Source organism: Lactuca virosa, chromosome 4, assembly GCF_052849685.1.
Source record: "Lactuca virosa cultivar CGN04683 chromosome 4, Lactuca_virosa_CGN04683_v6, whole genome shotgun sequence".
NCBI classification, from domain to species: Eukaryota; Viridiplantae; Streptophyta; class Magnoliopsida; order Asterales; family Asteraceae; genus Lactuca; species Lactuca virosa.
Genome location: NC_136429.1, coordinates 340390342 through 340462430, shown reverse-complemented (window position 1 = coordinate 340462430; position 72089 = coordinate 340390342). Strand labels below are relative to the sequence as shown.

The 72089-nt window shown below is 36.7% G+C and overlaps 1 protein-coding gene across 1 annotated transcript; it reads left to right on the top strand.

Annotated features, from left to right (window-relative positions):
- The first annotated feature begins 36247 nt into the window (after nt 1–36247).
- Nucleotides 36248–37639, top strand: LOC145108595 (phytolongin Phyl1.1-like). Its single transcript, XM_079045629.1, has one exon. The coding sequence runs from the start codon at nt 36599–36601 to the stop codon at nt 37424–37426; it is 828 nt and encodes a 275-aa protein (XP_078901755.1). The 5' UTR covers nt 36248–36598; the 3' UTR covers nt 37427–37639.
- The last annotated feature ends 34450 nt before the right edge of the window (nt 37640–72089 follow it).

Here is a 72089-nt window from a genome sequence, read left to right as displayed (position 1 = left end):
GTTCTTTATATCCACGCGTAGGTGAGACTATGCTCTACAACTTTCGTTTAGACTCCGTCGGCTAATTTTGACGTTATTTTTATTATATTATTTTTAGTAGGCCGGGACAGGAAAACTCCGTTAGGATTTCACAACTCCTTCATCTGACGTCCGTTTTCGTCTGTCTTTTTACCGTTGGACTACGATCGACGAGATCTTCGATTCTTGTTTAGATCGTTTCGGCTAGAAACCACTCGATCTCATATTCGAACTTTGAGCTGCATACCGCTAATTCGAAACTTCGAAAAATCATAACTTCTTCATATGAAGTCAGATTTAGACGTTCTTTTTATGCACGCTCTCGGTTTAACATATTCTACGACTTTCGTTTAGATCTCTAAGGCCAAATATCGCTCTATCATAAATTCACTATTTACGTCGCGCTGTGTCGTGTCGGTTCTGTCGCGAAACTTCGACAGGTCATAACTTCTTCGTTATAACTCAGATTTCGACATTCTTTATATATTCGGAATCCTTGTCATGACTACTACAACTTCGTTAAGATTAATCCTTCTAAATAATCTTCCATCAGAAAGTCATTTTCGACGCTTATCGTCTCTAAATTGACTAGTCCGGATCTGCGGACATTACAATTATCTCCCCCTTAGGATGATTACATCCCGGAATCATCAACGAAATAGGACTTGTATAATGATTCCATACGTTATCTCTTCATCCTAGGTAATAACCATAACTTCTATGTTTCCTCGAAAGAGTATCTAACTCTTGGACTTCTCGATAGCAGGTAGTGCTCAATCTTGCATTTGCTCTTCGTACTATGTAGGACTTTCAGTTGTAACCTTCGAGTTACAAAATAAATTCTTATTGAGGACTCCTTCTTCTTCTTAGGATAAGTACTTTCCTTTATTTTATGTAACAGACCGATGGGTCATGTTCTAACGACCTCTCATCGTATGAAGCAACGTTTAGACTCAAGTCTCTTAGAGTCAAATTCCAGAATGGAATATACATTCCCTCATATTCTAATGTGATATAATCATATTTTAGCATGTAGCATCTCTAGCTACAAACTTCTTTATCAACGAGCGCGATGTTATCGGTCGCATTGATTTCAATCTTCTGACCTCAGTCAGATGCTACATCGAACTTGGTTCTCCGAACCACGTAACAAACTCATCGTAGTCGGACTCAATTTGATATGACCATTAGGGTCGGAATAACAACCATCTTACTAGTCATTACCGAAACAATGGTAATAACATACTTGAATAAAACGGAATCAATTACTAGCTTCTTGGTAACCTTGTGACTTTCCCTGATCCAAGTGTGAGTCATGTGCTTCCGGTAGTATAGGCCTCTACTACCATTCACACCTACTCATACTCGTCCCAAGTATTGTCTCGCAGTTAAACCAAGTCACCATACAACAACAAAAATCACACAATTATCCAACACATCGGATATTAACACCATAGATATCACATAGACATCCAAACCATAAATATCACATAGATATCAAAACCAGGGTTTATATTATATCTTGAAACGATTATACAAAGGTTCAAGTTCACCCTACACTATGCCGCTAATAGGCTACACTTCCAGATACTAACCATATCTTAGTACGAAGTTTTCATCCTTGATTTCTCGTATTGACATCTGCTTTGTCAAGGATCATGTGGAATGCCTTTGGCTTTGCTGGTTCTTTCTTCTTTGGGCAATTGATCGAGATATGCCCTTTTTCGTTACACTCATAACACACTTTCTTACTAGATGCACACTCATTGGCGTAGTGCCCAGACTTTCCACACTTGAAACATGTGACCTCCTCGCCACATCTTCCCAAATGTTTCTTCTTGCACTTATCACACCATCTTGCTTCATCTCTTCCTCCTTCGAACTTTTTCAAACCAGACTTTGAGAATTTTCTCTTCTCGTCGGATCTTGGGATCCCTCAAACTTTCGTTTCTCACCAACTTCAACCTTGTTGGCGGTTCTGCCCTTGATTATTTCTTCGACAGACTTAGCAACCCAGATGGCCGCCTCAAGGGTAGGTGTCTGGCGTATTGGCACTGTGTACTCCCATGATAGTCCCTTTGCATACCTATCTATCTTTGCCAGCTCGTCTGGGACAATGCGCAGAGCAAACTCCATCTTATCTGTGAAGGCATTGGTGTATTCATAAATGGACATGCTGTCCTTCTTTAATGTCAGGAATTGGTTCTCTAGTTCTAGCAGATCTTGGGCCGAGCAGAACTTTCGTTTGAATTGCACCAAAAATTCTGCCCAAGTCAGTTGTAGTGGCTCGTTGGGGCTTATGGTTTTCTCCAGAGTGTTCCACCAGCGAACAGCGCTGCCTCTGAACTGACGCACTGCATATGTGGTTTGTAGTTTGCCCTTGCAACCACATGTTATGAACGCCAACTCCATCTCCGATATCCAATCCATAACTCCAATTGGGTTTTCTTTTCCCGTGAAAGTTGATGACTTGCAAGTTAGAAAATCTTTGTACTTGCATCCATTTCTTTCGACCCCGTCGTCTTGGTTGTTTCTCCTAATCATTGGCAGATCAGCTTGACCAACGATCCCACTGTAGTTCCCTCCTTCCGACTGGCCTCCATTCACTTCGGGCTCTTCAACTTGTATTGAAAGGTCTTCACGATTCTGCCAAAGCAGGCGTCTAGTTTCTTCCATCTGACGATCCAACATCGTTTGAATCATCAATTGTACTCCAGCCATTGTTATCGGCTTAGGTGCTGCTACTGCAACAACTACTTGCTCAATCACATGTGGTTGATTCCTGTTTTCGTTCACGTTTCCAGCTCCACTTCTGGTTCTTGCCATTTTTGATCTATACACCGAATAATGTGAATTTAGATCCTCTTTCACGATAGACATTTAAACCATCCATATCTCTCCAAAACGTTTACATGCTAGTTCTAATACCGTAGTCATACGCTTAGAATCCTAAACACATAAGGTTTCCAGATCTGCTCGGCAACAGACCGTAGATCTGAACAAATAATATCATATATGGAAAACATATAACATTTAGCACATAAAAGCATTTTAGGCATCTTTCCTAAAATAAACTATTGCTCGTTTCAAAAATAGAACAGACACTCATCTCACAATCTTCACTTAGCATTCTAAGTTTAAGTCTAGAAATTTCCTACAAATTCCTAGTTCGTTTAAACTAATGCTCTGATACCAACTGTGACATCCCCAAATTTCACGGCCAGAAAAGACCGATTTGTTTATGCCTTGTTTTAAAATCAGAGTAATCTTTTAAAGAAAATAGTTGCGGAATTTGTTCCCAAACAAAATATGATAAAATAAGGTTTATCAAAACATTTCTCAAAGAGAATGTACTTTTCATTAAATAATGAAACCTCGGGATGTCATGTTCCGATACAGGTTTATCAAAACATTTCTTAAAGAAATGTATTTTCATTATATATCAAAACTCAGGATGTCATGTTCCGATACAGACCAAAAAGCATAAACAGTACAGTTTAACCTTACAGCAGTTATTCACAACTACTGGTCTATAATCCAAAATCTCTCGTCAAGTCAACCAACTTATACTCTTGTGCCATTACCTGTAATGCAAAGAAAACTGAGTGGGTCAGGCTTGGGAGCCTGGTGAGTATATAGGGTTTTCGACCCACAATAATATAATTATTATATTCAATCATAAATCAATCAATCAATCAATCAATCCAAATTACCCATCCCCATTATCTCCTTTATTTCTTATGGATTTACCCTAAGAATCAACTACCCTTTATTCATTTATTCCTAAGGATTGACCTAAGGAATTGACACAAGTCCACCACTGCCAAGGTCCTCAAATTACAACCGGTAAACACTTATTTCAACATACTTAACGAACACCTAGTTCTAACACTCCTAGTGAACACTTAATTCAAAACATCTGGTGAATACTTAGTTCTAAAACACTTAGTGAACACACTCAGTTCAACAACACCAAGTGAACACATCTAGTTCAAAAATACTTAATGAACACATTGTGTTCAAAAATACCAAGTGAACACATAGAGTTCAAAAATACCAAATGAACACGTTGAGTTCAAACATCAAGTGAACACATAGAGTTCAAAAATACCTAACGAACACATAGAGTTCAAAAACACCAAGTGAACACATAGAGTTCAAAAATACCTAATGAACACGTTAAGTTCAAAAACACTTATTATTTCGTCTCACATCAACTATATCATCTACCCATGTTCTACCCAACATATTTGTAGATGCAAACACATATACAGTTTAAATCTTTTAAAACCTGTATAAAACATTAATTCAACATCCATCTCAAGTAAACAAACAAAGTATAAACACATAGCATGTATTTCATAGAAAATACTTCATATCTATGTGTTAGAAGAAAGTAACTACACACTCACATGATAAGACGATGATTGGACAACACCTCGTCTCTTAAAACAATCGTTTTCGATAAAACCGGGATGTTTTCCCAAAAACCGGGCTTCACGAGGACTGAGTTTCGGCTTGAAAATATAATTTTCTCAGGAACTTCAGAGCTTCGGGACTTGCTTCCGGTGTCGGGATGATATCGTGGATTCGGGGGTATTTCTCGCAAAGTAGAAGAAAGAAAAAGGGGTGAAAGAAGTAGAAATTAGCAAAAAGATCGGCAGCCCTCGTGATCTATTTATAGGGGTTGAACCCCGATTTACGCCGGGCATACTCCGCTGTCGACATGTACGCTGGGCGTACGCCTAGTACGCTAGGCGTACTGGATGGATCAGACCGGACGAGTCACTACTTCGGATAAGCTCCGAATTTATAATTTTATTTATTTATTTTATTTATTTAAAAACTCCAGAAATTCATAACTTCTGCATACGAGCTCCATTTTTGACGTTCTTTATATCCACGCGTAGGTGAGACTATGCTCTACAACTTTCGTTTAGACTCCGTCGGCTAATTTTGACTTTATTTTTATTATATTATTTTTAGTAGGCCGGGACAGGAAAACTCCGTTAGGATTTCACAACTCCTTCATCTGACGTCCGTTTTCGTCTGTCTTTTTACCGTTGGACTACGATCGACGAGATCTTCGATTCTTGTTTAGATCGTTTCGGCTAGAAACCACTCGATCTCATATTCGAACTTTGAGCTGCATACCGCTAATTCGAAACTTCGAAAAATCATAACTTCTTCATATGAAGTCAGATTTAGACGTTCTTTTTATGCACGCTCTCGGTTTAACGTATTCTACGACTTTCGTTTAGATCTCTAAGGCCAAATATCGCTCTATCATAAATTCACTATTTACGTCGCGCTGTGTCGTGTCGGTTCTGTCGCGAAACTTCGACAGGTCATAACTTCTTCGTTATAACTCAGATTTCGACATTCTTTATATATTCGGAATCCTTGTCATGACTACTACAACTTCGTTAAGATTAATCCTTCTGAATAATCTTCCATCAGAAAGTCATTTTCGACGCTTATCGTCTCTAAATTGACTAGTCCGGATCTGCGGACATTACAATTATCTCCCCCTTAGGATGATTACATCCCGGAATCATCAACGAAATAGGACTTGTATAATGATTCCATACGTTATCTCTTCATCCTAGGTAATAACCATAACTTCTATGTTTCCTCGAAAGAGTATCTAACTCTTGGACTTCTCGATAGCAGGTAGTGCTCAATCTTGCATTTGCTCTTCGTACTATGTAGGACTTTCAGTTGTAACCTTCGAGTTACAAAATAAATTCTTATTGAGGACTCCTTCTTCTTCTTAGGATAAGTACTTTCCTTTATTTTATGTAACAGACCGATGGGTCATGTTCTAACGACCTCTCATCGTATGAAGCAACGTTTAGACTCAAGTCTCTTAGAGTCAAATTCCAGAATGGAATATACATTCCCTCATATTCTAATGTGATATAATCATATTTTAGCATGTAGCATCTCTAGCTACAAACTTCTTTATCAACGAGCGCGATGTTATCGGTCGCATTGATTTCAATCTTCTGACCTCAGTCAGATGCTACATCGAACTTGGTTCTCCGAACCACGTAACAAACTCATCGTAGTCGGACTCAATTTGATATGACCATTAGGGTCGGAATAACAACCATCTTACTAGTCATTACCGAAACAATGGTAATAACATACTTGAATAAAACGGAATCAATTACTAGCTTCTTGGTAACCTTGTGACTTTCCCTGATCCAAGTGTGAGTCATGTGCTTCCGGTAGTATAGGCCTCTACTACCATTCACACCTACTCATACTCGTCCCAAGTATTGTCTCGCAGTTAAACCAAGTCACCATACAACAACAAAAATCACACAATTATCCAACACATCGGATATTAACACCATAGATATCACATAGACATCCAAACCATAAATATCACATAGATATCAAAACCAGGGTTTATATTATATCTTGAAACGATTATACAAAGGTTCAAGTTCACCCTACACTATGCCGCTAATAGGCTACACTTCCAGATACTAACCATATCTTAGTACGAAGTTTTCATCCTTGATTTCTCGTATTGACATCTGCTTTGTCAAGGATCATGTGGAATGCCTTTGGCTTTGCTGGTTCTTTCTTCTTTGGGCAATTGATCGAGATATGCCCTTTTTCGTTACACTCATAACACACTTTCTTACTAGATGCACACTCATTGGCGTAGTGCCCAGACTTTCCACACTTGAAACATGTGACCTCCTCGCCACATCTTCCCAAATGTTTCTTCTTGCACTTATCACACCATCTTGCTTCATCTCTTCCTCCTTCGAACTTTTTCAAACCAGACTTTGAGAATTTTCTCTTCTCGTCGGATCTTGGGATCCCTCAAACTTTCGTTTCTCACCAACTTCAACCTTGTTGGCGGTTCTGCCCTTGATTATTTCTTCGACAGACTTAGCAACCCAGATGGCCGCCTCAAGGGTAGGTGTCTGGCGTATTGGCACTGTGTACTCCCATGATAGTCCCTTTGCATACCTATCTATCTTCGCCAGCTCGTCTGGGACAATGCGCAGAGCAAACTCCATCTTATCTGTGAAGGCATTGGTGTATTCATAAATGGACATGCTGTCCTTCTTTAATGTCAGGAATTGGTTCTCTAGTTCTAGCAGATCTTGGGCCGAGCAGAACTTTCGTTTGAATTGCACCAAAAATTCTGCCCAAGTCAGTTGTAGTGGCTCGTTGGGGCTTATGGTTTTCTCCAGAGTGTTCCACCAGCGAACAGCGCTGCCTCTGAACTGACGCACTGCATATGTGGTTTGTAGTTTGCCCTTGCAACCACATGTTATGAACGCCAACTCCATCTCCGATATCCAATCCATAACTCCAATTGGGTTTTCTTTTCCCGTGAAAGTTGATGACTTGCAAGTTAGAAAATCTTTGTACTTGCATCCATTTCTTTCGACCCCGTCGTCTTGGTTGTTTCTCCTAATCATTGGCAGATCAGCTTGACCAACGATCCCACTGTAGTTCCCTCCTTCCGACTGGCCTCCATTCACTTCGGGCTCTTCAACTTGTATTGAAAGGTCTTCACGATTCTGCCAAAGCAGGCGTCTAGTTTCTTCCATCTGACGATCCAACATCGTTTGAATCATCAATTGTACTCCAGCCATTGTTATCGGCTTAGGTGCTGCTACTGCAACAACTACTTGCTCAATCACATGTGGTTGATTCCTGTTTTCGTTCACGTTTCCAGCTCCACTTCTGGTTCTTGCCATTTTTGATCTATACACCGAATAATGTGAATTTAGATCCTCTTTCACGATAGACATTTAAACCATCCATATCTCTCCAAAACGTTTACATGCTAGTTCTAATACCGTAGTCATACGCTTAGAATCCTAAACACATAAGGTTTCCAGATCTGCTCGGCAACAGACCGTAGATCTGAACAAATAATATCATATATGGAAAACATATAACATTTAGCACATAAAAGCATTTTAGGCATCTTTCCTAAAATAAACTATTGCTCGTTTCAAAAATAGAACAGACACTCATCTCACAATCTTCACTTAGCATTCTAAGTTTAAGTCTAGAAATTTCCTACAAATTCCTAGTTCGTTTAAACTAATGCTCTGATACCAACTGTGACATCCCCAAATTTCACGGCCAGAAAAGACCGATTTGTTTATGCCTTGTTTTAAAATCAGAGTAATCTTTTAAAGAAAATAGTTGCGGAATTTGTTCCCAAACAAAATATGATAAAATAAGGTTTATCAAAACATTTCTCAAAGAGAATGTACTTTTCATTAAATAATGAAACCTCGGGATGTCATGTTCCGATACAGGTTTATCAAAACATTTCTTAAAGAAATGTATTTTCATTATATATCAAAACTCAGGATGTCATGTTCCGATACAGACCAAAAAGCATAAACAGTACAGTTTAACCTTACAGCAGTTATTCACAACTACTGGTCTATAATCCAAAATCTCTCGTCAAGTCAACCAACTTATACTCTTGTGCCATTACCTGTAATGCAAAGAAAACTGAGTGGGTCAGGCTTGGGAGCCTGGTGAGTATATAGGGTTTTCGACCCACAATAATATAATTATTATATTCAATCATAAATCAATCAATCAATCAATCAATCCAAATTACCCATCCCCATTATCTCCTTTATTTCTTAAGGATTTACCCTAAGAATCAACTACCCTTTATTCATTTATTCCTAAGGATTGACCTAAGGAATTGACACAAGTCCACCACTGCCAAGGTCCTCAAATTACAACCGGTAAACACTTATTTCAACATACTTAACGAACACCTAGTTCTAACACTCCTAGTGAACACTTAATTCAAAACATCTGGTGAATACTTAGTTCTAAAACACTTAGTGAACACACTCAGTTCAACAACACCAAGTGAACACATCTAGTTCAAAAATACTTAATGAACACATTGTGTTCAAAAATACCAAGTGAACACATAGAGTTCAAAAATACCAAATGAACACGTTGAGTTCAAACATCAAGTGAACACATAGAGTTCAAAAATACCTAACGAACACATAGAGTTCAAAAACACCAAGTGAACACATAGAGTTCAAAAATACCTAATGAACACGTTAAGTTCAAAAACACTTATTATTTCGTCTCACATCAACTATATCATCTACCCATGTTCTACCCAACATATTTGTAGATGCAAACACATATACAGTTTAAATCTTTTAAAACCTGTATAAAACATTAATTCAACATCCATCTCAAGTAAACAAACAAAGTATAAACACATAGCATGTATTTCATAGAAAATACTTCATATCTATGTGTTAGAAGAAAGTAACTACACACTCACATGATAAGACGATGATTGGACAACACCTCGTCTCTTAAAACAATCGTTTTCGATAAAACCGGGATGTTTTCCCAAAAACCGGGCTTCACGAGGACTGAGTTTCGGCTTGAAAATATAATTTTCTCAGGAACTTCAGAGCTTCGGGACTTGCTTCCGGTGTCGGGATGATATCGTGGATTCGGGGGTATTTCTCGCAAAGTAGAAGAAAGAAAAAGGGGTGAAAGAAGTAGAAATTAGCAAAAAGATCGGCAGCCCTCGTGATCTATTTATAGGGGTTGAACCCCGATTTACGCCGGGCATACTCCGCTGTCGACATGTACGCTGGGCGTACGCCTAGTACGCTAGGCGTACTGGATGGATCAGACCGGACGAGTCACTACTTCGGATAAGCTCCGAATTTATAATTTTATTTATTTATTTTATTTATTTAAAAACTCCAGAAATTCATAACTTCTGCATACGAGCTCCATTTTTGACGTTCTTTATATCCACGCGTAGGTGAGACTATGCTCTACAACTTTCGTTTAGACTCCGTCGGCTAATTTTGACTTTATTTTTATTATATTATTTTTAGTAGGCCGGGACAGGAAAACTCCGTTAGGATTTCACAACTCCTTCATCTGACGTCCGTTTTCGTCTGTCTTTTTACCGTTGGACTACGATCGACGAGATCTTCGATTCTTGTTTAGATCGTTTCGGCTAGAAACCACTCGATCTCATATTCGAACTTTGAGCTGCATACCGCTAATTCGAAACTTCGAAAAATCATAACTTCTTCATATGAAGTCAGATTTAGACGTTCTTTTTATGCACGCTCTCGGTTTAACGTATTCTACGACTTTCGTTTAGATCTCTAAGGCCAAATATCGCTCTATCATAAATTCACTATTTACGTCGCGCTGTGTCGTGTCGGTTCTGTCGCGAAACTTCGACAGGTCATAACTTCTTCGTTATAACTCAGATTTCGACATTCTTTATATATTCGGAATCCTTGTCATGACTACTACAACTTCGTTAAGATTAATCCTTCTGAATAATCTTCCATCAGAAAGTCATTTTCGACGCTTATCGTCTCTAAATTGACTAGTCCGGATCTGCGGACATTACAATTATCTCCCCCTTAGGATGATTACATCCCGGAATCATCAACGAAATAGGACTTGTATAATGATTCCATACGTTATCTCTTCATCCTAGGTAATAACCATAACTTCTATGTTTCCTCGAAAGAGTATCTAACTCTTGGACTTCTCGATAGCAGGTAGTGCTCAATCTTGCATTTGCTCTTCGTACTATGTAGGACTTTCAGTTGTAACCTTCGAGTTACAAAATAAATTCTTATTGAGGACTCCTTCTTCTTCTTAGGATAAGTACTTTCCTTTATTTTATGTAACAGACCGATGGGTCATGTTCTAACGACCTCTCATCGTATGAAGCAACGTTTAGACTCAAGTCTCTTAGAGTCAAATTCCAGAATGGAATATACATTCCCTCATATTCTAATGTGATATAATCATATTTTAGCATGTAGCATCTCTAGCTACAAACTTCTTTATCAACGAGCGCGATGTTATCGGTCGCATTGATTTCAATCTTCTGACCTCAGTCAGATGCTACATCGAACTTGGTTCTCCGAACCACGTAACAAACTCATCGTAGTCGGACTCAATTTGATATGACCATTAGGGTCGGAATAACAACCATCTTACTAGTCATTACCGAAACAATGGTAATAACATACTTGAATAAAACGGAATCAATTACTAGCTTCTTGGTAACCTTGTGACTTTCCCTGATCCAAGTGTGAGTCATGTGCTTCCGGTAGTATAGGCCTCTACTACCATTCACACCTACTCATACTCGTCCCAAGTATTGTCTCGCAGTTAAACCAAGTCACCATACAACAACAAAAATCACACAATTATCCAACACATCGGATATTAACACCATAGATATCACATAGACATCCAAACCATAAATATCACATAGATATCAAAACCAGGGTTTATATTATATCTTGAAACGATTATACAAAGGTTCAAGTTCACCCTACACTATGCCGCTAATAGGCTACACTTCCAGATACTAACCATATCTTAGTACGAAGTTTTCATCCTTGATTTCTCGTATTGACATCTGCTTTGTCAAGGATCATGTGGAATGCCTTTGGCTTTGCTGGTTCTTTCTTCTTTGGGCAATTGATCGAGATATGCCCTTTTTCGTTACACTCATAACACACTTTCTTACTAGATGCACACTCATTGGCGTAGTGCCCAGACTTTCCACACTTGAAACATGTGACCTCCTCGCCACATCTTCCCAAATGTTTCTTCTTGCACTTATCACACCATCTTGCTTCATCTCTTCCTCCTTCGAACTTTTTCAAACCAGACTTTGAGAATTTTCTCTTCTCGTCGGATCTTGGGATCCCTCAAACTTTCGTTTCTCACCAACTTCAACCTTGTTGGCGGTTCTGCCCTTGATTATTTCTTCGACAGACTTAGCAACCCAGATGGCCGCCTCAAGGGTAGGTGTCTGGCGTATTGGCACTGTGTACTCCCATGATAGTCCCTTTGCATACCTATCTATCTTCGCCAGCTCGTCTGGGACAATGCGCAGAGCAAACTCCATCTTATCTGTGAAGGCATTGGTGTATTCATAAATGGACATGCTGTCCTTCTTTAATGTCAGGAATTGGTTCTCTAGTTCTAGCAGATCTTGGGCCGAGCAGAACTTTCGTTTGAATTGCACCAAAAATTCTGCCCAAGTCAGTTGTAGTGGCTCGTTGGGGCTTATGGTTTTCTCCAGAGTGTTCCACCAGCGAACAGCGCTGCCTCTGAACTGACGCACTGCATATGTGGTTTGTAGTTTGCCCTTGCAACCACATGTTATGAACGCCAACTCCATCTCCGATATCCAATCCATAACTCCAATTGGGTTTTCTTTTCCCGTGAAAGTTGATGACTTGCAAGTTAGAAAATCTTTGTACTTGCATCCATTTCTTTCGACCCCGTCGTCTTGGTTGTTTCTCCTAATCATTGGCAGATCAGCTTGACCAACGATCCCACTGTAGTTCCCTCCTTCCGACTGGCCTCCATTCACTTCGGGCTCTTCAACTTGTATTGAAAGGTCTTCACGATTCTGCCAAAGCAGGCGTCTAGTTTCTTCCATCTGACGATCCAACATCGTTTGAATCATCAATTGTACTCCAGCCATTGTTATCGGCTTAGGTGCTGCTACTGCAACAACTACTTGCTCAATCACATGTGGTTGATTCCTGTTTTCGTTCACGTTTCCAGCTCCACTTCTGGTTCTTGCCATTTTTGATCTATACACCGAATAATGTGAATTTAGATCCTCTTTCACGATAGACATTTAAACCATCCATATCTCTCCAAAACGTTTACATGCTAGTTCTAATACCGTAGTCATACGCTTAGAATCCTAAACACATAAGGTTTCCAGATCTGCTCGGCAACAGACCGTAGATCTGAACAAATAATATCATATATGGAAAACATATAACATTTAGCACATAAAAGCATTTTAGGCATCTTTCCTAAAATAAACTATTGCTCGTTTCAAAAATAGAACAGACACTCATCTCACAATCTTCACTTAGCATTCTAAGTTTAAGTCTAGAAATTTCCTACAAATTCCTAGTTCGTTTAAACTAATGCTCTGATACCAACTGTGACATCCCCAAATTTCACGGCCAGAAAAGACCGATTTGTTTATGCCTTGTTTTAAAATCAGAGTAATCTTTTAAAGAAAATAGTTGCGGAATTTGTTCCCAAACAAAATATGATAAAATAAGGTTTATCAAAACATTTCTCAAAGAGAATGTACTTTTCATTAAATAATGAAACCTCGGGATGTCATGTTCCGATACAGGTTTATCAAAACATTTCTTAAAGAAATGTATTTTCATTATATATCAAAACTCAGGATGTCATGTTCCGATACAGACCAAAAAGCATAAACAGTACAGTTTAACCTTACAGCAGTTATTCACAACTACTGGTCTATAATCCAAAATCTCTCGTCAAGTCAACCAACTTATACTCTTGTGCCATTACCTGTAATGCAAAGAAAACTGAGTGGGTCAGGCTTGGGAGCCTGGTGAGTATATAGGGTTTTCGACCCACAATAATATAATTATTATATTCAATCATAAATCAATCAATCAATCAATCAATCCAAATTACCCATCCCCATTATCTCCTTTATTTCTTAAGGATTTACCCTAAGAATCAACTACCCTTTATTCATTTATTCCTAAGGATTGACCTAAGGAATTGACACAAGTCCACCACTGCCAAGGTCCTCAAATTACAACCGGTAAACACTTATTTCAACATACTTAACGAACACCTAGTTCTAACACTCCTAGTGAACACTTAATTCAAAACATCTGGTGAATACTTAGTTCTAAAACACTTAGTGAACACACTCAGTTCAACAACACCAAGTGAACACATCTAGTTCAAAAATACTTAATGAACACATTGTGTTCAAAAATACCAAGTGAACACATAGAGTTCAAAAATACCAAATGAACACGTTGAGTTCAAACATCAAGTGAACACATAGAGTTCAAAAATACCTAACGAACACATAGAGTTCAAAAACACCAAGTGAACACATAGAGTTCAAAAATACCTAATGAACACGTTAAGTTCAAAAACACTTATTATTTCGTCTCACATCAACTATATCATCTACCCATGTTCTACCCAACATATTTGTAGATGCAAACACATATACAGTTTAAATCTTTTAAAACCTGTATAAAACATTAATTCAACATCCATCTCAAGTAAACAAACAAAGTATAAACACATAGCATGTATTTCATAGAAAATACTTCATATCTATGTGTTAGAAGAAAGTAACTACACACTCACATGATAAGACGATGATTGGACAACACCTCGTCTCTTAAAACAATCGTTTTCGATAAAACCGGGATGTTTTCCCAAAAACCGGGCTTCACGAGGACTGAGTTTCGGCTTGAAAATATAATTTTCTCAGGAACTTCAGAGCTTCGGGACTTGCTTCCGGTGTCGGGATGATATCGTGGATTCGGGGGTATTTCTCGCAAAGTAGAAGAAAGAAAAAGGGGTGAAAGAAGTAGAAATTAGCAAAAAGATCGGCAGCCCTCGTGATCTATTTATAGGGGTTGAACCCCGATTTACGCCGGGCATACTCCGCTGTCGACATGTACGCTGGGCGTACGCCTAGTACGCTAGGCGTACTGGATGGATCAGACCGGACGAGTCACTACTTCGGATAAGCTCCGAATTTATAATTTTATTTATTTATTTTATTTATTTAAAAACTCCAGAAATTCATAACTTCTGCATACGAGCTCCATTTTTGACGTTCTTTATATCCACGCGTAGGTGAGACTATGCTCTACAACTTTCGTTTAGACTCCGTCGGCTAATTTTGACTTTATTTTTATTATATTATTTTTAGTAGGCCGGGACAGGAAAACTCCGTTAGGATTTCACAACTCCTTCATCTGACGTCCGTTTTCGTCTGTCTTTTTACCGTTGGACTACGATCGACGAGATCTTCGATTCTTGTTTAGATCGTTTCGGCTAGAAACCACTCGATCTCATATTCGAACTTTGAGCTGCATACCGCTAATTCGAAACTTCGAAAAATCATAACTTCTTCATATGAAGTCAGATTTAGACGTTCTTTTTATGCACGCTCTCGGTTTAACGTATTCTACGACTTTCGTTTAGATCTCTAAGGCCAAATATCGCTCTATCATAAATTCACTATTTACGTCGCGCTGTGTCGTGTCGGTTCTGTCGCGAAACTTCGACAGGTCATAACTTCTTCGTTATAACTCAGATTTCGACATTCTTTATATATTCGGAATCCTTGTCATGACTACTACAACTTCGTTAAGATTAATCCTTCTGAATAATCTTCCATCAGAAAGTCATTTTCGACGCTTATCGTCTCTAAATTGACTAGTCCGGATCTGCGGACATTACAATTATCTCCCCCTTAGGATGATTACATCCCGGAATCATCAACGAAATAGGACTTGTATAATGATTCCATACGTTATCTCTTCATCCTAGGTAATAACCATAACTTCTATGTTTCCTCGAAAGAGTATCTAACTCTTGGACTTCTCGATAGCAGGTAGTGCTCAATCTTGCATTTGCTCTTCGTACTATGTAGGACTTTCAGTTGTAACCTTCGAGTTACAAAATAAATTCTTATTGAGGACTCCTTCTTCTTCTTAGGATAAGTACTTTCCTTTATTTTATGTAACAGACCGATGGGTCATGTTCTAACGACCTCTCATCGTATGAAGCAACGTTTAGACTCAAGTCTCTTAGAGTCAAATTCCAGAATGGAATATACATTCCCTCATATTCTAATGTGATATAATCATATTTTAGCATGTAGCATCTCTAGCTACAAACTTCTTTATCAACGAGCGCGATGTTATCGGTCGCATTGATTTCAATCTTCTGACCTCAGTCAGATGCTACATCGAACTTGGTTCTCCGAACCACGTAACAAACTCATCGTAGTCGGACTCAATTTGATATGACCATTAGGGTCGGAATAACAACCATCTTACTAGTCATTACCGAAACAATGGTAATAACATACTTGAATAAAACGGAATCAATTACTAGCTTCTTGGTAACCTTGTGACTTTCCCTGATCCAAGTGTGAGTCATGTGCTTCCGGTAGTATAGGCCTCTACTACCATTCACACCTACTCATACTCGTCCCAAGTATTGTCTCGCAGTTAAACCAAGTCACCATACAACAACAAAAATCACACAATTATCCAACACATCGGATATTAACACCATAGATATCACATAGACATCCAAACCATAAATATCACATAGATATCAAAACCAGGGTTTATATTATATCTTGAAACGATTATACAAAGGTTCAAGTTCACCCTACACTATGCCGCTAATAGGCTACACTTCCAGATACTAACCATATCTTAGTACGAAGTTTTCATCCTTGATTTCTCGTATTGACATCTGCTTTGTCAAGGATCATGTGGAATGCCTTTGGCTTTGCTGGTTCTTTCTTCTTTGGGCAATTGATCGAGATATGCCCTTTTTCGTTACACTCATAACACACTTTCTTACTAGATGCACACTCATTGGCGTAGTGCCCAGACTTTCCACACTTGAAACATGTGACCTCCTCGCCACATCTTCCCAAATGTTTCTTCTTGCACTTATCACACCATCTTGCTTCATCTCTTCCTCCTTCGAACTTTTTCAAACCAGACTTTGAGAATTTTCTCTTCTCGTCGGATCTTGGGATCCCTCAAACTTTCGTTTCTCACCAACTTCAACCTTGTTGGCGGTTCTGCCCTTGATTATTTCTTCGACAGACTTAGCAACCCAGATGGCCGCCTCAAGGGTAGGTGTCTGGCGTATTGGCACTGTGTACTCCCATGATAGTCCCTTTGCATACCTATCTATCTTCGCCAGCTCGTCTGGGACAATGCGCAGAGCAAACTCCATCTTATCTGTGAAGGCATTGGTGTATTCATAAATGGACATGCTGTCCTTCTTTAATGTCAGGAATTGGTTCTCTAGTTCTAGCAGATCTTGGGCCGAGCAGAACTTTCGTTTGAATTGCACCAAAAATTCTGCCCAAGTCAGTTGTAGTGGCTCGTTGGGGCTTATGGTTTTCTCCAGAGTGTTCCACCAGCGAACAGCGCTGCCTCTGAACTGACGCACTGCATATGTGGTTTGTAGTTTGCCCTTGCAACCACATGTTATGAACGCCAACTCCATCTCCGATATCCAATCCATAACTCCAATTGGGTTTTCTTTTCCCGTGAAAGTTGATGACTTGCAAGTTAGAAAATCTTTGTACTTGCATCCATTTCTTTCGACCCCGTCGTCTTGGTTGTTTCTCCTAATCATTGGCAGATCAGCTTGACCAACGATCCCACTGTAGTTCCCTCCTTCCGACTGGCCTCCATTCACTTCGGGCTCTTCAACTTGTATTGAAAGGTCTTCACGATTCTGCCAAAGCAGGCGTCTAGTTTCTTCCATCTGACGATCCAACATCGTTTGAATCATCAATTGTACTCCAGCCATTGTTATCGGCTTAGGTGCTGCTACTGCAACAACTACTTGCTCAATCACATGTGGTTGATTCCTGTTTTCGTTCACGTTTCCAGCTCCACTTCTGGTTCTTGCCATTTTTGATCTATACACCGAATAATGTGAATTTAGATCCTCTTTCACGATAGACATTTAAACCATCCATATCTCTCCAAAACGTTTACATGCTAGTTCTAATACCGTAGTCATACGCTTAGAATCCTAAACACATAAGGTTTCCAGATCTGCTCGGCAACAGACCGTAGATCTGAACAAATAATATCATATATGGAAAACATATAACATTTAGCACATAAAAGCATTTTAGGCATCTTTCCTAAAATAAACTATTGCTCGTTTCAAAAATAGAACAGACACTCATCTCACAATCTTCACTTAGCATTCTAAGTTTAAGTCTAGAAATTTCCTACAAATTCCTAGTTCGTTTAAACTAATGCTCTGATACCAACTGTGACATCCCCAAATTTCACGGCCAGAAAAGACCGATTTGTTTATGCCTTGTTTTAAAATCAGAGTAATCTTTTAAAGAAAATAGTTGCGGAATTTGTTCCCAAACAAAATATGATAAAATAAGGTTTATCAAAACATTTCTCAAAGAGAATGTACTTTTCATTAAATAATGAAACCTCGGGATGTCATGTTCCGATACAGGTTTATCAAAACATTTCTTAAAGAAATGTATTTTCATTATATATCAAAACTCAGGATGTCATGTTCCGATACAGACCAAAAAGCATAAACAGTACAGTTTAACCTTACAGCAGTTATTCACAACTACTGGTCTATAATCCAAAATCTCTCGTCAAGTCAACCAACTTATACTCTTGTGCCATTACCTGTAATGCAAAGAAAACTGAGTGGGTCAGGCTTGGGAGCCTGGTGAGTATATAGGGTTTTCGACCCACAATAATATAATTATTATATTCAATCATAAATCAATCAATCAATCAATCAATCCAAATTACCCATCCCCATTATCTCCTTTATTTCTTAAGGATTTACCCTAAGAATCAACTACCCTTTATTCATTTATTCCTAAGGATTGACCTAAGGAATTGACACAAGTCCACCACTGCCAAGGTCCTCAAATTACAACCGGTAAACACTTATTTCAACATACTTAACGAACACCTAGTTCTAACACTCCTAGTGAACACTTAATTCAAAACATCTGGTGAATACTTAGTTCTAAAACACTTAGTGAACACACTCAGTTCAACAACACCAAGTGAACACATCTAGTTCAAAAATACGTAATGAACACATTGTGTTCAAAAATACCAAGTGAACACATAGAGTTCAAAAATACCAAATGAACACGTTGAGTTCAAACATGAAGTGAACACATAGAGTTCAAAAATACCTAACGAACACATAGAGTTCAAAAACACCAAGTGAACACATAGAGTTCAAAAATACCTAATGAACACGTTAAGTTCAAAAACACTTATTATTTCGTCTCACATCAACTATATCATCTACCCATGTTCTACCCAACATATTTGTAGATGCAAACACATATACAGTTTAAATCTTTTAAAACCTGTATAAAACATTAATTCAACATCCATCTCAAGTAAACAAACAAAGTATAAACACATAGCATGTATTTCATAGAAAATACTTCATATCTATGTGTTAGAAGAAAGTAACTACACACTCACATGATAAGACGATGATTGGACAACACCTCGTCTCTTAAAACAATCGTTTTCGATAAAACCGGGATGTTTTCCCAAAAACCGGGCTTCACGAGGACTGAGTTTCGGCTTGAAAATATAATTTTCTCAGGAACTTCAGAGCTTCGGGACTTGCTTCCGGTGTCGGGATGATATCGTGGATTCGGGGGTATTTCTCGCAAAGTAGAAGAAAGAAAAAGGGGTGAAAGAAGTAGAAATTAGCAAAAAGATCGGCAGCCCTCGTGATCTATTTATAGGGGTTGAACCCCGATTTACGCCGGGCATACTCCGCTGTCGACATGTACGCTGGGCGTACGCCTAGTACGCTAGGCGTACTGGATGGATCAGACCGGACGAGTCACTACTTCGGATAAGCTCCGAATTTATAATTTTATTTATTTATTTTATTTATTTAAAAACTCCAGAAATTCATAACTTCTGCATACGAGCTCCATTTTTGACGTTCTTTATATCCACGCGTAGGTGAGACTATGCTCTACAACTTTCGTTTAGACTCCGTCGGCTAATTTTGACGTTATTTTTATTATATTATTTTTAGTAGGCCGGGACAGGAAAACTCCGTTAGGATTTCACAACTCCTTCATCTGACATCCGTTTTCGTCTGTCTTTTTACCGTTGGACTACGATCGACGAGATCTTCGATTCTTGTTTAGATCGTTTCGGCTAGAAACCACTCGACCTCATATTCGAACTTTGAGCTGCATACCGCTAATTCGAAACTTCGAAAAATCATAACTTCTTCATATGAAGTCAGATTTAGACGTTCTTTTTATGCACGCTCTCGGTTTAACGTATTCTACGACTTTAGTTTAGATCTCTAAGGCCAAATATCGCTCTATCATAAATTCACTATTTACGTCGCGCTGTGTCGTGTCGGTTCTGTCGCGAAACTTCGACAGGTCATAACTTCTTCGTTATAACTCAGATTTCGACATTCTTTATATATTCGGAATCCTTGTCATGACTACTACAACTTCGTTAAGATTAATCCTTCTGAATAATCTTCCATCAGAAAGTCATTTTCGACGCTTATCGTCTCTAAATTGACTAGTCCGGATCTGCGGACATTACAATTATCTCCCCCTTAGGATGATTACATCCCGGAATCATCAACGAAATAGGACTTGTATAATGATTCCATACGTTATCTCTTCATCCTAGGTAATAACCATAACTTCTATGTTTCCTCGAAAGAGTATCTAACTCTTGGACTTCTCGATAGCAGGTAGTGCTCAATCTTGCATTTGCTCTTCGTACTATGTAGGACTTTCAGTTGTAACCTTCGAGTTACAAAATAAATTCTTATTGAGGACTCCTTCTTCTTCTTAGGATAAGTACTTTCCTTTATTTTATGTAACAGACCGATGGGTCATGTTCTAACGACCTCTCATCGTATGAAGCAACGTTTAGACTCAAGTCTCTTAGAGTCAAATTCCAGAATGGAATATACATTCCCTCATATTCTAATGTGATATAATCATATTTTAGCATGTAGCATCTCTAGCTACAAACTTCTTTATCAACGAGCGCGATGTTATCGGTCGCATTGATTTCAATCTTCTGACCTCAGTCAGATGCTACATCGAACTTGGTTCTCCGAACCACGTAACAAACTCATCGTAGTCGGACTCAATTTGATATGACCATTAGGGTCGGAATAACAACCATCTTACTAGTCATTACCGAAACAATGGTAATAACATACTTGAATAAAACGGAATCAATTACTAGCTTCTTGGTAACCTTGTGACTTTCCCTGATCCAAGTGTGAGTCATGTGCTTCCGGTAGTATAGGCCTCTACTACCATTCACACCTACTCATACTCGTCCCAAGTATTGTCTCGCAGTTAAACCAAGTCACCATACAACAACAAAAATCACACAATTATCCAACACATCGGATATTAACACCATAGATATCACATAGACATCCAAACCATAAATATCACATAGATATCAAAACCAGGGTTTATATTATATCTTGAAACGATTATACAAAGGTTCAAGTTCACCCTACACTATGCCGCTAATAGGCTACACTTCCAGATACTAACCATATCTTAGTACGAAGTTTTCATCCTTGATTTCTCGTATTGACATCTGCTTTGTCAAGGATCATGTGGAATGCCTTTGGCTTTGCTGGTTCTTTCTTCTTTGGGCAATTGATCGAGATATGCCCTTTTTCGTTACACTCATAACACACTTTCTTACTAGATGCACACTCATTGGCGTAGTGCCCAGACTTTCCACACTTGAAACATGTGACCTCCTCGCCACATCTTCCCAAATGTTTCTTCTTGCACTTATCACACCATCTTGCTTCATCTCTTCCTCCTTCGAACTTTTTCAAACCAGACTTTGAGAATTTTCTCTTCTCGTCGGATCTTGGGATCCCTCAAACTTTCGTTTCTCACCAACTTCAACCTTGTTGGCGGTTCTGCCCTTGATTATTTCTTCGACAGACTTAGCAACCCAGATGGCCGCCTCAAGGGTAGGTGTCTGGCGTATTGGCACTGTGTACTCCCATGATAGTCCCTTTGCATACCTATCTATCTTCGCCAGCTCGTCTGGGACAATGCGCAGAGCAAACTCCATCTTATCTGTGAAGGCATTGGTGTATTCATAAATGGACATGCTGTCCTTCTTTAATGTCAGGAATTGGTTCTCTAGTTCTAGCAGATCTTGGGCCGAGCAGAACTTTCGTTTGAATTGCACCAAAAATTCTGCCCAAGTCAGTTGTAGTGGCTCGTTGGGGCTTATGGTTTTCTCCAGAGTGTTCCACCAGCGAACAGCGCTGCCTCTGAACTGACGCACTGCATATGTGGTTTGTAGTTTGCCCTTGCAACCACATGTTATGAACGCCAACTCCATCTCCGATATCCAATCCATAACTCCAATTGGGTTTTCTTTTCCCGTGAAAGTTGATGACTTGCAAGTTAGAAAATCTTTGTACTTGCATCCATTTCTTTCGACCCCGTCGTCTTGGTTGTTTCTCCTAATCATTGGCAGATCAGCTTGACCAACGATCCCACTGTAGTTCCCTCCTTCCGACTGGCCTCCATTCACTTCGGGCTCTTCAACTTGTATTGAAAGGTCTTCACGATTCTGCCAAAGCAGGCGTCTAGTTTCTTCCATCTGACGATCCAACATCGTTTGAATCATCAATTGTACTCCAGCCATTGTTATCGGCTTAGGTGCTGCTACTGCAACAACTACTTGCTCAATCACAGGTGGTTGATTCCTGTTTTCGTTCACGTTTCCAACTCCACTTCTGGTTCTTGCCATTTTTGATCTATACACCGAATAATGTGAATTTAGATCCTCTTTCACGATAGACATTTAAACCATCCATATCTCTCCAAAACGTTTACATGCTAGTTCTAATACCGTAGTCATACGCTTAGAATCCTAAACACATAAGGTTTCCAGATCTGCTCGGCAACAGACCGTAGATCTGAACAAATAATATCATATATGGCAAACATATAACATTTAGCACATAAAAGCATTTTAGGCATCTTTCCTAAAATAAACTATTGCTCGTTTCAAAAATAGAACAGACACTCATCTCACAATCTTCACTTAGCATTCTAAGTTTAAGTCTAGAAATTTCCTACAAATTCCTAGTTCGTTTAAACTAATGCTCTGATACCAACTGTGACATCCCCAAATTTCACGGCCAGAAAAGACCGATTTGTTTATGCCTTGTTTTAAAATCAGAGTAATCTTTTAAAGAAAATAGTTGCGGAATTTGTTCCCAAACAAAATATGATAAAATAAGGTTTATCAAAACATTTCTCAAAGAGAATGTACTTTTCATTAAATAATGAAACCTCGGGATGTCATGTTCCGATACAGGTTTATCAAAACATTTCTTAAAGAAATGTATTTTCATTATATATCAAAACTCAGGATGTCATGTTCCGATACAGACCAAAAAGCATAAACAGTACAGTTTAACCTTACAGCAGTTATTCACAACTACTGGTCTATAATCCAAAATCTCTCGTCAAGTCAACCAACTTATACTCTTGTGTCATTACCTGTAATACAAAGAAAACTGAGTGGGTCAGGCTTGGGAGCCTGGTGAGTATATAGGGTTTTCGACCCACAATAATATAATTATTATATTCAATCATAAATCAATCAATCAATCAATCAATCAATCCAAATTACCCATCCCCATTATCTCCTTTATTTCTTAAGGATTTACCCTAAGAATCAACTACCCTTTATTCATTTATTCCTAAGGATTGACCTAAGGAATTGACACAAGTCCACCACTGCCAAGGTCCTCAAATTACAACCGGTAAACACTTATTTCAACATACTTAACGAACACCTAGTTTTAACACTCCTAGTGAACACTTAATTCAAAACATCTGGTGAATACTTAGTTCTAAAACACTTAGTGAACACACTCAGTTCAACAACACCAAGTGAACACATCTAGTTCAAAAATACTTAATGAACACATTGTGTTCAAAAATACCAAGTGAACACATAGAGTTCAAAAATACCAAATGAACACGTTGAGTTCAAACATCAAGTGAACACATAGAGTTCAAAAATACCTAACGAACACATAGAGTTCAAAAACACCAAGTGAACACATAGAGTTCAAAAATACCTAATGAACACGTTAAGTTCAAAAACACTTATTATTTCGTCTCACATCAACTATTTCATCTACCCATGTTCTACCCAACATATTTGTAGATGCAAACACATATACAGTTTAAATCTTTTAAAACCTGTATAAAACATTAATTTAACATCCATCTCAAGTAAACAAACAAAGTATAAACACATAGCACATACTTCATAGCAAATACTTCATATCTATGTGTTAGAAGAAAGTAACTACACACTCAGATTATAAGACGATGATCGGACAGCACCTCGTCTCTTAAAACAATCGTTTCCGATAAAACCGAGATGTTTTCCCAAAAACCGGGCTTCACGCGGACAGAGTTTCAGATTGAAAATATAATTTTCTCGAGAACTTCGGAGCTTCGGGACTTGCTTCGGGTGTCGGGATGATATCGGGGCTTCGGGGGTATTTCCCGCAAAGTAGAAGAAAGAAAAAGGGGTGAAAGAAGTAGAAATTAGCAAAAAGATCGGCAGCCCTCGTTATCTATTTATAGGGGTTGAACCCCGATTTACGTTGGGCATACTCCACTGTCGACATGTACGTTGGGTGTACGCCTAGTACACTGGGCGTACTGGGTGGATCAGACCGGACGAGTCACGACTTCGGATAAGCTCCGAATTTATAATTTTATTTATTTATTTTATTTATTTAAAAATTTCATAAATTCATAACTTCTGCATACGAGCTCCAATTTTGACGTTCTTTATATCCACGCGTAGGTGAGACTATGCTCTACAACTTTCGTTTAGACTCTGTCGGCTAATTTTGACTTTATTTTTATTATATTATTTTTAGTAGGCCGGGACAGGAAAACTCCGTTAGGAATTCACAACTCCTTCATCTGACGTCCGTTTTCGTTTGTCTTTTTACCGTTGGACTACTATCGACGAGATCTTCGATTCTCGTTTAGATCGTTTCGGCTAGAAACCACTCGATCTCATATTCGAACTTTGGGGTGCATACCGCTAAGTCGAAACTTCGAAAAATCATAACTGCCTCATACGAAATCAGATTTAGACGTTCTTTTTATGCACGCTCTCGGTTTAACGTATTCTACGACTTTCATTTAGATCGCTAAGGCCAAATATTGCTCTATCGTAAATTCACTATTTACGTCGCGTTGTGTCGTGCCGGTTCTGTCGCGAAACATCGACAGGTCATAACTTCTTCGTTATAACTCAGATTTCGACATTCTTTATATATTCGGAATCCTTGTCATGACTACTACAACTTAGTTAAGATTACTCCTTCTGAATAATCTTCCATCAGAAAGTCATTTTCGACGCTTATCGTCTCTAAATTTACTAGCTCGGATCTGCGGGCGTTACAGGCGAGTACTTCTTACGACTTCCGATCATCTAATAGAAGTGATTCAGCCACAGGAAAGGTAGATGACATCACAAATCTTCCAGTCTCTTTACAAGCGGTGGATCATGAGATTTCTTCAAGGGTTCAGCGCAACCATCCCATCGAAAATGTTATAGGTTCCCTAGCGGACGGAGTCAAAACCAGAAGCCAAAGTGGATGTGTTAACGAATGTCTATATTTGTGATTCACATCCCAAATCGAGCCAAAGAACGTTGAGATGGCTCTTAATGAACCTAGTTGGGTGGATGTCATGCATGAAGAGCTAAATCAATTTGAGAAGCTGAAGGTTTTTCAACTGGTAGAACTTCGTGAAGGAAAGAAGTCCCTTGACGCAAGATGGGTTTTTCGTAATAAGCAAGATGATAGAAGGCAGATAGAAGGCCTTGATTACACAGAGGTATATGCTCCTGTGGCTCGACTGGAAGCAATTCGTATCTTCTTAGCATACACCTCTTATATGGGTTTCACTGTATATCAAATGAATGTTAAAACTGCCTTCTTATACGGAGAAGTAAAAGAGGAAATCTACGTTGATCAACCTCCAGGTTTTGTCAACTCAAATTTTCGAAATCATGTGTACAAGATGGACAAGGCACTTTATGGTCTTCATGAAGCCCCTCGAGCTTGGTATGCAACTTTGACAGAGCATCTTTTAACTCATGGGTACACAAGAGGCATGATCGATCAGACGATGTTCATCAAAAGAGTGAAGGAGGACCTTATTGTTATTCAAATCTACGTGGATGATATTGTTTTTGGGTCAACAAATGATGAATTATGCAAAGAATTTGAAAATGACATGAAGATGAGGTTTGAGATGAGTTCTTTAGGCGAAATGACGATGTTTCTAGGATTGCAAGTGCGTCGGGATTCTTCGGGCATTCTACTGCATCAAGGCAAATATGTTGATGACATGTTGGAGAAATTCGATTTCAAGGATGCTAAAATTGCTTTGACTCCCATGGCTAAACGCCTATTGTTGACATCAGATCCGGATGGAGAATCGGTTGATCAAACTCTATATCGATCCACGATTGGCTCTCTGATGTATCTGACCGCTAGCAGACCAGATATACTTTTTGCAGTCTGTCAATGTGCGCGCCATCTGGCTAATCCTAAACTTTCTCATTTATTTGCTGTCAAATGAATTTTAGGTACCTTAATGGGAGGACTAAATTGGGTCTTTGGTATCCTAAAAATCGTGAATTTGATATTTATGCTTTTACTGACAGCAACTATGGAGGTTGTGACATTGACAGGAAATCTACAAGTGTTGGTTGTTAATTTTTGGGAGACAGACTGATTTCGTGGCAGTGCAAGAAACAACAAACTGTGTCCACTTCAACAACTGAGGCTGAATACATTGCTGCATCTGCTTATTGTTCTCAGGTCATTTGGATGCAATATCAACTGCAAGATTATGGTTTGAATTTTCTTGACACTCCTATCTTCTGTGATAATCCAGTTCAACATTCCAAAACCAAGCACATAGATATTAAAGTTCATTTTATACGAGACTGTTTTGAACGTAAACTCATTCATTTGGAACAAATCCATACTGATAATAATGTGGCCGATTTGTTTACAAAACCTTTTGGAAAAGCCCGTTTTGATGTGCTTGTGAGTTTTCTTAAAATGATTAGTTTTGAAGACTAAAAGTTTTTTTTTGTTTTGTATATTTTGTGTTTTATTTTTGTTTTTGTTAAATGTCACACCCCCAAACCGGAACGGCGGAAACGTTCGGGAGCGGAGGACGTCATGTTTAGTATCACAAGACATGCATCATAGTAATCAAAGTAATAAACAACCATTTCATTAGAAAGAAAGTGTTTACAGAGGATGTGGTTCACAAAACATAGACTACATATGTAAATAACAAAACAAGATATGAAGCTATTATGCTCCATCTTCTTTTTCCCCGATTTCCGTTTATAGTCCCCTCCCTTAGATGGCTCGGGAACGGGGATCATCACGCCATGGCGGACTCCATGGTCAATGAGTCTCTGGGCTAGGCGTTTGGCGCTATTGAATGTAGTTGGGTTAGAAGACAGCACATCTCCTTGAATCGGGGTAGATAAACCCCAGATGTACCTTTCTATCTTCTTACTTTCCGTGTTAACCATCCCTGGACATAGTGCTGCCAGGTCGCTAAACATGTCAGTGTAGGTCACTATGTCCGATCCGACCATAGTGTGCTCCCATAGTTCTTGTTCCAGCTTTTGAACTTCGCCCCTCGGGCAGTATTCTTTCAACATCATTTCTTTTAGGTTCTCCCAACCTATTGAGTTAGCCACTGATAGGGTCAGTGACTTAACATGGCTATTCCACCATGTCAGGGCTCTGTCGGAGAAGGTGCAGGCAGCAAACTTCACTTTGCTCCCTTCTGTGCACGAACAGATTGCGAAGACCGAATCTGTTTTTTCGAACCATCGCGTCAGAGCAATGACTCCACCATTTCCATTAAAGGATTTGGGTTTGCAGTTCATGAAGTCCTTATACGAACACTCCCTTGGGTGTCCGTGAGTAACTTCGGGGTCGGTTAAGTGGGTACCGCTACCAGTTTCGTAGGTACCACTTTTGCTGATATGAGATAGAGCAGCTGCCACAACGGCTGATATCGCTGCTTGGAGAGCAGTAGGATTGAACTGAGGAGGAGGTGGTGGAGTTTGAGTTGGAGTTATCGGAGTAGTGCGTCTGTTTGATCTGCGAGGAGGCATCTTTGCTAAACGAATACAAAGATGAGATGGAATAAGTCTATAGCAGTGGTTTATAAGCCAAAAACTGAAAGACAAGGTTATCCTAGTTCTGAGTGTATTGGGTCCTGACTTTCACGGGGTTCTGGAAACAATTCATAAAAGAGTCTATACCAAATAAACTTGATGAATCAGAAGTGGCTATCTTCGAATGAATATCTATGACTTGAATAACTGTTACCAGTTGCACGAAAAGAAAATAATCCTAACACGTAGTGTGAGCAGTGTCCCCACTAACTCATTAAGTTAAACAATATTATTATTTATTAGTGTGACGCATAAGACGTTTTGGTTACTTCGGCTGATCCTTCTTTGAAAACTTCTCATGAACTTGCTCTTGTTCCTCCTTGACTCTTTTGTTGACTGCTATGAGGAAGTGGTTGCATCTATCTGGGTTTGTCGTGCGAGAATGGAAGTGTCTAAAGAATCTATGAGATTTAAGTGAAACATTATGGGGTGATCCTTACAGAGTCCTCCTATAATTGCACAATGTATACAAGTTGTCTATAATTTAAGATTAAATAGACCTTCGAATAAGTGATCCTACTCCAAAACCACAACCAAACAAGGAACATGTAGTGAAGCATAGATCACAAATTCTAAGTCTATAAAATCTCAATTATATAAAACCTTGGAAGTATACACTCCAAAATTATAGATCTATCTGTAAGGGTCTTTTTAAGTTATCACATAAGTTATTTGTAGTGCCTAAAATACTCCTATAGTATTTTAATGTAATAAACTTGGTATGTTTCAAACTTGTTATCGTGTTATAGTATCATAAAATACTCCCATAGTATTCTAACTTTATGTTTTGATCTAGAAATCCCTTGAATAGAGTTAGGTAAGGTTTAAGACGGTTGCAACACCACATCACTCCCAAACACATGTCGGTCACATCTCGAATGAATATAGTTGATCAGGCTATATTGATCCTAGATATGATTACATAACTGTCCAAGTTTGACCGCAATGTTCAACCTTTAAATACTTTTGTTCTGTTCTTCTTGTGATACTTGTTCTAGTATGTATATATGTACAAGCATGTATGTATACTTTTATAAGGTATCGTTATATATTTAAAAATATATTATTATCCAGAGCACTTCGGCCCCATTGCATTTATAGTTGTATATCTTTTATCGGTTGATATACTTAGTTCACTATAAACAATGCTTTGATACCAATCCGTCACACCCCCAAACCGGAACAGCAGAAATGTTCGGGGGCGGAGGACGTCATGTTTAGTATCACAAGACATGCATCATAGTAATTAAAGTAATAAACAACCATTTTATTAGAAAGAAAGTGTTTACAGAGTATGTGGTTCACAAAACATAGACTACATATGTAAATAACAAAACAAGACATGAAGCTATTATGCTCCATCTTCTGAATCCCAGTGCGCGTACCTGTATACTGGTCTCCTGAGAATACAAGTTATTTTGAAAGAGTAGATCAGCATTTAAGCTGGTGAGTTCATAAGATTTTAGTGATGTAAGTAAGTTGTAAGTTCTTTTTAGAAAAGTTCGCATGTTCCTCCAAAAAATCCTATATTTCTTGATTTGATGAAAGATAAGTAAAAATGACTCTACAATCCTTTCTATGAGTACTAAATGGATACAAGTTATATAAAACCCAGAGTAATCGATTGTGTGTATCTGCCCTAAGCCCACAACCAAACAAGGAACAGGGAATGAGGTGAAAGGCACACATCACATTGTTTGTTAGATCATCGTTGTATATAACCCTGGCGTATTCACTTGGTACTCATGGAGTTAACTGCAATAGTTCATTTGTATTTGATGAAAACATTCTTTAAGAAAACCCTTATTTCTTTTAGTAAAAATGGTAACCACAATGGTTCCTTCTATAATCACTTAGTTTATACTAGCTATATATAATCTAATATCGAATAGATAGTTAGTTGTGTGAATATGCCCTAAGCCCACAACCAAACAAGGAACGGGAAGTAAGGCGGAAAGCACACATCCAACTACCTATCGGGTATTAATTATATATAACTCTGATGTATAAACTAAGGTATTATAGAATTAACCACCTAAGGTCCTTTAAGTTATACTGGTTTAATAAAATGAATTAAACCCTTTACTGGTAAGTTTCTAGTTTTTTCTACCAAATGTTCTATTTGAAAAGTATGTTTTGTACTAGAAAACGGTGTATTGAATTTGTATAATAAGACCTGGCCCATACCTGGTACTCCTTATGATTACTTGGTGTATACGGAATATATATATAGCTAAGATCGGGTAGATAGTAGGCTGGGTGAATCTGCTCTAAGCCCACAACCAAACAAGAAATAGGAAATGGAGCGGAAAACACACATCCTACTACCTGTCGGATCCGATTAATATAAACTCCTGATGTATAAACTAAGGAATCATAAAGTTAGCATTATAGGCCCCTTCATACTGAATGTACTAGACTCGACTGTTCTGTTTGTCGCTTGTATTGATGTAAGTTTCCCAAGAAATTACTGAATCACTTACTACCTTAAAACCAATTTATTAGTTAAGGTTAAAATGTGATGTGATTATAACCATACTGACACGTTTATTAACACGACGACCTAATGGCGCCGAAATGATGTGATATTTGTCACCCGTAGACTTGCAAGTCCCACTGTAGCTAGCAGCAAGGTGTGGGGTGTCAATCCCGTATAGATCTACACACAAACTCATGCTCTCCCTCCAGGAGACTCTGGTTACAAAACGCAACCTAGCAAGTATATTGCTAAGTCGTGAAGTAGTGGCTCACATTAATGTTATAGTATTCTTGTATTAGTATTGTATGTTCTCTTTGTTCTAGTGTATTGTATGTTCTCTTTGTATAGTGTATAGTATGTTCCTCCCTGTTTCTCATTATAGTATGTTCCTTCCTGTTTCTCATTATAGTATGTTTGAACTCCTAAACTATACCTATTATAGTTTACTAGTATGTTTACTTGAACTGATACTATCTTGAAGAAAAGACTCATTTTATCTACTAAGTTATGATTGTACTTTAAAAACGGAGTTTTGTAAACTAAAAAGTAACATAACTTTAAAAGAGTTTTTGAAATGTTTTGATCACTTATAAGTACATAAGCAATCCTTTGAAAGATGTTTATAACAAAACATTTACACAATTATCATTGTGTCAAACTTGTATCCCCCCCCTAAAAGCATTTAAAACAGTTTAAAAGATTGATTATAAGGGTATGAACTCACCTTATGTAGGTGATTCAATCGAATATGCGCGTAAGGATGAGAAGTTCCACGAATGAATTCCCGAGACACAAACAAGTCCTAATGACATATAATGGCATATATTGGCATGAATTTAGTGTTTAAAGCAACTAACATGCAAGGAAACACCCTTAGGGACTAAGAAACACTTGGACTAAGTGTTAGAATCACATGTGATTCATCAAAGGGGTGTTTATGGCCACAACTAGGTGTTTACGGCCATGATGTTTACGGTCTAGGGTGTTTACGACCAAGGGGTTTACGGCCAAGGGAGTTTACGGTCGTAAACTCCTGGAGATCACCCTCAAATCGTTTGTTCTAGGTATTTAGGCTAATGATTCTACTAGGTAGCAAGTGTATGGAAGGAATACTCACGATTTAGAAGCTTGGGAGGGGGTTCACGGTCCAAGAACTAGTGAGTGTTCTTGGTGTTCTTGGTGAAAGTTGATGATCTTGAGGATCTAACCAAAATAGGTGATTTCATGGATGAATCATGACATGCTTACAAGGCCAAGAAGGAATAACAAGAAGGATGGATGAATTACTTACAATTTTTGAAGATCAAGACGAAGATCCTTATGATACTTGAGAGAAAATTCAAGTGTTCTTGAGGTGAAAGTGTAAGAAATGAAGAAAAGTGAAGGAATATGATACTTAGGGGCATGAGTTCACGGCTAGCAAGAGTTTACGGCCGTAAACTCCTTGAGATGGAGTTTATGGCTTGAATGATGTACAGTGAACTCAAGCAGATACTTCCTAACACTCATTCCTTGGATGCATTAGGCTTAGAACTCATTAGAATGACCCTTAATAAGACTAAAAGGCAAAAGAATTTAGTCTGACTTTTGGTTGATTGAATTGACTTTATCCGACAAAATTTTTTGGGTTGTCACATTAAATTTGTTCATATTTCTCCTCTATGCACAAATTTAGGGGGAGAATTAAAACCAAACAAAAAATCATAAAAATCATAAAATCCAAAAATCCAAAAATATGTTTATTTTATTTATGCTTTTATTTCTTTTTCAGAAAAATCAAAAATCCAAAAATATTTTTTTTTTCTGTTTTTGAGCGTATTTTAATTTTATTTTTTATTCTTAAGTTATTTTTATTGTGTGCTAAGTTTATTTTATTTTTATTTTTATCTAAAAAAAGTTTATTTGTCTTAAAACGCGAATTCAAAAGTAGAAGATACTCAAGGAGACTGTGTTGAAATTTTCTGTGCAAAAAGAGACATTGAAAGGAATTAAAGGAATTATACTTCACACTACTTTCACAAGGAATTGAAGGCATGAAATTGTACAAACTGTCAGTTAGGCAGTTTCTTTTTAAGAACTGTCGTATTTAAAGAATTGAAAGTTTGAAACTGTACAGATTGTCAAAATTGGTCTTGTCAGTTATCTTTACCTAAGAATTGTCACGGCACCAGGGCGGTTCACCCAACCGGGAAATAGATATCGATGAACATCCCGCCCAGGGTCTTGACATTTCTTTTGTCATGCAAAACTGTGGAGACTCAAATGTATTTTCGGATACATTCTCCATAGGTAAGGAATTAACAGTTATTGGCACTAGGGCGATGTACCTCGCAAGGCACAATTATCGCTGAATATCCCGCCAAAGGGCCTTGACCTCGTGTCATGCTAAACTGTGGAAATATGTCTTCGGATATTTTTTGTCACATGATGGTTTTGTGAGTTATTACTAATTAACTCTCACTGGCACTAGAATGGTACACTCAGCTGAGATTCAGAAACCATTAAACATCTCGCCAAGGGCCAAGTTAACTTGTTAACTTGAAAAACTGTATTGAGATCTTTGATTGAGGATATGCAGGGGCTAACATCAAAAATAGTCTTGAGTAGTTCTCCGATACTCAACAAATCGCAGTGCGTGCCTCCGTGTTCACACAGATACTGCGAGTAGTCTCCATCTGAGCCAAGGTTGGGTCCTTGAACAACTGTGGTGAGAAGGGTCCTTATGACTCTGATCTACAGGGACTTTTTAGTCATGGTTAATTTTCAAGACACATGTGATAAGGGTGAGCAAAGGCGGGTACCCGGCCAAAATGATAGGAACCGGAACCGAAACTGGAATCGCCAGTTCCTAAAATACTAGAACCGAAACCGGAACCGCCTTCATCGGTTCTTTAGATTTAGGAACTGGTCCCGGAACTGGTTAGAAGCTGTTCCAACACCGGGTACCCAGTTTAAAAATACTTCTAAAATTTTCTCAATATAATCATGATTATAATACTCATAATTAACAGTTCGAACCTTTTATTCGAAAAAAATTGTTCAAACCCACCTCTTTTAGACATAAACTTGTTTAAACTGGTTCAAATTATTAACACTCCTTGGCAGCCCACAAAGTTAGGCACACCTAAGAAAACCATCAAGGCTTTTTCCTTCTAATTGAATGACAAGCATTCCATTTTATAAGGAGTTGTATTCCTCTTTTTTCCTTCCCACGAACGATGTGGGATAGGAGGATTGAAATCTTTCTTTATTACTTCATCGCCTAAATTTTTTTCATTTACATTTGTTTTACATATAATTTTGCTTAAATATATAAGTGGCTGACTATTAATTATTTTGTAGTATCCACTGTGCTTCATATAAACAAACATAAGTGGTTGAAAACCTTAATTGATTCTTGTCTCAATGTGGAGATTTAAATCTCAAGATCTATACAACTGGATTACATGAAATTCATTTTAATATCAAAGCTCCATTAGGAAAATTAGGTAAAAAATGATAACTTTAATTCACTTCAATTCCAACGAAAACATAATATTAAATCTGAAGTTTTCAAACGTGATGTATAATTGATTATATATATATATATATATATATATATATATATATATACACACACACACACACACACACACACACACATACACACACACACACATGAACCGACACTGGCGGGTACCCAACGAGTAGCGGTTCCGAAAAAATAGGATCTGGAACCGGAACCGCTTAAGGCGGTTCCAAAAATTTAGGAACCGGAACCGGAACCGCTTAAGCCGGTTTCGCTTCCAGAACCGGCGGTTATGAGGCGGTTCCGGTTCCGAAAGCGGGTACCATATTCCACTGCTCACCCCTATATGTGATCGACAAAGAATTTTCATTCAAATGAACAAGAAGTGAAGATTATTTTTCAACACACAACCTTCAACCACAGAAGTAAGGTGAAGCTGTATTTGAAGTTATGTGCCGAGTTGCATTGAATCCTCCTCAATCAATTTGCTGCTATCTATGAACTTGCTGAAGTGATCCAGAAGAATCAGTCTCTCTGTTATTATCTCTGAAGTTTTTCAAAGCTTAAAGTGATGATTTTCAAGAACGTATACAAGAAGCCTCTTTACCCAATGTACGTTCAAAGTCAAATTTTTAAAGGAAGTCCAACTATTCAAGATGAAGTCATTCATGTAGAATTTCATATGCTGATCTTGAAGTTGTGAAAAAATCGAAGATAAAAGCTGAAGGTCAAGAACAAAGAGAAGATTGAAAAGAAAATAAAGCTATAAACCAAGGGGGAGATTGTTAGGACATGATTTATGGTTTATATTTTGCTTTTGATGACTTTTAGAGTTCTCGGTTTAGGACCGAAAACACCATGTTTTCAGTGGTGTTTGGACCGAAGTCACCATGTGATTTCGGTGGGCTTCATGAGGGTTTCAATTGGATTTTGGATTGGGCCTTTGTAATTAGGTCTTAGTATAAATAGTATTGTTTTAGCCGTGAAAACAGTTAGTCATTCTAAGGAACTGAGATCGTGTTTTAGCGGAAAAGAGAGAACCGAGAGCTATTAAGAATCTTATGTACTAGACTATTCTTGAATATAGTGTGCATTGAAGATTCGATAATTGTGTTCTTAATTCATAATAACTGTTTTGCATTAATCACTTGACTGGGATTCCGCACCACTTTTGTGATTTCGATTGATACTCAAGAACGGGTTTTACAATCTTCCAGCTAACTCATGTAAGAAACCATGCAAACCCCATATATACGTGACTTCTGACCACTTTCCCTTTTGCATCCTGCACTTTCGCAGCCAATGCTTTCGCATCCAAAAGCCAAAACTAACCATTTGCAGTCACCTTCCTAAGCTTCGCATTCGTAATGACTCTTCCTGGTTTCGCATCCACTACTTAACACTTGTGATAGGTTGCGATTGTTTGCATCCATTCGCACCCGATCGCATCCAACATGTGACTTAGACTGTGAATGGTTGTGATTCACATTCGCATCAATAAATCACTATGAATATTGTATGTAGGTAGTCCCTCTTAAAAGGACATTATATATAAAGATAACAAATAATAAACAACCTATGAATGTATGAAGCGAAATATTTTTTTTGGCAAAATAATACAATTCGTTGTAAAAACATTAGAAAAATTAAATAAACAATTCAATTTAGGAACAAAAATATTTTACCACACATCTAATTGCCACAAAATAGAATTGGAAACGATCCATTATATCAGTTTTGATGTTGGTGTAACTGTGAGAGTTTTTCATCCCAAAATTATGCAAGTAAACATGCAAGTTGACAAAGTTTTCTTCATGATTGTTGTATGAGAAACTCATTTATAAGTTGTTATAAAACAATAAATCATGAATTTTGGTTGTAAGTAAACTGAATTGGAAATACACATGTTTATATGGCCAATGTGTGTCAAGAATTTGTGTCCGCCTGTCCGGGGTACGTAATCAATCCTTACTATCAATCCTATATGTACAATTTTGAATATAGTGGTTCGGGATTGACTATGTTATTCCGGAATATGGCCACAAATTGAATCACTGCCTACCGCATCAGTCCGGAATGCATCATAGTTCTCTGAAATACCTTATTCCAAAAAAAAAATAGTCATTTTTATTATTTTCATTAAAAAGATATTTTATAACAGAAAGCTTCATTTCCCATTTAAATATTTTGTTATTAGCAAGTGTTAACCTTTGATTTAAAACAAAATTAAATTTGAAAGTTGAAATGGCCAAATGGGATAGCGTATGACAAATTGGTATATGTTGGGAAGGGAAGAAGGGGTCAGTCCTGATCCGGTCAAAATTAAGCTCTGAAATGGAAAAACAGCTGTGCCTCTGCCTGTGACTTTGACTTTCCAACTCCTCTTCCAATCAAGAACAACAGCTGCACCTCTCTTCGTAGATCTGGTGTACGACCTCCCAACTGGTGACATCTCTATCCCTATTTCCATTTCAATCGATGTAAATTCTAGTTCGGGTTAGCAATTTATTTAGGGTTTTTCACTATGATAGTGTTAAATCATATTTAGGGATCTCCCTGATCTGGAGTTCCATTTGCTCTTGAGCTGATCGGTTATAATCTTGTACTTTTTTTTGTTGAAAAATGGGTTCGATTCGTAATACAGTCTACTATTGTTGTGTGTGGAATGGGGGAAAAGTTTTGTATTCATACAACAGTGGGGGAGATCACGAGATTGAAAATTTGGCTGCTTTATGTTTGGAAAAAGCTCCTTCTCATCACAAATGGTACTTTCAGACCATGTTCAAGAAAACTTTCGGGTTCCTAATGGAAGATGGGTATGTCTATTTTGCCATAATAGATTCGACTCTTGGTAACCCTGGAAACCTCGACTTCTTACAACATCTTAGAGACGAGTTCAAGAAAGTTGCTAAAAAGGGATCAAATCTAAGCTTTACAAATCTGAATAATTCAGTCGTTTTGCAAGAACAGTTAGTCCCAATTATTCGTCGATTAATTGCCTCGTTAGAACATGTAACAGAGACGACATCACCTTACAATGAAGGTCTCTCTCCTTCCCCTATAAGCAATGATAACAATGGTAATCATGATAATGGGATTTCAACAAAAGCCCCTTTATTGGGAAAATCCAGCAAACAAGAGAAGAGAAAGATGAGGGATCATGTGATTACAGTGAGAGAAAATGGGGTGGCGGAGGATCACCGAAAGTCTGCAGATAAAGGGGGCACAAAGGCGGATTTGGCAAGTTTGGATTCTATTAATGAAGTTGGATCTATGACAGGTGTCACTTTGACAAAAGAAGTAAGTTCAATGAGTAGATCGAATACTCAAAACATAAGAAATAAATGGTGTCGTCAAGTTCGTATTGTTCTTGCCATTGATGTTGCAGTTTGTTTGATTTTGTTTGTTGTTTGGATAGTGGTGTGTCGGGGTACTGAGTGTATTCGTTAAGGAAATTCGCATTCGCGCATATTTCTTCTTTGAAATTAGTATATGGAAGCTGCACGTGATTCCCGATTTGAGATTCAAATTTTACAAGGTATGGGGTTCTTGATTATTGTTCATAACATCTTTGTTGTTTGAATATTTTTGTACATTTTTTTTTGAACATCTATTTAATGTACATTATCTTGTTGCCATGAAATCTAAAAGCTATTTGATGGAGGTCTTGTGATTGATCCTTGACTCTTATGTAAGTCTCTTGTTACAATATGAGGAGTCTATGGGAAGAGGCATGAAAAATGCGTTGTAGTGATTATAAATATTTGTTTCTATAAGTGATAAGTACATCCTTCTAATACATGTGATGGACTTGTGTATACATCATGATCTTTGGGTCAGACATTTTTTTCGTTGTTAATGATGTATGAGAACATGGTTGCTTATACCAAGTTTGAATCCACACACTGAGTGTGCTTCAATGAGTGGTTGAAACTTAAAAAATGTTTGGGGCTAGCCCATTTGACTAAGAAGGTGTTTATAACAAGGAGGTCATAGGTCATAGGTTCAATTTTAGACATATACTTCTAAAAAATAAAAAATAAAATAATGTTAATCGATTTTGCTCGTGGCTTTTAATGTTTATTATATACTTTTTTGATGTTTTCAAGGTTTGTTATTGATGATTTACATGTTCAATACCTAGAATATGTGGCTAGAATATGTGGCTAGTACTATGTGGGCTTTATTAATGTGACTAGTTTTTGTACTAAATAAAACTTATGGACCAAGTGCCTGGAATTTAGGTGTTAGTGTTAGTTTAAGAGTGAATTATATATTTTTATTTGTCAAGTTAAAAAAAAACATTATGGATAAAGAATTAAAGATCATATGGACCACCTTGTTATGTTATATATTACTATACTAAAATGGGCCTACCAAAAAGAATACAGCATATTATCTGGACGTCTACGTCGTATCTGTCCTAGGACCTATTATCTGAGACAAAAGTTGTGAAATACTAGCAATTTTGTAAGTACATATATTTTTATTCACCCCAAGCTCAATATGTTTCCATGTAAAAAAACTCACAAGTGTTCAATCTCTCACATTCGTCATAAGCACATATCAAATTAGATTTTTTTTTATCCCACAGAAAATCCGATCCGGATTTATAATAATCGGTTTGGCAATATACGGTTCGGATATAAGCGATCTGTCAAGAATGAACTGGATCAAGTTTTAATTTGAAATCGGATTTTTTTCCTAGATTTTTATTCGGATAAAACAAAGGGGTATTCACTAAAATAGCAATAAAAGAATGAATCTTATTTCAAGATAACCACGTTCGATATGTAATTATCTTGATATGTGAACTACTCATCCGAAAAAAGCTTGCGGTGATTAATGAAATTCGCGATAACAAAATTTTGTAATTTATTAATGATTATGTGAACTACTCACCCGATCAAAAGTATAGCTAGTATTTCTGGTTCATTAAGATTCGATAAAAAATGCTCCCAAAGGAAGGGGAATGAACGAAGGTGCAGCGGCGAAAAAATACAGCAACGGTGAACGACGATCATCTAACTAGCTTTTACGTTGTTGGCTTCCCGAGTGAGACGACGAAAGGAGATCTATGGAAGCCGTTTGGACGCTATGGTCAGGTGGTGGACGTATACCTGGGAAGGAAAAGAGACTACCGGCGACAATTTTTTGCATTCGTGAGATTCATGGGAGTAGGAGACGAGAAGAGTTTGGAAGGCAAATTACAAGGAATCAAGTATAGGAACGTTATTCTAAACATTAATCTCTCAAAACACCGAAGGCAACCGGTGAAAAAAACCTCTCACCCGCAAACACAACATCAGGCAGGTGGCCCTCCGCCTCCTCCTCTCCACCCACTGAATGGATGGAGAGATAGACGAACTTTTGCTCAAGTTATCTCAAATACAGCCGCAACACTAGTACAATCCACTGCTACTATAAACTTAAACTCACAGACGTGCATGAAGGAATGACTGAAAAAAAAGGTCTTGATTGGAGAAGCACATAGTCTAGACCATATTGGAAATCTTTCGGCCTCGCTCCTGATGAGTGACAACACAAAATATCTTGGCGGGCTAAGAATGGCTATAAAATTCGGTCATTCGAGGGAAGAAAGGAAATTCTTGGAAGATAAAAACAGATGGCAAGATTGGTTTAAATGGATGATACTTCCAGACCAACATTTGCTACAGTATGAAAGAAGAACGGCATGGATAAAGATTCTTGGATTACCGCTTAGGCTCTGGGAGGAAGAAAATTTCACCATGATTGCGGGAAGCTTAGGAAAGGTAATAGCGCCCTTTAACGAAATATCAAAAAGACGTGATTACTCAATGGGTAAAGTTGGGATATTAACATCTCGAACTAAATGGATCAACGAGGAAGTAACGATAATAGCAGATGGAAAAATAATCATTGTGGGTGTAATGGAATATACAGATGACTGGTCACCTTTTCGTCCACTGCCATTCGATAAGGTGGAAGAGGAGTCTGACAAAGATGAGATAGATGTCGATGAAGATGATGACGAGGTAGAAGGAGTCTCAGATACTTGGATGGGGGAATACAATAATAGCAAAAAAGAAGATGGTGAATTTTGGCCGGAAGATAATTACGTGGATCCTCCGGTGATGAATGATACAGTAGCCGAAGAGTCGCCGATGGTTGAAACTGAACGTGATCGGAGTCGGACTCCAAATAGCACTCCGTTGAAGGTCCATCTAGTTGACTCATAAAACGAAGGTGCAATAAATGATCCTATTGCTATCGGTGGAACTCCTATTATTGTTGAAACGATTGAAATCCCCGACAATAGGCCTGGTATGCATGCAGGAAGAGGATACAGGTGGCACGATGCCAATTAATCATTAGGATGAATTTTAAAAAACCCAGGCTCAACATAATGAATTTGGGCCAGTAGTAAATCCATTTGGGCCTATTCAAAACCTAGTCCCCCTTGGGTGCTTTGGGCCATTCCCAAACTCGCTTAAGACTTCTTTTCTAACTACAACAAAGGGGCATGAATTGGAGACCGGAAATAAATCAAACAACGTTGAGCTATGGATCAGGAAGAGAAAACGAATCAAATGTGCTACCAAATCTCCCCACTCCACAACCCCTAGCACCCCAATAATCAATTGTTGTCTGTCTCAATTGGAACATATGGCGCACACGAATTCGGGTTATGCATCCACTAAACCAGTTGAAATGTCGGTATCGGACACGTTGGAACCAGATGAAGCTAAGCGAACAGTAGAAATTGGGGCTGAGCTGGGATTCCAGATTGAAGTAGATAGTCGTATCTTAGAGCAAGTCATCGGTGAAACTGGCGTTCAACAAAATATCCCATGAATTGTATGTCGCTAAATATTCGTGGGATCGGGGAGGATGTTAAAGTACAATGGATTAGAAGACTAAAAATCAGACAGAAAATCAACTTTTTGGGGTTGCAATAAACTCAACTTTCGGATCATACAACTATAAACATCAAAGGGTGCTGGGAATCGAAGGCATTTGATTATGAAGGTATGGATTCCGATGGTAGATTTGGTGGAATGGTATCAATTTGGGATACAAAACATTTTAAAAAACTTGAAGTAATTAAATCTAGAAGGTTCTTGATTGTTATTGGCTCATGGGCTGGGATCGATGGGAATACTGTGTTCGCAAATATATATGGCCCACAATGCACTTCTGAAAAGAAAACATTATGGAATGATCTCATACAAATTAAACGAGTGAAGGCAGGTAACTGGCTGATATTTGGAGATTTCAATGTAGTCCGGAGGCAGGAAGAAAGATTTAACTCGCATTATTGTCCTAATAACGCAACTGCATTCAATTGCTTCATAAACAATGCTCGTGTCCAAGACTTTAACATGGGAGGTGAGAGATGTACATACATGACAAGAGTGGGGGTGAAACTTAGAAAGTTGGATAGATTCCTTGCTTGTGACAGATTTCTGAATGCATTCCCTTTACTAATGTAACGACCCATCCTAGAGAAATATCATATCACTGCCCAATCATGATTACCACCAAGGTGGTGGACTTTTTCCCCCTGCCTTTCAAATTCTTTAACTCTTGGCTAAAAGTTGAAGGAATTGATGAAGTTGTTTTGAATGTGTGGAATGGATTCAATGGCTACGAATCAGCAGATGTATACGTGACTGCAAAATGTAAATTTTTGAAGGATGAAATTAGGCCATGGAGGAATGAGAAGCATCTAAAAGAAAACCATGAGATATTTAATTTGAAAGATACGATTGCAAAACTTGAGAAGCTGGCTGAAACTCATATGTTAACTAAATCCGAATTAGAGTCGAGAAGTAATGGATTACAAAGGATATTATCACTCGAAAAAATGGCTGAATTGGATGTAAAACAAAAGGCACGTATGAAGTGGGCGGTGGATGGTGATGAAAATACAAAATTCTTCCATGGACACGTCAATAGTAAAGGAAGAAAAAATTGCATTAATGGACTGATGACAAATGGAAGATGGTCAACTGAAGCTAATGAGATCAAGATGGAAGCACTCCAGTTCTTCCAGAATAAGTTCAGGGAGTCTTGGGTGTCTCGCCCAAAGCTGATCAATTCCAATTTTAAAACATTGTCGATGATGCAGGAAATCAGACTTGAAGCACCACTTACCTTGGATGAAGTCAAAGGAGCGGTGTGGGCCTGTGGCAAGGAAAAAGCACTAGGCCCCGATGGGATTACTTTTAAACTGATTAAAAAATATAGTTCCATATTCTCAAATGATATCATGAGGTACGTTAGGTATTTTGAAGATCGTGGGACTTTAGGGAAGGGGTGTAATTCATCGTTCATTACCCTTTCCCCCAAAGTTAAAGATCCAACTACACTAAATGAGTTTCACCCCATCAGTTTAGTTGGATGCATTTACAAAATTGTTTCAAAGATCCTTGTTATCATAATAAAAGCAGTCATGGGAGATGTTATCGGGGAGGTTCAATCAACATACATGGAGGGAAGAAACATACTTGATGGACCCCTAATCATGAATGAGATAAGTGGCTGGGCAAAGAAAACCAAAAAGAAAATATTGTTATTCAAAGTCGAATTCGATAAAGCCTTTGAATCGATTAATTGGGAGTATCTGGATTCTGTTGGATTAGGTGTCTAAGCCCATAACTATAATTGGTATGTACTTGAAATTAATTTGGAATTAATTTTGGGATTAAAGGAACTGATTGAAATTACGAGGACTGGTTTTGCAAATCAATTATAGTTGCAAAGTTGGGCTGATGGACTCCTTTACATGGAGTGGACGAAATCTATAGGAGGCCCTATAGAATTTCTTCCAAGGCTTCTAGGAAGTAGGTCCATGGACTGCTTAAGGCCTAAGCAATCATATTAAGGTTTCCACCTGAAAGCCCTAACAGACTCAACTATATAAAGAACCCCTTGGCATGTGATTTTTGGCCTATGAATTCTAAGAGAAACCCTAGCCGAAAATCATAGTGTTCTACCCTCTCTCTCTCACTCATCCTTTGCTATTGGTGTTTGTGACTCCATTAGAGGTGCAACACTTGAGGCACTAAAGCTTTCAAGAGTCAAGATCATCCAAGGAATACTTGTTATTACTAGATTACAAGCAAGATAACATTCTAACCCTAGTTTTCATATAGATCTCGAAAATTGTATGCTAGTATTAGGGTTATTGCTTTGGAACTTGTATTTGCATGTATAACTAGAGAAAAACCTAGATCCAAAGCAATTAGGGTTGCATGAACACATAGGAATGTTGTTGTGCTCAAAACCCATCAAATTCGACTATGGAGCAAATATGATTTGGTAACAAATGGAGAGCATGGATTCGCGGATGTTTGTCTTTAGCTCGTACTTCGGTTTTAATCAATGGAACGCCTACCAAGGAATTTCGTATGACTAAAGGCGTTAGACAAGGTGATCCCATATCACCTTTTCTTTTTATAATTGCAATGGAGGGTCTAAATGTTGCTATGAATTCGACAGTCGAGAAAGGAGTATTCCAAGGCATAAAGATTCCTGGCCCTGGTCCAATAATCTCACACCTATTCTATGCTGACGATGCCCTATTTGTAGGGGAGTGGTCGAGATCAAATCAAAAAAAAATCTAGCCCGAATACTTAGTTGTTTTCATGTCTCTTCAGGCCTTAAGGTGAACTTTCATAAATCAAAAGTGGTTGGGATTGGAGCATCTGTGCATGAAACATTCCAATGGGCCTCCATACTCGGTTGTGAAGCGGGTTATCTCCAATTCACTTATCTTGGAGTCCCCGTTGGTGCTAATATGAACCTGGTAAAGAATTGGCAGCCTATCATCGACAAATTCCATGCCAAGCTCTCATCTTGGAAAGCTAGAACTCTCTCATTTGGAGGACGACTAACTCTCATAAAGTCAGTGTTGGGAAACTTGGCCACATATTACTCTCTCTTTTCAAAGCTCCTCATGGGGTTATTGAAAAACTCGAGAAAATAAGAAGAAAGTTCTTATGGGGCGGTTGTGAAGATAAGAAGAAGATACATTGGGTGGCTTGGGCGAAAGTCATAGAGTCTAAAAAGAATGGAGGCTTGGGAGTTGGATCGATTAAAGCCTTAAGCATTGTGCTTATAGTTAAGTGGTGGTGGAGATTAAAAACTGAGCCTAATAACCTGTGGGCTAGTGTTATATATGGTATTTCATAATCTGCATAACAAGCCAATTGAATACCTATAAAAAAAGCATTGGTGGTGCGTGGAATAATATAATGAGTGCTAAAAGAGATGTACACTCATCTGGATTATGGTATAATGACATCATACGAATGCAATTGAAGTCTGGGAATATTATACAGTTTTGATAGGATGGGTGGTTAGAAGAGACAACACTAAAAGTGAAATACCCATCTTTATATCAACTCGAGGCACATAAACTTTGTAAGGTGGAGTCAAGGATAGATGATGATGGTCTTAATTGGGACTGGAAATCGTGTCCGCTGCAAGCAGGCCTATCACTAGAATTGGCAAATTTAACTAGAGACTTAGCCCAAGTACGTCTACAACCTGGTCAAGATCAATTAACGTGCTCACTTGCACCGGATGGAAAGTACAGGTGGAGTTTTTACAGAAGAAATTAGATCAGAAAAATATAACCATCAAGGTCACATATAAATTGGAGTGGAGCAAGCTTATTCCCATAAAAGTTACATGTTTTGTGCGGAGTACGGCTCAAAGGAGGATCCCATCAGCACTTGCACTGGCGGGCAAAGGGATAAGTGTTGAGACATCAATTTGTAGTTCCTGTATTGGTGAGCTGGAGTGTGCGAATCATCTATTAATCAACTGTCCTTTTGCCAAATCGGTTAGGGAGAAGATCTTTAATTGGTGCGGATTAAATAAAAATGGTATTCATAATGTTGGGGATCTAGTGAAGCTAGCAGCATCCTGGGGTCAAAGTACTAAAAACGTGAAATATTCAGGGCCATTTGCTATGGGCTATTATGGGAGGTGTGGAAAGCTATAAATGATAGGCTATTCAAAGGGAAATTCAACTCTCCAACATGTGTGGTGGAAAATATCAAATCATTGGTACACATATGGGTTAACTGCAGGGGTAAAGGCGTAAACTGTAATTGGGAAAATTGGTTTCTTCATGTATTTTTCTAAACTTTTGGCGTTGTTCCTGTTTTACCCCTGCTCAGCCTCTTGCTGGTGTAGGGTGCTTTTATGAAATTTGGTTGTTTCTAAAAAAAAATCAAAAGTATAGCTAAAGTGCATTTATTAAAAAGTTCATATACATATTACCAAAGGAAAAAAAATGAAGGAAGCGTTTGAAAATGCTTTTGTAATAAATAAAATATGTCAAAGGAATCACAACATGAATAAATTGCAATATTTATCTAATATGTTTGATGTTTAGTTTGTCTATTTATCAAATAAATTAGAAAATTAGTTATTACTTCAGTTCCATATTTACTGTCTACTTTTTTTTTGAACGACAATATTTACCGTCTACTTTTGATTTTTAAAAACTTTATTCTTCAACTTTGATCTTAAATACTTTTGTTTCAAGTAATATATAATACAAATAAAAATATTCAAGGCCAAAGTTAAAGAATAAAGATTTCAAAAGTCAAAAGTTGACAATAAATATGATATAGGAAGAGTATTTAATAAGATCAAAATATTATTTTATTAATTTTTTTTGTAACTTATTATTATATTTTAATAAAAGTTATAAAACTCATTTAAATAAAAAATTCATTTGTTATCTTATTGGTTCAAAACTACGTTTTTTATTGAATTTTCATGTAATATATATATATATATATATATATATATATATATATATATATATATATATATATATATATATACTATCTTATTATACAAACCTTACTATTTCTAAAAATAGATTTAAGACGTCCAAACCTTTAAGCTGAATGTACAAACATTTATCAACAAATTACAAAATACAATGCATTAAGCATAAATGTAAAATTAATATAGAAACATTCAAACCTATGTCCTTATCTTACCCAATATAGAGGATTTATGCATTCAGTTCGTCAACGGTTGAAAAGTCAAAAAATAAGATTTTGAATCGGTCAATTACAGCCTGTTATCATCATCCCTTAATTTCCAGCCGGTGGAGATGAAAACCCGCTCAAACAACTCAACAATTTGAAATTTCCACTTAATCCTTGTGGTTCCTATGGATCTATACATCTTGCATCATACAACTCCGTTCACATTTGCTCCAAGTCCCCCTCTCTTACTCACCGATCACATCCACCGTCTCCGCACCACTAACAACGCCACTTCACTTCTTCAACCTCACTTCTTCAACACGAACATGCTCCTGCATTCTCCTCCTCTCTCATTTGTCCTTTGTCTTTCACGTCGACGAATTGGATTGCCAGACTGTTACCCTTTAATCAACGACCACCTGATACGGATTCACCAAGGTACCCCTTATCTTCGTATTTGGGAACACTTTTCTATTAGAGACCCAAAAGGCTTCTCTTTGTTTCTGTTATCTTGCTCCATTCAAGATCATGAGAAACTTTTCATTCGACTTTTTTGTTACCTTTTCATTATCAAATTTCTTTTGTTGTAGGATAAAATCGGGTAGACCAGCAAGAAATAAAAATATCTTTATGTGCGTGTCTAACAATATCGTGCCCCAAAGCTCATTCTCTATCTCGATTTCAATCCTTGAAACTTACTCTTGATCTTGATATTTTGTAGATAAGAGACACCCTACGATTTCAAGCCCTAAATTTCAAAGGTTAGCAACAGTTTCAAGCCCTAAAAATCACTTTTGATCTCGATTTCAAGCCCTAAACCACAGTTTTGATTTTGATTTTGATGTTTTGCAGATAGGAGACAAGATATGATTTCATGCCCTAAACCTCTCTCTCTCTCTGGTTTACCATCAAGGACACAAAACATTACGGTTTTGCTTTTTTTTTTCTTTTCTTCTTTTGATTTGTTGCATACACATAAATTTTTGCTACATACATTTAAAATTAAAGATCTTTTTTCGAATTGAAGGGTTGGATTTCATATTTGTATGTATGTTTAACAGGTGAACCTGAAAATAGAAGGTTATAAAAAGGTTGGAGGCGATTGCAGGAAAAAATTCCACACAGAGGTATGTATTTTTGTGTGTAGGTGTGTGTATCTCTGTGTGTTTTTATGTGTATAGTTAAATCTACTTTAAACCTGATCTATCTGTGGATGAGTGGCCACAGGTTTGTGGTTTTCATGTTATATCTCCTTAAATGCCAAAGCTTCCTTATATCGTTTTCACTTTTCTATGAAAATTCTGTAATTAAACTTCTGAACATGTATTTGTGAGTGAATGATAAAATAGGAGGAACAAAGAAGTATGGAAACGGAACGGGAATCAGTAGATGCAGAAATACCCCAAATCGATTTCTAGCCCAACCGCTCCAGATTCAGATCGTTTCTTCCATTAAACCTCTATCGCCCATTTTCTAATGCTTCGATTTTCATCAGTAAGTGTCAATGCTTTGTCTTTCTCTCTATTCACCTCTTCTGAGCTTTACTTATTTTAACTAATTGTCAGTCTTGGATTCTCAATTTTGTAAGTTTTGTTTGTCGATTCTGTCATCTTTGTGTGCTTTGACTTTCAAATAAAGTTCAATTCTCAGTCTCAGGTTCGAGATTCACATCGTTTCTTCCATTAAACCTCTATCGCCCATCTTACAATGCTTCGATTTCCATTGGTAAGTGTCAATGCTTTCTCTATTCGCCTCTTTCTAAATCTTTGTTTTTCTTTTTTAATTGATTCTCAGTTTTAGATTCTCAATTTTGGAAGTCGTAAGCACCACCGCACCACTAACCAGTCAAAGCCCTCCAGAAACATGACCAAAAAATAATCTTGATCGATAATAACTAAAATTCATAGTAATTGTTTGCATTCATCTGTGCTCCGACCTAACTATTCTCACACTCTCCCTGAGGATAAGTGACTTGCTTCTTCTTTTGTTGATTAGTTTCCTTTTGAAAAAAGTATTGCTTAAGACTTTACTCATATGACACTATGTATGTGTGTATGTGTGCGTGTTGTTAAGGAGAAAAAGGAATGCTTAGCAGTTGCCCACCAACTGTTCGATGAAATTCCACTAATACGTACACATAATTGCACCGGGCGAAGGTAGCATGGTCAATCAATTCTCTTTTCTCCTTTTTGCCCTTATTGTTATTTTTGTGTACCAGATGATAAAATCACTTACTTAGAGATATACACCTCTAAAGATGCAGTCATTAAAGGGTCAAGAAAACTTAAGATGGTGTTTGGTATATTAAAAATCAATTTTGATATAATTTTTACTTGAAAAAAAATGATAGTTTTATTTTAAAATGTTTGTTGTGTGATGTGCTTAGTCCCAGAGAATGGTGAGACTCCCATGGAGCTTGATGATTTGGACTTTAAAAGCCCTGGCATTGCATTTGCAATGTATAATGTTGATGAGGTTTGGCTTTTTAATTTTTCTACCTAAAACATTTTATATCATAAAATTATTAAAGTCTTACTATGAGAATTTTATGTTTTTTTGGTAGTCTATCTATGCGTATGGTGAATTATTAATGGCAATGACACTCTCAAAGAGATCACTTTTATATTTGAGCTCTAAAATTACTATTTCGAAGAAATAAGATGGGAGGTATTAGTATCATTCTTTTTAATATAGAATTTGCTTCGACATTATCTACATACAATATTTGTGGCATTATGGTATACTATATTTTATCATATGGTACATACAATGTATGTTGATGGTGGTTGTTGAATGGTATATAAATGAAGTAATACAAGTGTCTGAGTGCATGAGACACACAGAACTTGGATTTAGAAGGATCCCGACCAACCTTGAGTCTCGGTCTTATATCGGGGTAATTCTCAGTTACAAGTATCTCATATCATATCTCTATGTATGTTATCTTAGGCATATAATTTGCACTTCACATGGCTGAAAAAGTGTTTTATAAGTTTCGTTTCAGATTGAACTTTTTTTGTTGCTTAGGATTTGTTTGATCATTAAATAATGGCCATTCAACAACCTGGTGACGTTTTGGATTTACCGATGTATTATTCGTCCAACAAACCTTGTATAGTCAAGGCAACCAATATGCTAACCGTCTTTGAAAGAAAAGTTCAAAGTGTTTTTTAGTATTAATGGTCAATGATGTTTGACATTAATTTTTATGGATATTAATGTTTGACAGTAAAGTTTGAAGTCATTTTAGTTTAGTGTTCAAACATTTTGAGTATTAATGTTTATTAAACATATGTGGAGTATTATTATTTAGTTGTTTATGTGTAATTTGACAACACTTCAATAGTTTATTCTTGTCTACACCTAGCTAAAGCCAAATATTTTATATCAGTTCAAAAACTATATTAAAGTACATTGTCTTTAATGACAAATGAATAAAGTATTTTTGTTATTACCTACATTATTCTAATAAAGACCACGACAACAGAAAACCGAAACTATCATGAACTTTTTTGGAGGATGTTGGAGATAATTTTTTCCTTTTTGAAATGAGTTGTAATGCTCAAATGAAGAAATATGAAAAAAAAACAAAATAAAACTTCAACTTAAAACTATTGTTCAGTTATATGTTAAATTATATTTTTATATATTAAATTCATTAAATAAACATGTAATTAAAATTAAAATTGCATCTAATTAACAATAAAATTTTTTTCTTTTTCTAAAATGACTACTAACTGTAAAAAAAAATACAAAGACTAATATATATATTTATTACTTAAAGTTTCATTAAAAGATTCAAATTAACTTCAAGCATTTTCTTATTTTCGTATATTTTCTTATATTATTATACTTTCTATATAATAAGTAAATTTATAGGTTACATACAATTTCTTTTTAGGACAACCTATATCTACATAAACCTAATTAGATGGAACCATTTTTTGGCAAATGATATGTGGCGATTTTTTGTGAGTTCTTTCGAACCGATTCGTATCCAGGTTTTTGGAACATGTTTCAAGATGGAACAATTCACGACCGTTGTGTGTTCTTTAAATATGATATGTCATTAAAATCAATGTTTTGAAAAATGGTTTTTTAGTTGAATCACTTTGGTGATCATTTTAGGTTCAACCAGTTCGAATGTCGGTTCAACCCGCTTTCCATAATTTTTATATATTTTTATTTTCCTATGTATATATATATATATATATATATATATATATATATATATATATATATATATATATATTATACAAACCTTATTATATCTAAAAATAGATTTAAGACGTCCAAGTGTTTAAGCTTAGAGTACAATTAATTACTACTAAAATAATGTTAAAATTTTAAAATGTAAATTAAAAATACTTAATTAAGTATATCCTTCGTTACGACTCGGTAATGACCAATTCATATCACAAATCCAGGACTTATAGTTAGATCCTATTTTGAATTCCAAAATTCCTAATATCTCGCCCACATCTCTTAAATGATGATCACCGAGGCACCGATCATCAGTTAACAACCACCACCAAGATTTGTACCTTCGTTTCCCTCATACCCCATTTGATTCATGAAGCCCTAATCGAAAACCCGAACGATAAATTGAAACCCTAATCGTTTGTTCGGAAGAAGATTTCTATGCGTGTTAATATCTATCCTCTCTATACTATTCAATGAAGCACCATTATCATCACCACAGGACCACCTTACCATCATCTCTCTTCCTCCCTCGATGTACATAGGTAAGTCACAAATCATTTTTTTTTGTTTTCCTCAATAATAAAATATGCGATTTTGGGTTTTATATTTTTCTCATTTGTTGCCAATAGCTTTTATTCAATGTATCTTCTCGTGATCTTGTCGATATTTACATAGGTAAGAGGAGAAAGGGTTTGTTTCTTGAACTATACATCCTCCTATCACCCCGCGATGAACCAGATTTGGGGCTAAGGGTTATGTACGTTACTGGATACCATATGTTGAGATAAGGAGGATCATTAATGCATGATACCTATGAGGTCTTACAGGACTATGGGTATGTGTGCAAAAATGAAGTACAAAAATCTTTAGTGATTTTTGCATTTTTATGCTTGGATTTGCAGGTTTAGTGAGGTGTGAATGAGGCTATCAGAAATATAGACTTTGATTTGTAGGTTTCCAAACAATTTATTTTGTCTATTCGTTTGATACGTTCTATATTTTCGGGGTATAAGTTTTAATTTCTTAGTAATGCTCGAAATTATTATAGATTCTAACATTTTAATACAATTTTAGCATTTGGAACGAACTGTAACACTATAGTCAGTTGATTCCCAATCATCCAACAAACATATATATTATGCTGAAGATAGGTCTGGCCCTGTCTAAGTTTATCTTCTATTTGAAAACTAATTAATTGCACTTAATTTTGTATGTTATGCTATCTGTAAGATGTTTTACCTATTCCTATATTTGTTAGACCTTCAATATATGAAAATATTTAGATCTAAAACGGTGGAATGGTTGGTGCTGTTTTTTTCATCAGGTAAATCTTTTATGAATTATTTTATATGCTTTTGTCAACATTAGAAAGAAAATATTCATCTTTTTAAACCTTTTAGTTATTCTTTGTAGGTACTAGGTAAACATCAATGGCGACATTGCACCTCCACCATCACATTATTGGCAGGTAAACCATCATCTACTACTATCACTTCATTTAGACCAAGTTTGGTCTAAAATTTGACACCTTCTTTTGTACAGTGGAGAATGTAATATGCATAACTTGCTTTTTCCCTTGAATATAAACTCTTATAATCTTTTTATATGGTAAGTGAATATAATAAAACACTATAAAAATGGTGAATTTTATGTAAATAAATGGAAATAGCATTCCCCTAACGGAAATACGTCATTCAATCTTGACATGTAAACGCTATGAATTTTATGTAAATGTGCTCCCCTGCTGGCATTCTGGAAAATTGATAGTTATGCGTCAAGTTTCGAAGATCTACTGATACTTTAAGTTGAAATATGTTAATTTACCCTTTCATTGGTTAGGTGTAATTTTTTTACATTCCGGTACCGGTAGTTTTCAGTATTTTAACCCTTCTATCTAAATATTTTTTGTATGGCTTAGTTTAGCGGTCAAGTTTTTGTTATAACCAAAGCCAATCTTATCAAATTCCAAGGTTAAAATATGGTTTTTATGTTGGATTTCAAGCACAAATGGTGTTTTGGGGAAAATGAAATAAAATTTCCCATTTGTAATGTTTTTCGTCGAGGTAATAGCATTGTACTTTAAAAGGAAAAAAAAAACAAATAGAATTCCAAGGTTAGGTTGATTTTTTACATCAGTAAATTTTGGTTCTATTCTGTTACTCTTAGGTGTATTTTGAAATACCTAAAATTCCCTTTACTGATGTTTTGATTTTGATTTATAGTTGGATCCGGTGAAAAGTACGGTCATAAACAAGTTGGAAGCTTAGCTCATCCAGTTGCAATGAGTAAAATTATATATTACTTGTGAATTATATTAAGAATTTTGTTTGTATAAATTAAGATAATATTAAAGAATATGTGTTTTGAGTGTGAAAGATTAATGATACTTGGAGTTGATGACATAATTAGATTTGTGACATACAAAGAAAGTATTCTATAAAAGGTTTTAATATTTTTTCTTATGTTACCATGATAGCATCTCAAGAACAACATACTGATGATAAAATAATTACATACATATTCATAATATCATATAATTTTAGTAGGCATATCTGATAAATTGAATTCAGTCTTCCAAATTCAGTCTTCCAAGATTTTCACTGCAGGGAAAAAAAATCCAAGACATGCGATTATAAGCTTAAATGTAATGCTTGAAGTCTTGCAAAGATCTGCATCTGTAATACTAAAGCATGATAATGACAAATTTGAATTATATAAAAACCATTTCTCATGTTAGGTTGATCTTTAATTTAATGTTTTATTATGTTTAATTTCGTTTTTTTAGTTATCCATGCTTATTGTAATTTTTCTAACAATAATATAGTTGAGATCTCACTTTTTCTCTCTTTTCATGTTTGTCTTAAATTTAATTGTTAATTTGTTACCATTTTTTCATATATTTATGTTTATTGTTCAAATTATACAAATCATTTTTGTAGTTATAGGAAAATGAATTTCAACGGTTGGTTTGGAAAACAAGTTTCAATTTGTTAGTCATTAAATTTTACAAATTAAATGAGTCAATCTCCTAATAATTAACCGTTTATATTATTGTTACGTAAATTAAATTCAACATAGTATTTGACTTTTTAAAAAAAAAAATTTCGTCAATGAGCATATTTAGGGAAAAATATTACATGCTTTAAAAAACGAAATGTAAAAAGAAGTTATTCGAAGAAAGGAAACTAATTAACGTTTGGAAAGTATTTTCCAAAAGAAAATTAATTTTCACCTGTTCATAAAAACCCTAAGAACTTTATAATTGCGTAGAAATTCGGGATAACCAACAACATACAAGAACGATGAGTCCGATCTTTGTGGAAGCAGTCACATTATGATACAATGCATGTTCTTTGTAAGATGACATGTTTCCAAATAAAACTAATTGCCAAAAGAAGCTAATTTCCGGATGAAACAATTTATCACCGCCGCTTTGCGCGGGTAACGGCTAGTATATATATATATATATATATATATATATATATATATATATATATATATATATATATATATATACATATATATATATATATATATATATATATATATATCAAAAAGATAGCTTTACAAAACAAAAATATATAATTTCACTTGATAAAAACATTAATAGATATCTCGTTTTGGAGATAGATTTAAGACCATCTAGTCAAAAGTTGAGTGCACATTAAAAAGTTAAAAATAAAAAAAATAAGAAAAAGAAAAAAAGAAAATATGTGTATGTGTAAGTGTAGGTGTAGATATATGTATGTACGTGTAGATGTGGGTATGAGTGTAGGGGTGACAATACGTTGGGTTATGTCATAAAGGGATCAACATGATTAATTAAATGAGCTGAAAATTTCTACACGACCCAACATGTTTAAGTAAAGGGGTTGAGAATTCCCAACCCAACCTTTTAAGTAAATGGGTTAAAATCGGGTTGATCCGTTTATTGTTTGTCCAACCCAACCTATTTACTTATCAGGTTAAACCCAAATTGACCAGTTTAAATTATCACAACCCCCCCCCCCCCCCCCCTAAAAATCAAATAATCCATCAAATAAAATTACATACAATTTAAAAGCTATAATAATTGTTCAAAATTGAAAATTATATAACAATAACTTTATAGGCCCAGACACAGTTTTTACTGAAACTTACATTCTAATTTCTATAATATTCTTTTGAAATCCGTGAACCAAATACCCCCATAATATTATTTTTTTGATAATTTCGCCGCATTCTCCTTTTCTTTTACAAGAGTTACTTGTCCTGCTTGCTAAGGCACTCATGTGGTAAGGTTTGTAATGACTACTATAACATCCCGATATTGAGGTAATTTCAATCGCAATCCTTTGTATGATTAATATTTCATTTTGGCTCCAGAGTATGAGAAAGAGTACAAAATGGCCCATAGTAGCATTGTTGTAATTTTGGGGCGGACTCGCGTATGCTGGGTGTAGGAGCATTTAGGAGGAACGTCGTCGTTTTGGAAGTACGTTGGGAATACAATGCATACGCGGGGCGTACTCCGTCTGGACGAAAACCCTAATCTTGAGGGTTTAGACCAAATATATTGAACATTAAGTCCCATTTCCCCACCCCATTCTAGCCTCCATCATTAGAAACGTTTTGCTCTTGCAAACCCTAGCCTCATTGTTGCATTTTGAAGCTTGAGTGTGTTTTTGTATGTTCCAAAGGAAGAAGAAGGTGGTGGTGAAGCTTGGAAGCTAGAAACAAGTTTGGATCTAGAAGTCTTGCATTGTTCTTCATCTCTAGAAGGTATAAAGTTCCCACCTTGTTGATTAAGTTGCTAGATCTAGCTTGCATGGTGATAATATGAACTTTTGTCCCCAAATATGGCCTTTCTTGTGCATAGCATGTTATAGAACATTTAGGTTGTCCTTTTGGACTTTTTTCCATTTTTTGAGTCATAAAAATATGATCGTGGCTCCTGAGATTCTTTCATGCAAGTCATTAAGAGCTTTGGTGGTTAAGAAGAGTTACGGTTTTGATGTCGGGCTTGTTCTAGGCATGTAAAACCATAAAGTTGGAAACTTTATGGTTGGGATATGTTTTAAGACTAGATATGAGACTTGGACGAAATGACTTAAGGATTAAGTCCTTAAAAGTTGGAATTTTAAGCCCTTGCGTACGCTAGGCGTACCTGGATCTACGTTGAGCGTACGCTGTTAGAAGCCCGATCAGGATCGCGAGTACGCGGGGCGTACGTGCCGAGTATGCTGGGTGTACTCATTCTGAGTTGACTTCTTGATGTTGACTTTGACCAAGGTTGATAACGTTTGACTTAAGGGTATTTTGTGTATTGTGAGCTATAGTTTAGCCTTGGTCTCTATCTGTTGAATAGGTGACCTGTAGAGCCGGTGTTTGGAGAAGTTTATCGTTCAGCTTTTCATCAGACTCTGAGGTGGGTTTTCCTTACTGTACTTATGGGTCGAAGGCACCAAGGCCGACCCATTGGATTGATATAATGGTTTACCGTATGTTGCTATGTTGTAGTGTATTGGTAGATCTATATCCTAGTATTTAGGATGTTGCTATGCAATAGTGATATGTGGTTCTGCCGGTTAGACTGTCAACTGTTGATATGATTATCTATTGTTGGATATATGTTATTTGTTATGTGCATGTCGACATGGTATGGTAGGGTTGAGACTGTACTGCTTCGTGTTGTAAGTCAATAGACCGGGCATGCCAACCGGAAAGTTGTGGGCCAGGGCATTCCAACCGGAAGGTTATGGGCCGAGGGTAATACAACTAGGAGATTATAGACCTGTTATGTATTGGGCAATCCAACCGTATGGTTGTGGGCCAGGGGTAATCCAACCAGGAGGTTGTGGACCCGATATCTGCTTGATTTTATGTTTGTGTGGTGGTATTTTGGGGGAACTCAGTAAGCGTTGGCTTATAGTTTTTGGTTATGGTTTCAGGTACTTTAGAGGACTGTGGCAAGGCGAAGGCGTGATCGTACACATCCTGATTTGATATTGTTGATCTTGGAAGACTCTAATTTTTAATAATATTTGGGAAACAATAGTTTTGTAAACAGTTTTATTAGTAAATGGGTTGTTTTAAAAGTTTAAATTTATTGTGATTTTTGAGACGTTACAAGTTGGTATCAGAGCCTTGGTTTGAGCGAATTGGAGGAACATCCGTGTGAATCCAGTCTTAAACTAAGGAACTGCAAAGGTTTTAAAATGGTTTTCAAAATTGTTTTCAAAAGTAACCAATGAAGGATGTGATGTGTAAGATCAGCCGGAGCCAGTAAGTAGATCCCAATTTACCACATTGTTATTTGATATTATGTTATGATAGAACAACATGCTAGTGATATGCTAGGGATCTTCAGGAATTGCATGATAGAAGTGTCTGATTATATGATGCCTGATAGCCTAGGGTTTCTTCCTCATATGAAATTGACATCATTACTATAGTTGCTTAATGTATGCCTTAAACTTATACATAACTAAGATTTTATAGCCTGAGAATGTTTAATTTGGCCTTATTTCTTGTTTCTTGTCTGGTTGTGGGCTTAGGGTAGGATCAAGTATTCAAATGTATATAAGATTCAATGTTATGTACGATTATCATACACGAGTGCTGCAGGGTTGGTGGAAGTTTCATGGATGAGTTATGTGGGGTCAGCCGGCCAGTTGAGGAATCTTTAGCCTTCCTCTAGGAAGTGAGGATAGGATGTATGCGCATTATAGTGTGTATTGTTAGGGTTGTTGTGATGATCCTATGAGACAAATACGGGTAGGTGCAGAATGTGGTATGGGCCCGTATTACTGGAATCACATGTAGGGGTCGAAATCTAGATAGTGAGGAGTCGAAATACTTTGAGTATGTAATGGTTCGAAATCATAATGATTTCGACTCTGTATGTATTTACATGGCACGTTTCATTTTTGATGCTAGAATGTATAGACCTTGTATTATTTGCTGAGTCTGTAGTACCCTATAAATAGGGTAAGTATTAGAGTCGAGAGGAAATTTTGTGCTCTTTAAGTTTGTAAGCACTCTCAACTTCTTGTACACTTTACAGACTAATACGAGCCAATCAGGTCTTATTTACACGATGTGTTCTTCCTATTTTATTTTATTGATTACGTGTTCGTTACTTGATTCTAACTCACATCAATTGGTATCAGAGTAGGATTCATCCAATCAATTTCAGTTTTCTCGTGTTTTTCATATTTTTTGAATCACTCTTTCCGATTCAAAATATTCCGCAATATTGAATCAGAAAACTTGTTTCAACTGATTGTTTTGTTTCGATTATGCACTCTGTTTGTTAGATCGAGTGATTACTGGTCAATTTCTATTTGATTATCCTTCCATGTCTCTTTTTGAATCTAAAATCTCATTTGTCCGTACAATAATTGTGAACTTTAACATGAACAATATGTCGAGTTTATTGCATTTGCTTGGATCGTCTACGAAGATTCCAATGCTTATTCCAGAATACTATGAGCAATGAGCTGACAGAATGGAGGACTATCTAAATGGAATAGATGAAGATCTTTCGAAATGCATCACAAGTGGAAATTATCGTTCCGACATGCTTGGAGAAGTTGGAACTGTTGGTTCAAATGCTGATATGGCTTTGCAAAAGAGTAAACAGGAAGCGAATGATAAGAAATGTCTTCATGAACTACGTGGTGCACTTCCACCAGTAGTTTACAATTACATCCAAAGTTGTAAAACTGCAAAAGAGATATGGGATACTTTCAAGGAAAAGTATCAAGGCAATGAGAAGACAAAGAAGAGCTCTATAAAGCAGTGTTTACTAGAATTGGGTGAGTTCAAGCAGAAGGTTAACAAGACAATTGAGTCTTATTATGATCGATTGAATGAAATTATTTTCAAGTGTAATCAATATGGTGTTACGCGGTCGACCTTGGAGTACAATCTTACTTTTCTGATGGGATTGAGAAAAGAGTGGAGAAACAATAGCCTCATGATCAAAACTCAAGAGAGTTTCGATGGTTATTCGTTGGCTAATATGTATAATGTTCTTAAAGCTCATGAAAGCGAGATAAATGAAATTGCTAAAGAAGGAAAGTTAAGCTTGGGAGGACCACTGGCACTGATGTCGAAAGTGAATGCCAAGGATTCTGAATTAGAATCTGTTGAAGAAGATAAACTTGAAGATGAAGGATTTGTGATTAACTCTAATGATGAAGCAGTGGCTTACTATTCAAATAACAAGGTAAAGAAGCTCTTCAAGAAGCCGTTCAATCCAAACTACAATAACAACAATGAGTTTAAGGGAAATAGCTCAACTGGAAAAATGTGAAGGTCGAATCGAAAGAGGAAAAGAAAGAAGTAAAGAACGTGGTTGAGAAGAAGGAGATGAAGCTCAAAGGTGATTTGGGTTATGATTGCAATTACTGCAATGGGTCGAATCACTTAGAAAAGGGTTGTATAGAAAGAAGGAGGAGAAGAAGGAGATAGTGAAGGACGAAGCATACTATGTAGGAAAGATTAAGGAGATAAAAGCTCGAACCAAAGGAATCTCTTTGATGGCTAAAGGAGGACATAAGGACGAAGGAACATATCAGATCTGGTCTTCAGGGTCTGATGATAAAGAGATGCGAAATCCTACACATGGAGCTATGTATGAACAATCCGAAGAAGGTGATTCTGATGTGGAAAAGATTTCAGGAAGATGTTTTGTCTCAACCAGTGCTAACAAAGCTCCTATGACAGTGAAGGTACGTAATCTTCTTAAATCTCTTAATGTTCCTTCGAATACTTATCATGCAGTTTTAACTAATTTTGATGATACTCTTTCTTAGCTTAATGATATGTTGATTTCCATGAGTAGAGAAGGTGAACATTCGAAATCATTGCTATATGATGTTCGAAACAAATTGGAAGTTAAGAAGAGTGTCATTGATGGTTTAGAGCTTCGATTAAGAAATATTACAGTAGATAGAGATTATGTTAGGACTGATAACATGTTGTTAGTTAAACAGAGGAATATTTACTGTAATTCAGCTAAATGTTTGTATGCTAAATTGACTAAGTTGCATCATTCGACTGATATATGCAAAGAACATTGAAAGTTGCTTCCTTTATTAGCTTATAAGAGAGAAAATATAGATGAAACTTCTTATGATTGTGAAAAGAAAATATTTGAGTATGATAAAATTCCTAATGATTCATATGCTTATTGGATAGTAAAAATTGATGAATGCTTAAATGTTGATGATCTTGTGCATATTTTTAATGAAAGTTTAACTAAAAATGAACAAGTCAAGATTTTGAACATGACTAAGAAGTCGACATTTGATTCTTAACAAAGTTTTGCTGATATTGAAGATGATTATAATAATATCAGTGAAATTGAGGCTAAGGAAAGTGTCGTTTGCTCTCAATTATCTGTTATTAATGTCAATTTGATGGCTAAAGGAAAAGAAATATGTCATGATTCAATGTCGAAAGTAAACAGTGATCAACCTTCTGCATCCAAAGTCTGTGATCCTTTGGATCATGTTGTGGTGGAAGACTTAGTGAGCGATGAGGATGATGTTTCAAATGAGACACCTATTCCTAGAGTTGTACTCGAACAAGTCTATGAAGAATCAAAGGAGTACACAAAGGTTTTTAAAGATAAAGGACAACATTATTTGGAATCAAATTCAATAGTCTATCCAAGGTTCAAGGATATAGGTGAAGTTGTTTTTCCAAATCAAGTTTTTGTCACCTCAGGAAATGGTGATAAGGTGAATCTAGAATTGAACAAACTGGTAAAGGAAGACAATAAAGGAGTGACAAAAGAAGGTTTTTATTCAAGTAAAAACATTCTAGAAAATGGTTTGAACAAAAACTCAACAATTTTTCAACAACAAAAACCAAAATGTGTTTGGGCTGTGAAAACTGAAAAATCAAGTGTTGATAATAAAAACAAAGAAAAATAAGTTAACTCTTTGACCAATGCTTCAAAATCTCAAAAGAAGAAAACAAAATTTTTTAAAGAAAAAGTGGAGAAATTGGTTTCTAAGGAAGATGTTTCAACTTCAAAAGCACAACACAAAGCTTATTGGAAAAATGTAAAAGCTTTTCAAACTCAAAAGGGTTTTAAGAAAAAATCTTCTGAAAATGTTCACACATTTTCACAAAATAAGACGTCATTTCAAAACAACTCATCTCAAAAGCAAAGTGGCTTTCAAAAGAATTGAAACCAATGTTCAAAATCAATTTCGACCACATGATGTTCAAAATCATGGAAATGGAAACAATGTTCAAAATCATAATCAAAGATATTTTGGTCAAAATGATCGAAATGGATGTTTTGTTCAAAACAAGGAACAAAGGAAGTTTGCTCAAAACCATGGACAAACAAACTTTAGTCCAACTCATGCTCAAAGACATTTTGATCAAAATCAAAAAGTTTTTCACTAAAATGGTGTTGGTTATCGAAATCAATATCAAAATCATTTTAAAATCAACCAAAAAGGTCACTTCCAAAATGAGAATTTGAAAAATTGGAAGTTAAAGGAAAGAAAAATGAACCTTATACTTTCCAAATCCTGATTCGAAGGAGAAGATGAAAGCTTCCTTTGCAAAAGGTTGAAGTGATGTTAAAAACATCAACCACTAGCTAGAGGGAAAAGGGAAACAATTTCAATCAGGGAAGTGTAATCAAGAGAAAATCCAATCTGCTTACGAGGAATACTTAAATGATTCGATGAGTGGAAGTATTTTGTCTCAAGAATCTATTCCCTCTGTTCGAAAGTGGAAATAAATTCCAAAGAAGAAGTTGATGGATTTCAGAAAAAGGACGAAAGAGTGAAAGTCAATGTTGAACCTTTCTCATTGAATGATTACAATTTGATGACCAATGCCAATGGAATTGACTTAATTGGCAGTTTCAAGTCGAAAGTTCGTAGTTGGGTTATAGGTTCTTCATTACATAATGTGTTTCAAGCTAATGTACAAGGACCCAAGAGGTCTTGGGGACCTAAATTCTTTAATTGATCGCATGTACTATGTGACGAGCAATACAATGAGAATTGGAATATCGATAGTGGATGCTCGTGTCACATTACTGGAAGGAAGGAGAATTTGAGAGATTTTTGAAAGCTGGACAATGTTGGTGTTGTGAAGTTTGGAAATAACAACAAATGTAAAGTCAAAGGATACGAAAAAGTAACGAATAGGAAATTTACGGTGAATCGAGTGGCGTATGTCGAAGGCTTAAAGCATAATCTGATTAGTGTTTCACAACTTGTTGTAGGCACTGGTAGTTAGGTTCTTTTCAATGAAGAGGGAAGTATTATCTCCAACAAAGAGACAAACGAGGTTCTACTAAAGTCGAAACAAAAAGGAGACATGATTACTCTCGACATTAAACTTATTGTGGGCATTCCATCTGTGTGTCTGTTATCAAAAGCTTCATCTGATCTCAACTGGTTATGGCATCGATGTCTTTCCCATCTTAACTTCAAAAATCTTAATAAACTTGTGTTAAATGATCTTGTTCGAGGCTTACCTATTTTAAAATTTGATAATGATTCATTGTGTGCTGCTTGTGAACAGGGAAAGCAACATCGACAAGGTCATCCAATTGTCATAGATTCCAAAATCATTAAACCTTTGGAACCTCTTCACATTGACGTATGTGGCCTTCGATTGTCGAGACTCTCAATAAGAAGAAGTACATATTAGTCATTATTGATGATTTTTTAAGGTTTACTTGGGTTTTCTTTCTTTGATAGAAGTCTGAAACTGCTCAAGTAATGACTGACTTCATCAAAAGCATCGAGTTGAGTTTAAAGAAGAAAGTATAAAGGATTAAGAGTGATAATGGATCAGAATTCAAGAATCGAATTCTAGATTCATTCTTGACTGAGTTGGGAATTTCGCATAACTTCTCGTCTCCATACACACCACAACAAAATGGTGTTGTCGAAAGGAGGAATCGTTCTCTATGTGAGGCTGCACGAACCATGCTTACATATGCAAATTTGCCTCAATATCTTTGGGCAGAAGCTGTTTCGACTGCTTGTTTCACACAAAATCGTTCTTTTATTCATCGTCGCTTCAACATCAAACCTTATGAGATAATAGACAAAAGAAAACCTAATGTTAAATTTTTTTCATGTTTTTGGATGCAGGTGCTTTATAATGAATCTCAAGGACAATCTTTCCAAATTTCAGTCGAAGACTGATGAAGGAGTCTTCGTGGGATATTCACATAACTCTGTTGCCTATAAGGTGTTAAACAAACGAACAAGGAAGATCAATGAAACGTTTAATCTTACTTTTGATGACTATTACGTTAAAAGGTTGAATAGTCTTTCATTCAAAAGCCTATCATGGCTGAATCAATTGATGAATCTGAACTTATGAATTCCTATGATATTGATTTTGATTTGATTTTTGGAATTCCAGATAGGGCCATTAATGCTGAAAACCATGCGGATGATAATCATGTTCCTGAAGCATCGAAACATTCCGATGATTCGATTTTTACAAGGGAAGGAAATGACACACATTCCATATTAACATCAAGGATGCATGTCAAAAGAGTATCGGTTTCGACTGATGATCAAGTGGAGAGGGAGAACTTGAGTTCGACATTACATGATGACAATCATGATTCGAATGTTGAGGGGGAACATATGCGAACTACAAATCAATTTGAGGGGGAGCATGTGCTAAACCATGTTGATGTTAAAGGGGAACATCATATCTCAACTCCATTGGTCGAGGGGGAGCCTAGTGGATCGAATCCTGATAATAACAATGATCAAACTAATGATTTTCATGATGTCACTGACAATATTTCGAATGCAGGAGAAGGTTCAGAAGCGGATGATATGTTTGAAGATGCGCCTTTAGATTTTGATCCTGTATATCCACCGCTGGATAAATAGACAAAAAATCATCCAAAGGAACATGTTTTTGGTGATCCAAATTCTGGAGTCTTGACACGAGCCTAGATTCGAGCCAAAAACGAAGTGTTGAATTTTCATAAAGAATACTGTATGTTTAATGTGTTCATTTCGAAACTAGAACCAAAAACAGTAAAGGTTGCATTAGAACACTCTGATTAGGTTGTTGCAATGCAATTTGAACTGGCTGAATTCGAACGAAACAAAGTTTGGAGGTTAATTCCTAAACCAAAGGATGTTTCGTTAATTGGTTTAAAATGGATTTATAAAAATAAAACTAAAAAAGAAGACAATGTGATTCGAAATAAAGCAAGATTAGTCGTAAAAGGTTACTCTCAACAAGAAGGTATTGATTATGAAGAAACATTTGCCCATGTTGCAAGACTCGAGGCAGCACACATTTTTCTTCCTTATGCAGCACATAAAGAATTTGATGTTTATCAAATGGATGTCAAATGTGGTTTCCTTAATGGAGTTTTGGAAGAAACGGTGTATATCGAACAACCACCTGGTTTCGTCAATGATAAGTATCATGATCACTGTTATATTCTAGATAAAGCAGTCTATAGGTTGAAACAAGCACCTCGTGCCTGGTATGCAACTCTGACCAATTTTTTGAAAATTGCTAAATTTAAACAAGGATCAGTTGATCCCACTTTATTTCAAAAGAAAGGTGGGAATCACCCGATGCTTGTTCAAATTTATGTCGATGACATTATTTTTGGTTCGATCGACCCCTTTGTTATCTAAGGAATTTGAGGAGCTCATGAAAAGTCAGTTTGAAATGAGTATGATGGGGAAAATTAATAATTTTCTGGGTTTACATATTCGTCAAAGCAGGGAGGCAATTTTGTTAATCATGAAAAATATACGCGCAACCTGCTTGAAAGATTTGGAATGACGAATAACACTAAAGTGAAAGTACCTATGGCTGTTGGCACTCGCTTTAATCCTTCCTTGAATAAGCCTGCTATGGATTTAACGACATATAGAAGCATGATAGGTTCGCTTTTGTATTTTACTGCAAGTCGACATGATATTATGTTTGTTGTATTCAATTGTGCCAGGTACCAATCGAACCCAAGAGAACCCCATCTCAATGTTGTTAAGAATATTTTTCACTATCTCAAAGGAACAATTTCGTTGGGCTTATGGTATCCATCGAAGACATGATTCTTTATACAAGCATTCTTAGATGAGGATCTAGGTGGATGTCAACTTGATCGAAAAAGCACAACATGCGGATGTCAATTATTGGATGGAAAAATTGTGAGCTGGCAATCGAAGTAGCAAACGTGTGTTTCAATTTCGACTGCAGGAGTAGAGTATGTGGCTGCTGCAGCATGAACATCACAAGTTATTTGGATACAAAGTCAACTGCACGATTATGCAATCAATATGAAGAAAATTCCTTTCTATTGTGACTCGCAAAGTACCATTCGCATCTGCCATAATCCAGTCCAACATTTAAAAACCAAACACATTGTTCTTCGATATCACTTCATAAGGAACCATGTAGAAGATGAGAACATTGGTCCTTTTGTAAAAACAATGGATCAACTTGCAGATATTTTTACAAAACCTTTAGATGAGAAGTCATTCTTAAGGATATTGGATGGATTAGGAATGATAAAAGGCAAGTTCTGTTCCAGGTTATTCTTGATCGAATTGGTGTCTATTCATTGGTGTTTTTTCTGAATCATAAAGAGGTTACTGTTTCAGTTCAGCGTTCGCATGCATTCAACTTTACTCTGAACCATTCCGACATCACTTTGCTTTTTTTTGGGGGAGAAATTTGTTCGATGCGCAACAAACTAGGTGGTTGTTACTTGCTAGGTCGAACGTCTCTTGGTAACATTTTAAAGTTTTTTTTGTTTGTTTTGTTCCAAATATTAAAAAAAAAACTTATTTGATTTCCAAAAAAAAAAATCCAAAAAGATTTTCTTGTTTTTATTTCATATTTTGTTTCACAGTTCGTGTCTCATTGTAACAACGTGCTTCTGAGGTGCATGCTCAACGATCATAGCTATCAAGGGGACGGGTATTCATTCGAACTAATGTACTAGTTAAGCGTCCCTAGAAGCATGCTGCTGTATGTTGACCTCAAGCCTCATACACTTTATGTGTTCAAAGCCTTAATGGAACTCTCATTACAAAAGTTTCTTCCCAAACATGCTATATTCACATTATTCGAAGAGCTATTTTTCTCTTCTCATATTGAGTAAATAGATTTCAGCAATGTCCATATATTTCACGAAGGTACAATGAGTTCTTTACCACAATCTTTTTCATTAAAATTTCTTTCATAATCACACAATTCACTGCCTATCCTCGACATCTCTTGTCGAAACCTACCAGAATGTAGATATGGAAACACTTTGTGTTTATGATCCTGAATCATTCTTCTGTGATGATGGTGAAACCCAAAAACCCCAACTATCAAGGAATTGACGGTGAACATTTTTGTTCAATATTTTAATGAAACACTTGTTTCAGTACCTTTTCGATATTTAAAATGTCATTCCATTTAATTTGCGTGATCTTGATGAAATGTTCTAAAACCAAGACATTTTTTCCCAACAAGAACCAGTATTAATTTTTTTTTGGAATGTGATTTTCGTATGAATATCTTCCTGACTTCTTGTTACTACAAATCATATCCAGCCATAGTAATCTTGACTAAACTGGTCATCCAAGTAATTTTGTTCAATTGAATCACACTTATGTTAAGTTGTGGTGTTGAGCAATATTGAGCATACCTTTCGAAACCAATGGAAAAAAAAGCCCTGCGATGCTCATCAATGAGTATTCGATTGTATATGATGGGAAACCACACAAGCAGTTCGTTATCTATCTTGATGTCGAATGAAGAGATCTTTTCTTGGATCCAACTGTTTTTGTATCAAATGCAATTTGATATCACGAAACCCACATTTTTTTAATTTGCTTCTCTCTCACTCTTTGGCGCACAATTACACTAGTATCCTTGATGTTTTGGGTATTACGAACTCAAAACCAAGATTTCACAAATTATGGCATATGATTTTGCTTTCAAATCCCAAAAGTGAATGAGCCTACCCTCTATGCGAAAGAATGATGTTCTCTTGGTATCGAAACAACTAGACGTACTTCATCACAGTTCAAAATAATGGCGGTTGGGAACAACGAAAGATCCGATGGACATGACAGTTCAAGATTTTCACGAGATTCAAGGAATACGTGATGATCACTTTTATGACGTGGAGCTTTTTACGGTGTCAGTTAAGTAACCAATACAATAGGTGGAAGTGTATTATTAGTTACCGGTTCAAATTCAAAAATATTGTCGATTATAAAAGGAAATTGGTGGTATCATTCTCAAACTTTATTGTCACACCCCCAAACCAGACGGCGGAAACGTCCGGGGGTGGAGGACTTCATTTGTAGTATCACAACACATGCATCATAGTAATAAAAGTACAAACAACCATTGTATTTGAAAAGTATAAGTATTTACATGTGTTCAATCATTGTATATTGAAACCAAAATAGTTATACGAAAGAAGAAGATATGACTCAAAATAGCTCTATCTTCTCAAAAAGCTCGAGGAGTACTTGTTTAATGTTTCCCTGAGAATACAAGTAATTTGAAAAGAGAGTATCAACATAAAGTTGAGTGAGTGCATAAGTATTTATGGTTAAAAGGATGTTTCTGTATCTTGAATATTACTTGTAAACTGTTCCAGAAAATCCTCTATTTTCTGCTGTATATGAAAAGTAGTTTTATTCCCATAAAACCGTTCTATTTGTAAACCAATGTTCTGTATTTGTATTCCTTTATGTAAAACTTGTAACTGAGAGTGTGCCTGGTTTCACCAGCTGTTATTGAAAACTGTAATGTACTATTGTAGTTTGTATTTTGTAAACTGGTACTTTGAAGATGTACTTACGTTTAGTTGATTATACACTAACGTATTGTTAATATCTTTTAATGAGTTATTATAACCATACTGAGACTAGATGACCTGAAACAAACGCTTTGTAGGCGTTTAAACTGTTGATAACAATTGTCACTCATTGGCGTGTATGCCTGACTGTAGCTAGCAGCCTGAGTGCGGGGTTGTCAATCCCAATATAGATCTACACACAACTTGTTTCGATCCCCTGACTGGAGATTCTGGTTATAATATCAGGACTTTAACTATGTTGTTTAAATGAATTAAACAACCTGAATTGAATGACTCATAAAAAGCATATACACGTTACATGTATAATAGTTATGAAAACCCAATCATCCTGAAATAATGATTGATTGTATATTCCTGAATTAGTATTCTTAACATGTATTTGAAATTTGTATACCCTTGATTTGTTTTGAATCAAACCTTTGTTTCTTGTAAAACGGTGTATTCTAGTATACTTGAATCATGAATTAATGTTTTATGTATCATAAATTATACCTATTATAATTTATATGTACTTTCTGAATCGGTATTAACTATTTTTGAATGTAACCCCTTGCTCAACATGGTACAAAGGGTATTTAAACTGAATGAAATAAATTTTATATTTATATACATATACAATTATATATAAGTAAATTTTAAATGACATTCTGACTAATAACCGATACTCTAAGCCCACATCCAAACAAGGAAAAGGACCCAGAATGAGTTATCAGTCCTAAGCCTTTTAAATCTTATATATATATATATATATATATATATATATATATATATATATATATATATATATATATATATATATATGAATTTTGGGGAAAAATATAAGTTTATAAAAGAGTTTAATATTTTGAAGTATTTTTGATGACTTAATGTCATTTTATCACAATTTGAAATCATTTGATTGTAACACAAAATTATTGTGTTAGACTTGTATTCCCCCTTTAAAACAGTAAAAATTATGAAAATACGGGGGTATGAACTCACTTGATAGGTGGTGATTTGGACAGCGTTTCGTTTTCTGAAAAAGAGTTTATTTTAAGAAAAATCGGCTTTATTCGGGCAGAGTTTCGACTGGAGAAAGTTGTTTTTCTCGAGAATCTCGGGGCCTCGAGGCTTGCTTAGGGTTTTAGATTTGATACTGGGGCTTTGGGGGTTATAGGTGAGGTTGTGGGAGTGAAAGAGATGAAAGTGTGTGAATTTTGGTGTAAAACTGTGCTTAAAACCGGAGAGTCTCGCATGCCTTATATAGGCCGAAGTTCGGATCCGAAGGGAGGAGTCATTAGGCGAGGTGGCAGCGAGGGAAGGGGGACGCGTGGCTCGGCTCGCAGGCGGACACGGGTCCGAGCTCGGAGGCGTCTTCGTGCGAGGGTGTCGGACGCGCACTGGACCGCGGCTTCGGTCCAATCAGAAGCTGACACAAGGCGACACGCGGCAGCCTCGCATGCGAGGGGACGTAGTCGGTTCTCAGCCTTGCGAAATTTCCCGGTTTTCTAAGATTTCTTGATTTTTGAGCCAAAAACTTCTGAAAATCATAAATTTCGCATACGGGCTCTGTTTTTGACGTTCTTTATATGCACGCGTAGGTAAAATTATACTCTAAGACTTTCGTTCAGACTTCGTCGGCTAATTTTGAGTTTATTTTTAATATTATTATTTTTAACAGACCGGGACAGGAAAATCCGTTAAAAATTCATAACTTCTTCATCCGACATCCGTTTTTATCTGTCTTTTTACCGTTGTACTACTATTGACGAGACCTTCAATTCTCATTTAGGTTGTGTTGGCTAAAAATCACTCGATCTTCATTTCGAGTTTTTAGCTGTATACTGCTATACTGAAACTTAGAAAAATCATAACTTCCTCATACGAAGTCAGATTTTGACGTTCTTTTTATGAAAGTTCTCGGTTTGACATAATCTACAACTTTCATTTAGATTGTTATGGCTAAAAAGCCTTTGATTGAAAATTCACTTTTTTTACTGAACAATGTTTTGCCGGTTTTGTCGCGGATCTTCGATTGGTCATAACTTCTTCGTTATAACTCGGATTTTAGTGTTCTTTATATTTTTGGAAACCTTGTTACAATCTCTACCACTTTGTTCATCCCAAATGATATTGTTTAATACTTTATTTTTGAGGGTCAATTATGTAAATGTACACAATATGCTAAAATTTCTCTTTATTATTAAAAAGAATTACAAATTGACCTATATTATTACATAGGTTTGAAATAACGGTTTGTTACATTATCCCCCCGTTAGAGAGAATTTCGTCCCGAAATTAGCTTTATAGATAGACTAGGGAAAAAGATGTAGATATTTCTGTTGCATTTGATCATCCCGCTCCCAAGTAAATTCAGGTCCCCGATTTGCATTCTAGCGAACCTTCACTATCGGTATACGACTTTGTTTGGTTTTCTTAACTTCCTTATCTAGAATCTCTACGGGTTCTTCCACAAAGTTGAGGCTCTCGTTTAACTCGATTTCCTCGAGTGGGATTACAAGAGTCTATGGTCGGATAGACACTTTTTCAAGTTCGAAACGTGGAAGGTAGGATGAATGTTACTTAGTTCTTGGGGTAGTCGAAGTTTGTAAACTACAGGACCGATTCTGGCAAGAATCTCGAATGGTCCTATGTACCTTGGATTCAATTTGTCACGCTTTCCAAAGCGTATCATGCCCTTCTAGGGTGAGACCTTTAACAAGACGCGGTCACCAACCTGGAATTCCAAGGGTTTTCTCCTTTTGTCAGCGTAGCTTTTCTGTCTATCTCTAGAAGCTTTATGTCGCTCCCGAATTTGTACGATTTTCTCTGTGGTTTCTCGAATAATTTCCGGACCAGTGAGAGCACTGTCAGGAGTTTGACCTCTAGCTAGTTGCGTGTCACCCACTTCAGCCCAACACAGAGGGGATCTGCACTTGCGGCCATAGAGAGCTTCGAATGGAGCAGCCTTTATGCTAGTGTGATAACTGTTGTTATAAGAGAATTCAACAAGGGGTAAATGGATATCCCATGCCTTTCCAAAGTCTATCACGCAAGCTCGCAGCATGTCTTCTAATGTTTGAATCGTCCTCTCACTTTGTCCGTCGGTTTGTGGATGGTAGGCTGTACTCATGTCCAGCCTAATTCCCAAAGAGTTTTGTAAAGACTGCCAGAAACGAGAAGTGAATCTACTATCTCGGTCTGAAATAATAGATATTGGCACACCATGCAATCTAACAATCTCCTTGAGGTAAGTTCTTGTTAGCTTCTCCATCTTGTCGGTTTCTTTTATTGGCAAGAAGTGTGCGGATTTGGTTAATCTATCGACGATTACCCAAATAGTATCATAACCACCCGTTGTCTTGGGTAACTTAGTTATGAAATCCATCGTAATCCGCTCCCACTTCCATTCAGGGATTTCAGGTTGTTGTAATAAACCTGAAGGTTTCTGGTACTCTACCTTGACTTTGGCACAAGTAAGGCACTTGCCCACAAAGGTAGCAATTTCGGCCTTCATGTTAGGCCACCGGTATAGTTTCTTGAGGTCCAGATACATCTTGTCTAAACCTGGATGAATGGAGTATACGGCTTTTGTGTGCTTCATTCATAACCATGTCTTTGTAACCACCGAACTTTGGCGTCCAGATCCGGTTCATGAAATAATAGACTCCGTCATCCTTGATTTCAAAGTTCTTATCCATTCCTCTCAGAGTTTCACCTGCCACGTTTTCGGGTTTCAAGGCTTCAAGTTGAGCTTCTTTGATCTATATGGACAGATGTGAATGGATTGTCATGGTCGACAACTTTACTCGGCGTCCCGAGTATTCTTTTCTGCTAAGGGCATTAGCTACTACGTTAGCTTTACCAGGGTGATAAAGAATCTTACAATCGTAGTCGTTCAGTAGCTCCACCCATCGTCGGTGTCTCATGTTCAGCTCTTTATGATCGAAGATATGCTGGAGACTTTTATGGTCCGTGAATATTGTGCATTTTGTGCCATATAAGTAATGTATCCAGATCTTCAGAGCAAATACCACTGCTCCTAGTTCAAGGTCATATGTTGTATAGTTGACTTCATGTGTCTTTAGCTGTATTGAGGCATAGGATATAACCTTTCCTCTTTGCATAAGAACACACCCAAGCCCTTGATTTGAAGCATCACAGTACACTACAAAGTCCTCTGTCCCTTTGGGTAGAGACAAGATCGGTGCACTGCACAAAGCTCGCTTCAGTGTTTGGAACGTTGTTTCTTGCTTTTCTCCCCAGCTAAAAGTTACACCCTTTTGCGTCAGGGTGGTAAGATGATTAGCTATTCGAGAGAAATTCTGGATGAATCTGCGATAATAGCCAGCAAGACCTAAGAATTGATGGATTTCTATAGGTGTTTTGGGTGCTGACCAGATTTCTGTAGATGATTAGCTGTACGTTAGCTTTACCAGGGTGATAAAGAATCTTACAATCGTAGTCGTTCAGTAGCTCCACCCATCGTCATTGTCTCATGTTCAACTCTTTATGATCGAAGATATGCTGGAGATTTTTATGGTCCGTGAATATTGTGCATTTCGTGCCATATAAGTAATGTCTCCAGATCTTCAGAGCAAACATAAAAGTTGTAGGAAATTTTGTCTAGTTTCCGAAACTTCTTCATTCATGTCAATCGGAGCTCCAGATCTTGATATATGATCAAAACATTGAAGAGTGGTCAAATTTCTCAGCACCGTTTTTCTTCATTCCTTTAGGAATTCGTCTCCCATGCTTGTTAGCTTCCTTTTGCTCGTTTTTCTTGCGTGTTCCGCCCACTTTAGTACTACATATTGACTTGCATATGAAGTTCAACAACTTATCAAAGTAGTGCCATTCTTGGACAATTATACATCAATTCAACAGATTTATGACAATTTAACACATTCATAAAATAGACTTATCAAACCTCCCCAACTTTATTCCAAACTCGTCCCGAGATTGGTCTGAAATAATCAGCGTAGGCTTACTCTCTAATCCTAAAAAAACTCAATGGAATCACGAATTCCGTACATTTCATCAAAATATTTTCAATAAGCATAATATATTGATTTTG

What these genes read in the sequence shown, in the direction of transcription:
- LOC145108595 (XM_079045629.1), top strand. Translation starts at nt 36,599, where the DNA reads ATGGGTTCGATTCGTAATACAGTCTACTATTGTTGTGTGTGGAATGGG.